Genomic DNA, 71,570 nt, shown 5'->3' with positions numbered 1-71,570 from the left:
TCCTGCTCCTTTGAGGGAAAGAGTTTTTGGGTTGATTGGGAAGAGGAATTTGCCCAAATGGATTAAAGCTGCCAGTTTGCACAACTTGATTTTTCCTTATGATAATATGGATAAGTTGCAGAGGAAGGAGCGAGAACCGCCAGTTAAGTAAGTTTGCTTCTGTTTTTTTTTTTTTTAGATTTTTGAATAAACTCTTCATTTCATTGAATTTCAAAGTTTAATTTGAAGCTGTGGCATTAATATGAGTAAGATGAGTTAATAGCATGAATTTTTAGGATTTATGTTGTGGATTTGTTATGCAATATGCTTCTAAAATTATTTTTGATAGTTCTAGATCATGTGAAAACTTTTGGATTGGCTGTTAATGTGAAGTATACGATGTGGTAGGTTCAAATGAATGGATTCCATATCTGAAACATGGCGCCAATGTTTTGGTTTTTAGTTGTTGACATGCCTTAGTATACATTATATGAAATCCTTGAAGAGATTGTGGCTATTGCCCAACTGCATCTAAGGGCTATGGATCATTTATAAAAGTGGGTGCATGAATACTCATACAAGTGTGTACCATTTTTCCATATATGGAGGGTGGCATTGTCTGGCTTTAGGAAAGAGAGGTAGATTATGTTTTCAGAAAAATCTGATGGGAGACGGATTTGTGTTGGTGATTCCTTGATCTAGTGTGAAATGGGTACCAGCTTTATGATTTATAGTATGCGACTAATATAATGCAATTGCTGATGTTTATTTGTTAGAGAACTAGGATGCTGTGTGATAGTGAATCAAAAGGGAATCAATTCTCCCTTTTGTTGAGGGCCAGAGAGCAGACTTGCTCAAGCAGGCAAGTTGAATTTATCTGCTAGGTTGCATCTGTTCTCAAACTTTTCTCCAAACTCTAGAGGATGGGAACCAAGACAGGTCAATTGACATTGGAGTTTCATGGAGATCAAATATCAAAGCATGCAAATCTTTTCCAAGTTATGTGCTAGCTGAACAAGGTTTAAAAATCAACCATTAGTCATACAACAAAAACCTGTTATGGAACGGGCTTTGGAGATTCATGAGTAATGCCCTGAACAACCTTTATTTAAAACCATAATCAATAGACCATTATGCTTTAGAAGGCTTAGTACAGGAGCCACCTCTCTTGCACCTTCTACCAGCTGTTTTTGTTTTCAAATTTTTGGAAACAGAAAGAACAAACTTTATATATGTGTGTGTGTGTGTGTGTTGAAAAAAAGCAAAACCAACAATCACTTTGAAGAATTTTTAAAAATCAAGCACAAAAAAATTGAAATTTTTTTGAAAACGACTTTGCTTGGTTTTGAAATTTTTTGACAACTAACGTGTCTTTCTATTATTTAAAATAAAAATGAAAAAGATACCAAACAACCCCCCTAATTTTGCTATAAAAATCAAGCACTTATTCTTGATTTGAAGATTTTAGTACAAACCTCAACTATTTTAGTTTTTTTATTTATTTATTTTGCAAAAAATTGTTAGAATTACCTTCTTTATGCTGCATACATGGAATTTATTTTTTTCCTACTCTTAGAGTGGTGTAACTTATGAGCTTTATTTATCGCCAGACTTGTTTCTACTATTCTTTCTAAAATTATTGAAAACTTTTTGAATTAGAAACAATTTTCTAGAAACTGTCGACCATAACCATGACTTTGTGACCATGATAATAACCAAAATTTAAAACCACGTTGCTGAAGGCTTTGGATGAAGCCTTTGATTGTTGCTTCAATATGCTAATCATTTCATTTTGATGCTTCCCAGAAAGAAGATGATAAAGATGGTATTTTGAAGTTGACAATTTTATTTTGAAAATACTCTTGGTAAGTTGGTATTCACATGTTAACAGATTGAAAGTTTATTCTCCCAGCAAATAAATGAAACTTTTGGTAAGATAAGTGCCAGCGGTACGGTTGGCTGGATGTTTATCTCATCTTTTCCAAATCTCTAGATAGTTTACTGTTCAAAAAAAAGAAAAAAGAAAAACATTAGCTTGTGTTCAGTGACTTTATATTTCTGTACCAGCTTCTCCACAGCTTAAATCTACCTGTTCCTTTATATAACAATGATTATCTTTAGCAGCATCTCCATGCTTGATTTGTTGGTAAACCTCACCTTCCTGTCAATTTTAAACTGTTAGCTTTGACGTTCTTGACATGTGAATTTATATAAAATAGGTATATGCAAATATATGGTTTCTAACATTCTGCTGCTATGGGCACTGGGCAGGTCTGTGTTCTGGGCTGTGTTTGGGGCAATATACTTGTGTTTTGGCATGCCAGAAGTATATCGTGTTCTTTTTGAAGTATTTGAGATGGACCCAGAAGCAGAGGACTGCCAGCCAAAATTAAGGAGGCAATTTGAAGATGTAGATTATGTTTCTGTTGAATTTGAAGGCAAGCAGCTCAGTTGGCAAGATGTTGCTGCTTATAAGGCAAGCTCTCGTTTTGTTTAAGCCTTTTTTTAGTTATGATAATTTGCAAAAAGGAAAATTGAGAACAAGTATAATAATCAGGGTTCTGATTGAAAAATGGCCATATGGAATAATAACCGTCAGTTGTCATCTTCATGTTCTTGATATCATGTCAATGCAGCATTCTTGCATGTGCTTTACTGAACCATGGAGTATAACAATTACATCAGACAACATTCTAGATTTACATACAAGCTGTTTTGGGATCAGAAAGAGGTCAGAAAAAGGATCATGCATGAGTGACTTTACCCACTGTTTATAAAGTGAAAATAAGCACGTGGTTGCAAGTTCAAATCTTCTATTTTAATTTTATTCTTCATCTGTTTTTCTCTTAACAAAACAAGAGCTGATTGCATTTTATCGATGTTGGATGGAATCCCTTGATTGATGTTCATTACCTTTGCAGCCTCCTGAAGATGCTCTCTTTGCACACCCTAGGCTTTTCAGGGCTTGTGTCCCACCAGGCATGCACCGATTCCGAGGAAATATATGGGATTATGAAAGCAGACCCCATGTTATGCGAACATTGGGCTATCCCCTAACAATGAGAGACAGAATTCCAGACATAACTAAAGCTAGGAATATCGAACTTGGACTTGGGTTACAGGTATTCTTTACTCTATGCTAATTTATATGTGCAGACGCTCACAAAAGCATGTTAATGTATAAAAATTTATGTTTATGTGATACATGCATCTGTGTATTCATGTATATTTCCACTTATCAAAGCAATTCAACATGTCCACTGTATATGGCTAGCCCTCTCTTCTATTTCACTTGTGAGGGTTCTGCCTTAAATATGGTGTTGTAATAAATTATTCCCAGCATACAAATAGCAAGCATATAGATGAACTGAAGTTACCTTCTGGCATCATTTTATAAGTGTGGCACCGAATACACATAAATACATAATTCTCAAACATCCCTTATTCAGAAGATATGCTTTCTGTTCTCTTTTTTTGTTATATAAGAAAATTTACTGGGTTCTTGTTTCCTGACCATCTGACACTTCATTGTAGCTCTGTTTCCTGCACCCATCAAACTACAAATTTGAGCACCCTCGATTTTGTTATGAGCGATTAGAATATGTTGGCCAAAAGATCCAGGTAATGCCTTGTATGTTTTTCCTCAAACAAATTCAACTTGTTTTTTGCCTGTCTTTGTAAAATGAAATGTTATGTTTCTATGAACACGACTGTGTTTTTGCTATGAGCTTTAAAATCTACAACATGGAATAAAAAGTTCAAGAAAAGGAGAAATCTCTGTTTGAGATACAAGCAAAATATGCTGTAGTAAAATCATTTTGAGAAATCTCTGTTCTCATTTCTTTCCTGTAGGATATTGTCATGGCCGAGAGATTACTGATGAAGCATCTGGATGCTCCTGGAAAGTGGCTACAGGAGAAGCACCGCCGTGTTCTCATGAACAAGTTCTGTGGAAGGTACTTGAGAGAGAAGCATCTCCATAAATATATCACCTATGCTGACAAGGTTCAAGATGCATACGAGCACAATAGAAGACTAAGAAACCCTTCGACAACTGCTGTTAACCATTCCCTTCACGGGCTTTCATACACTATATATGGGAAACCAGACGTGAGGCGCCTCATGTTTGACGTTTTTGATTTTGAGCAAACTCAACCAAAACTTGTATGAAGATTCAATGAAAATAATTTCGTTTTCGTTTCCTTTAGCCTCTGAAATACAAGTGGATTAAAGGTTCGTTTCTGGCCCAGTTTCTCATTTTCTTCTTCCTGTGTACTGTCAAAGGATGATTAATTATTTGGTAGTGTTTGACACCTGTTCCGGGATACAAGTGATGATGCTCTCTATCTTTCTTTCTTTCTTTACCCATTTTTTCAGGTTGGCTGGTAGTGGTGAACGTCGCTCAGATATTTGACAGAATTTTTGACACGAATTATACACTCACCATGCATTATGCAAAGTTTTAAATTTGGGCGAACTACATTTTTGCTCCTATAAACTATAAAGTATGAAGTCATCAATATTCCACTTCCCTTCCAATAATTTAAAATCTCTTGATATTATCTGAAAGGTTTTTCTAATGTTACCTCTACTTGTTTTAGCTACGATATGCCCTCTGTTCTCATCATTTTCTCTCATCTTCCCCCCCGCTCTCATGCCCCCCTTCTAAATCCGGATGCATGTGCTGCTAGCATCTCACAAAATTAGTTAATAACCTATACCACCTGCGAGAACTTTCAAAGTGTGGGCTCGCAATAAGATTTCACTGCTTATTTAATGAATAGAGATGAAATTGAAACTTTTTTAAAACTACAAGTCCATAACAGTACTATTGGAAATTTTTAAACTAGAGTTAAGGAAAATATTATGAAGCTATGTTTATGTTTGTCTCGTGTAACATATTTTCTCATAAAAATATTTTTTTATGTTTAGCTTGAAAAATATTTTTACATATAAATATTTTTAAGTGATAATAGGGGTGGTAGTGACTATAATGACGTGTTGATAAATAAAATAGTTACGATGATTAAAAAAAATATAATAATTGAAATAGTTGGATAATGTTATAATTTGATTACTATTTATAAAATATTCTATGAAACTTCAAAAGCTGAAAATATTTCTAAGCAAATTAATTAAGTTTAAAGATTAATTATATATTTTACATTCATCAATTTTCTTTTAAAATATTATACGAAAAACAAACACATAAAAAATATTTTTATAAAAATATTTAAAAAAATACAAAAATATTTAAAAATATATTTTTTTATAAAATATATTACGAAAAAAAACCTGTGAATGAGTTTAAATATACCCTAAAATTTTAACAGTTTTAATTTTAACAGATCCATTTCTCGCACATGCTAAAGCTTTTCCACCGAGTTTTTTTTTTTTTTTTTTTTTTTTTGGGGGGGGGGGGGGGGGGGGGGGGGGCGGATTTCAAACTCTAATGTTGAATTTGGCTTGAAGGTTGGAGTATATTTGACGGAAAGATATCTCAACATAAAAAAGTCAACATAATACGAGAAATAAAAAAAATAAAATTGAAAGCCTAAACGACGAACTTAAAATAAAGCTTTTTCAGGAGTAAAAAAAAAGAGTTGGCTTTAAAGTTTTTTAGCATCAATATAAAAAAATAACGGTGAAAGGAAAATTATTGTGCTCCAATAGATATATTACTATTCATTATAATAATATAATTATTATTTTGTTTTTGTCGTTAAAACTTTTAACTTCACTTATTTGTTTGCTAATTATATAAAGTTAGTTTAGTAATTTTGTTTTTTAATATATAATAAAATTATTCATTTAACCTTGGAATTAAATAATCTAATACCTGCTAGTTAAAAATATTTTTGTATTTTTAATTTTTTTAAAATGATATAATTGCTTTCATGCCCTTAAACACAAAATCAATTGAACTCTAACCCAAGAAATTTTATTATTATTATTATTGTAATTTTCAAGGGTAATCAAGGACATTGATGTAAATTATATTTATTAAATATAATTAAAAAAGTTATTGGCACGTGAGCTTGTGGATGGCTCCTGTGCTGTTCAGATGACACATGAGAGGCTATCTAGCCACCAAACACCATCTTTTATGACGTCTTTTGGAAGATATAAACACTCTTTACATGGTGGTGCGACATGTTTTCCAAGATTTATGACGGTCTGTTGTTGGTGGTTATTTGTTTTTTTTCTTTTTATTCTCTTTTTTTCCTCGAGTTTTGCGCCAACCCTTGTAAAATTTCAAAACAACCCCTTCAATTGTTCTCCCTTGACATTTGGTCATTATACTTTTAATTACTATTTTTTTATTTTTTGAATAAGCTATAAAATTATAGATGCTTTTCAATTTTACCCCCTAATTGTTTTTTTATTTATAAATTATCTATCAAATTACAAATATTTTTAAATTTCACTTCTATGATTTTTTTAATCTATCAATTTTTTTTATTTTTTTATCTTTAAAATTTGGTTCTTGTTCTTTTAATTGCTATTTATTTTATTGGGGATCATTTTTTATTTTTTTTTAAATTGCATCATCCTTGAGTATTTTCTATCAAATTTTATCCTCATTATGTTGATTGCTTTTGCAGGTTTTTTTAAAATATATTTTTTTACTGATCTCATCTTTTAAAATTAAATTGGTTGAGAATTAAGTTTTTTGAGGAGGGGAATTCATTGTTCCTCACCTCGTAGTTTTTTTTTTGTCTTTTTTATGTTTTCTTTTTAACTTCATCTTTTAACATTGAGTTTACTTATCTTGGTCTTATGATTCGAGTTGTGGGTTTGGTGGGTTAACTCAGTTTTTTATATCCTTTTTTAGTTGATTTGTTTTTCTAATTTCATCATTCGGTGGGTCATCTAATTGATTTTTTTTTCAATTTTATCCTTCAACATTAGATTGATTGAGAATTGAACTTCATAATTTTTTTTATTTGCTTTTTATCTGGTCATCCCAGTCAAATGACTTGGGTTGCGGGCTTGACATGTTTACCTATATTAACTTGGGTTATTTGTTTTTTGGTTGTTTTTTAATTGATTTTTTTTAATTGCATCCTTCAATATTAGGTTGATTAGGAATGAGTTTGATAAATTATTTCAATCTGTTTTCTAAGGAGTTATCATGATTTTATGATTCGAGTCTCAGATTTGACTTGTTAACCCAAGTTAACTTGATTCGATCAAATATTTTGTATTGAAATTTTTTTTTAGTTAAACGATATTTTTAACAATCATCTAGGTTGTCTCTGAACTTGTCAAGTTAACTGAGTTATACCGGTCAATCCCAATACTGTTTAATTTTTTTCTATTAGAAAACACGTTAATAATATTTAGATATTTTTTTTTTTGCATTATTAAAAATTATTTAACCTACAAGGTAGCATGACCAAATAATCTACAATCTAGTAAATACCACTAGTTTTTTTAATTGAACAAACGGGATTTGAATAGGCTTTTTGACCCTTCCTATCCTTAAAAGCATATAATCACATAGTCATACCTTAATTACTCAAAAACATTTCTTCAATTAATTGGATTTTTAAAGTTCAAAACCTTTTTTTCCTCGTTTATTAAATTACACTATAAACTAATGTCTTGCTTATTTGGTGAAAAGTGATTTTCTGGAAATCACTTTGCAAAATTTCATGTATTTGTTTGTCATGAGAAAAATTGGTCAACAAAAATTACTTTCCATTTAAAGAAAAATTTGGCTTGGTTTCCATGAAAGTGTTTTTCTTTTATTTTAGATGGAAAACACTTTTCAGAAGTTGTGAAAGATTTAGAAATATCATATTATTTGTTGATTATAAAAAATTTGGTCCTCAATCTTTTGATTGCTATATATTTTGTTTTGAATTTTTTTGTTCAATTTCACCCCTTAAAATTTGATTTAATTTTATTTTTATATTAACTTTGGTCCTCATTTTTATAATTGTTATTTGCTTTTCTCTTATTATTTTTTTAATTGAAATTTTTTATCTATCAAATTTGATCCTTATTCTTTTGATTGTTACTTATTTTATTTGAAATAATTTATGAAATTGTAATTATTATTATTTTAATTTCATCATCTTTCAATTTTTTTTATCTGTTACATTTGATCTCCATTATTTTGATTGTTATTTATTTTATTTGAGATAATTTATGAAATTATATTTTTTTCAATTTCATTCTCATTCAACTTTTCAATTTATAAGATTTGTTTCTCATTATTTTAATAAACTTGAAAAATAATATTAATAAGTTATCTTCCAGCTCATTTTTCATGACATAACCAAACACTGTAAAATATTTTCTAACTTATTTTTTATATCACTACTAAACATTGAAAAATAATTCACTTTCCAAAAATTTACTTTTTTAAAAAAACTATTTTTCAAAAGAAAATTACTTTCTAGCAAACAAACGGGAACTTAAAAGCAAGATGGGTTTTCATTGTTTCTTTTACTATTTAACATGACTTACGTGCATTGTAGACTGTGATAATGTGCCTAATTCGTCCTTATAAACTAAAGCAAGATGAATTTCCACTTTTTTACTGTTTAACATGACTTACACGCACTCTAGACCACCACAATGTGCCTAATTTATCCCTATTTATTCAGCTCTTTCAATATTGTTAGTTTTATCTTTGAATTTTTTATTTATTTATTTTATCACTCCATGTTATGTTTGTATTATTTAAAACCTTATAATTCATTTTGATTCATGTGATACATTATGTTTGTTATGTCGAAATCAATCTTGTCTTTTGGATTAATACTTGATTTTGCTAGATGGGATTTGAATTTGTCATTATAAAAAAATTAAAACAATAAAGATTAAGTTTAACACATTAACAAAAAAACATTCCTTTTATTTTTTCTTCTTTTTTTAATGTTCATAGGTGCTAAAGAGTACACTTTAGCCCCTGAATTTTTTTATTTTTTTTCACTTTGGGTCCTTATGTTTTGAATATTTCGCGTTTTAATCCCAAACTGTATTTGTTTTACATATTAGTCCCTGAATTTAAGAGAAGCAAGAAAGTCCCTGAAAAATTTGAAAGGAGATAGAAATTGATTATCGACCATTTTCTAACCATAAAAAAATTTGATCTTAATATCATTAAGATTCTCTTAATGAAAGAAGTGCCATGGAAGTATTTTTGAGCTTCTATCTCACCAGAAAATAGTATACCAGATTAAGAAAGAATGTTTTTGGTTTAATAATGGGTTTTTGGTTGATCTAGAAGTGTTTTAGGGGTTACAAATTGTTTTATTAAGCTTATTAAGGTATTTGTTAGGTGTTTTATGTGAAAACAGATTAACTAATTATTTTTTAGGTTCAAAGAGCCCTTTTAGCTATTTTTTGGTGGCTAGAAATTTAAGTAGCAAACAATATATTATTTATTTTATATTATTTTAAATAAGAAAGAGAATAATGTGTCATCCACCCTTAAATATAAAAATAATGAAAGATCTGTCCTTTAGGCTTATGCATGCTAGATGTTGCAGACTCACACGTGCTAGGTTTTTTTTTTTCCTGTTAGGCAAGGTAATTTCTCTTGAATTATGGAAAAAGAACAGATTTCTAGCATCTGGTTCTTTAAGGGAAAAAGGTCTTGTTTAAAGAGTCGCCACCTAGTATTATGGTCACTAGGAACCCTAACTGGTCAACAGAGATTCTATGGTACGGGATTGGTTACGTAAAAGGGAAGATATTATCACCACTTAAACGTTCTGCCTAAGGCAAACTGCATTGTTGGTTTTGTCTTCAATTGCTAAACATTTATTCGCTTATACTATGATGATTTGTTTATAATATTCCTGACTCTGGCGCCAGTGAATATTCAACTACAAATAATTCCAACTCTGGCGTTGGTAAATATTACGTAGCTATAAAATAAATTTAGATCAATATTTTTATTCCTGACTCTGGCGTCAGTGAATAAACAAATAAAATAAATTTATTTTTACACATCCACATATTTTTATTTTTCTAGCTAAATAAAATAAAATATAATGAATAAAAATAATATAAATTTAAACTGGTATTTTTATTCCTGACTCTGGCGTCAGTGAATAAACCAATAAATTTATATTATTTTTATTTATGCATACACATTTTTTCTTTTTTTATTTTTTATTTTTCTATTTTTTTATTTTTTATTATTTATGTTTTTGAGGGCTGGGCCTAGCTCAGCCCATGTGGGGGCTGGGCTGGACCCAGCCAGCCCGGCCCGGCCCGGTCACTAGCCCAAGCCAGTGACCCGGCTGGGCAACATAAAGCACGCGTGAATTAAATCACGCGTGCATGTGCAGGTAAAGGGAGTGAATTAAAATGAAAAGTGGGGGAAGTGAAGCTTACTTACCTGGTTCTGAAAAAAATCGAAAGCAGTAGCAACGATGGTGCTGGTCACGGTGGCCTTCCTCTGCTTAGGTTCTTCCCTTCTGCTTTCCTTTGCTGCCTTGCCCACCGCCTTTTCTGCTTTTTTTCTGCGTTCCTCTGTTTTCTCAGTTCTTGAGATGAAGGAATTAAAAAGATGACGATGTCGGTTCTCTCGGGTGGTTCTTCCTTTTCTGCTTGTTTTTTTCTTTGTTTTCTTGCTCTGTTTTATTCTGTGTTATGCTTGAATTCTGGGACTAAACCAAAGCTGGGTTTAGTCCTCTGTTTCCTTCCTTTGGTGTTCGTTTTCTCCCCCCTGAGTCTGCTTCATTTCCTCTGCTATGTCTCTGTGCGTTTGGTGTATTGAGCCTGTGCTCTGGGGAGAGGGGAAATTGGAATCCCCTAAGCTGGAGTTCCGAAGGAGGGCCAGCAATCTCTCCGGCCTGTTTCAGCGTTTCTTCCTTTTTTATTTCTGCTTGTTTATTTCTGGTCCCCCTCTATTCGTGGCTCTCTTTTTTTCCTTTCGTTTCTGTGATTCCCCTCTTTGTGCGCTCTCTCATCTTCTCTGGCTTTATAGCCAGAGAATGCCAAGCATCTCTACAATTGAAAACGGTTTCAAAGCCATTACTGCAGAAACCGTTCCTGTGGAAGGAGACGAAGAAGGCGACGACTGATTTCTAGAAACGGCGCCGTTTGTGTGATGGGAATGGCCATTTGCAATCTAGTCACTGAAGTTCTGAAATCGTGTAATCAAGCCCCTGGATAAATTGTAATTGGACCCCTGTTTTTCAGCGCTTTTTACAAACTAATCCTTGGACTTTAATCTGTTTTGCAATCGTGCCCCCAATTAACCCCAAACTTTGCTATTTCTTCAATTAAGTCCCTGATTTCATTAATTTAATTAAATCCAAAGTCCAATTAAGTCTAAAACTTATCGATTCTCCAATTAAGCCCCTGATTGGATTAATTAAATTAATTTCAAGCTTAATTAAGTCTCAAAACTTATCAATTCTCCAATTAAACCCTTGATTGGATTAATTAGATTAATTCCAAAGTTTAATTAAACCCCAAAACTTCTAATCATGTTGCCCTTAACCCAAATTTTAATTCATTCTTCATTTATCTCATTTTACTTGTTTTTTTATCATTATTATTTTTTTATCATCATCATCATTTTTTTTTATCCTTTTCAGTAAATAAAATAATAATAATAATTAAAATAAAATGATCAAAAATTGGGTTATGACAGTACGCGTGTCCAATCTCTTTGCCAAGATACTTGACCTCTTTTTATGATTGTTTTTTTTGGATTGAAATGCACTGTAAATTAAATACTTAACATTATATTTAAACTATTATATAGTTTCACCATAGTTCTTAAGTAATATTATATGTGTTTTATGAGGATGTTAAAGATTTATTATTATTGTTATATATCTAAAATGCAAAAATCAATTTAAAACATTACTCATGAATATTCACCGAAAATTTTTTTTCGTTAGTTTTGAATAGTTTTTTTACATGGTTTTATCACATTAATTATTTTCTTAATCACATATAAAATATTGAGGCACTATTTTAATATTTTTTTAATAAAAAGTTGCTTTTAAAAAATAATGATAGATTTTTTCTTAAAAATAATGCTTATGATTAAAAATGATGCTTCCATTAAAATAATAAAAAAGATGCATTACTAAAGAAATTAGGTTTATAATGAAGATATATATTTTTTCAACTTATTTGAAATGTTTGAAATAGTTGTTTTTTCAACTTATTTGAAATGATTGAAATAGTTGACAAACATTTGTTTTAATTGTGCTTTCTTATATTAAAAACATGTGCCACTAATAAAAAAATCATATCATTATTTTAAAGAAAATTAAAGTTTTTATAATAATATTATCAATTGCTTTATAAATAATTATTTATCATCATGATATATATGAATTAACAAGTCTGAAAAACATTCGAACCTTAAAGAAACCCCACGACCAGTTATCAAGTCTGAAAACATTCGAACCTTAAAGAATCTAATTGAAAAACAATTCATTTTGAAAACTATAAAATTAGGGGATTAAATTGAAAGTTGGAGTATGATTTTTTTTTTTGTAATTTTTATATTTTAATGAGATGGTGGTGCATAGAGAGTAAAGAGGATAACACCACCAGCACATGAAAAAAGATGGGCGAAACCCAGCAGTAGCGCCTCTGTTTCCTCGCTTTCTGCTACTGTGCGCCCTTATTGCTTTGCGTGCGACTGTGGCGCACGACTCTATCCAGCGCACCACCATCCTCTCCAACAACGAAGAAACCGATACCGTTAATATCATCGAGATCTCGAATCGACGGGGATCGATGTCGAAAGCGCGAGTTTATACCGATGTTAATGTTCTGCGTCCTAAGGAATATTGGGATTACGAGTCTCTCACCGTTCAATGGGGGTAATTAAATTTTAATCAAACCCTAATCTGTTACTGAATCTCTCTTTTTAGGGTTTTTCATTTTTATTTTATTTTTTTACTAATCTGTGATTGGGGAATCTCTGGCTTGAGAAATTAAGTGTTTGGGACGTGGAAGAGTTTATCGAAGTTGTACTGAGCTAGATTTTTGTGTGTGTGGATCTACTAGTGGTGAGGGAGAGAGGAATCTAAGATGTTTATGATGTATTAGGAGTGTTGCTAACAGACTAGAATGGTATCCGAAGTTGCTTGGTTCGGCTTATGGATGGGACCCATTTCTTTGGCCTGGGTATTTCTTTCAAATGCTATAGTAACCAAAGTACTGAAAGTAATTATTTCGTTTGTGTTATTGTTTTGTGGTCGTAAAGTTGTTGTCTAGAGCTGGATATACTGTGTGAATGAGGGAGATTTATGCTTATATTTTTTAAAGGTAAAACCTCATTCAGCTTATGGAAGTTGATTTTTTTTTATAGAATCAGTAAGAAATGGATACTTTTGTTTGGTTTGAAGGATCTCTAAGTGCATAATCACATAGGACTGGCTTATATTAAATGAAAGTTGTTGATACCAAGTTTCATTTATTGATGCAAAACTTAAATCTTTAAATGAATGGGAACGGTAAAGCACGGAAAACCACAGCAATTTTAAAAGCTAAAATACTTGAGAGAGTTGGATTGTGATGAATCCTTTCATACCATTTAGTTTCAGGTATGAGTCTTCTATATTAAATTGTGGGCTTCATATCAGTTACTCTTGATGTTTCAGTGTCTTAAAGTAAAATACCAGATTATTATATTGAGCATTGTGTTATATATAGCTGGAAGATCTGTTCATCCTTCCTTTTCTTATTCCAACTTTCTAGTGATAGTCATGGTGTGTTTTCTTTCCCTTTCTTTTATGCTTTAACTTCTCAAGATGTTTCCAGAGATCAAGATGATTACGAGGTTGTTCGGAAGGTTGGAAGGGGAAAGTATAGTGAAGTTTTTGAAGGCATAAATGTCAATAGCAATGAGCGGTGCGTTATCAAGATACTCAAACCTGTTAAGAAAAAGAAGGTGATTATTAATATCCCTATATTTGACATATAAGTGGTTTTATGTTCTGTCTCTTATAATAAAGGTTTTTCTGTAAATCTAGCTACAAATCTCTTTGGGGCATAGTGATGATCATTCTGTGATCCTTTTGCAGATTAAGAGGGAAATAAAAATACTTCAGAACCTCTGTGGTGGCCCAAATGTAGTGAAGCTTCTAGACATTGTTAGAGATCAGCACTCAAAAACTCCTAGCCTCATATTTGAATATGTGAACAGTACAGACTTCAAAGTTTTGTACCCCACTTTGACTGATTATGACATACGCTACTATATATACGAGCTTCTCAAGGTAATTTACGCATGGGAACTCTCTCTTTTCTTCCCTCTTTAAACTTATGTTGATGGGTCAGAAACTTAGGAATTTGTTATGCATAAAATTATGTTAGAAGTCACTGGAGAGTATACGATGTGTTTGTTTTTATTCAAGTGATTACATTGATATGGTCTCATCTATTGACCTTTCCTAAGGCATATTAGTGTCTCTGCTAGTAGGTCATCATCTTAAATTTGAGTCTGTGCTAGTTTATGTGGACCTGCTCACCGATGAAAAAAGAAAGAAGCGTTTTCATTATGAAGCAAATGTAGTATGGTGATTACATTAGGGTTTCTGAACAAATAGAGATATCTTCACAATGCAGGCTCTAGATTACTGTCACTCGCAAGGAATAATGCATAGAGATGTCAAGCCTCACAATGTTATGATAGACCATGAGTTGCGAAAACTCCGCTTGATAGACTGGGGTCTTGCTGAATTTTACCATCCTGGCAAGGAGTATAATGTTCGGGTGGCCTCGAGGTAATGGCTGAATGCATGACATGATAGATCATTGTAATGAAATTCTGCCTCTTTATCTTTTTGTTTTTGGTATTTACTTTTAGCCCTAGAATTTAGGATAAATTTTAGTGGACCCTTCCTGGTCCTTATTGATGTGCTAAAGGACTAAAAGCATTCTAATTAGGCAACTTAACATTTTGTATCCGTTTTTCAAGCGTAAACTATAAATAAAGGCTTATTCCACTCAACTGGCCTCTATGTAATGTTATTTCTAAGCTATACCTTGAATCAGTTGAATAACTGAAAACTGAGTGGTTCATAATGATGCATTTTTGGTAACTAATCTATCGAAGTTTCTTTCCATATCAATCTGGGAGAAATTATGATAATGCATGATTCCATGCTCCATGCTCCGTGCTCCATGCTGCAGATCTTGTGAGTCAACCATCAAAATGTTCATTTTTTCTATGATTGGGTTTGGTTTCAAGTCCTTGGATTTCCTAGGAGGTGCTTTATTGGAATTCTGAAATTTTTTAACCTGAACTTCGAGAATTGAACAGTTTTCTGAAAGTTCCAAGCAAATCTAGTATCAGTTTAACTATTACCTTTTATAATATTCTTATGGTGATATATTTATGGCTTCAACTTTTAATGAAAGATTAAAGTATTTTCCTTGTTTCTCAGATATTTCAAGGGGCCTGAACTTCTTGTTGATTTACAAGACTATGATTATTCTTTAGATATGTGGAGCCTTGGTTGCATGTTTGCTGGAATGGTGAGAATCACTCATGCAAAGCCTTTACATGACACTTCTTTATGAGATCTACCATATGATTGGCTGATCCTGTCATCATGTGATTTGCTGATAGTCTCTATTCTTGATGCAGATATTTAGGAAGGAGCCATTCTTTTATGGCCATGACAACCATGATCAGCTTGTCAAAATTGCGAAGGTAATGCTGATTCAGTTGTTTGATAAAAACATTCTGTAATGCTTTATGCATGCTATACAAGCCATATTTTATGAAGATCATGACATTGATTTTTTTTAAACTAAACTGTTGCCACATGCCCGCCGCGTCTGATCTTGACCTAATTTCAGGTACTTGGAACTGATGAGCTAAATGCATATCTGAATAAATATCATTTAGAGCTTGATCCTCAACTTGATGCGCTTGTTGGGAGGTTTGTTAATCATGATTTTCTTCTCCATCTTACAAATTAGTTTGCCAATAGTAAGAAAAATGTTTGATTAGGCTATAATGTGGCCTTCGCTCCCTGCATCAAGATCATTTATATTTAGTTAGTCCACAATAAACCAAGAGAGCAACACTACTATATCCAACATGAATTAATGTGTCATGTTATACTGCTGCAGGCACAGTAGGAAGCCATGGTCAAAGTTTATTAATTCAGATAATCAGCACCTTGTGTCTCCTGAGGTTCGTCATCTTACACAATTTGTTAAGTTTACTCCACCTATCATCGATAGCCTTAAACTATCATTGATTCTCTTGAGGTGCTGATGTGCAGGCCCTTGATTTTCTTGATAAGCTTCTTCGGTATGATCATCAAGACAGGCTAACTGCTAGAGAAGCAATGGTAATTCCCATTTTTGGCTTGTCAGCTAGATTATATTTGTCTGTGTGGTTTAATCGATGGGCACAGACTTATCCCATCCAGTCTTTCCTCAAGCATGTTGAATCACGTGCAATGGGAAGGGAGGGTGTGCACAAAATGCATGTGTTAGAAATGCCATCCCTGTCCAGCATCCAAACACAAAATAGTAGTACATGGATATTGTAATCTGTACAGAAATTTTCCTGTCTCCGTATTGGATGCACATTGATATTTCAATAATTGGCGGAAGAGAAGCTCAAACTTGCTATTGGTTTGCATGTTGCACTCCAAGTGGGGTTGCTTTGTGTGTGTGTCCAATCTTTTTGCTCCTTGAACCTCGTTTGTTAGTCTTACTGCTTGTTTAAAATGTGAGCAATGTCCCAACTGGTTTCTATTCTGTGGTTTGACATTTTAGTTTCTGCAATGCGAGCATGTGAGCTTTTGGACTGGCTAGCACAAACTTGCGTGTAGCTATTCTTGGTTAATGTTTTGGTTGATAACAAAAGCTTGCCATTCTGGATACGCGAACATGTTATCTAATTGTTCCTTGGTGTTTTTGATGAAGGCCCACCCATATTTTTCCCAAGTGAGGGCTGCAGAAAGTAGCAGGATGCGGACACAGTAGGAGGTTGCTATGGTATTCTCAGGGAGTCTGTCAGTGGACCGGAGGTACGCCCATAAATGCCATTCAAGTCAGGGCTGCAGAAAGTAGCAGGATGCTGCCAAAGTAGCTGGTCCTTGCTTAGAGTGCGTCAGTGGGCTGGAGGCCACTGCATATGGGATAATGTATCGTGCTTATGACCATCTGCCCTATACCTTTTGTTGTTTGCAGGCAGTTAAGAATTGTGTTTGGTCTTTAGTCACTGTGGTCATACTTTTGTTTGGGAGAATATAGTCGAGTCATTCACTTTTGACCTTACCCCCCCCCCAGTATTTACCTGCTCTGTGATTTTCGCATGCCATCCGTTGACATGAATCCCTCGCCATGGCCAATGTTTTTTGCAGAGGAATGAAATGATGGTGGACGGTGGTTCGATTAGTCTCATCATCAATTTATAAATAATAAATATTTCGTAGAAGTTACGAGGACTAATATCCAGGGAACGTACAACTCTTGTAATCATCAGCATCGTTCCCTTCCCACCTTCCCGGTCTAAAAACTCAAAACTGTAATTAGTAATGAAATGAACTTTGGATTGTGAATGTACGTTTCTCGACTTTAATTGATGATACGACATACCTAGATTGACATCAATCTTATTTGTGCACGCGTCTCTCTAGTAAACACCCGTCTTGTAAACCTCTAATCTAAAAATCAATAATCAATGAAACAATATTAAATAGGATAATCCTCAATTGAAAAAATGGTAAATTAAGAGGAAAAATTGTTATGATTTGAAATTGTTTAAATCTAAGATAAAATAATGTGGTAAATTGATCCGTGAAATGTCAGCCAATAACAAATTATGTAATACCTTTAATCGGGTAAAATAATTATTTAAATAGAAATTTTTGTGAAGAGGGGTGAAAGTCCATAGAAAAATATAATAAAACTCCAAATAAATGAATTGATAAATTTACATGCGCAACTCTCGGGATAAACCTCATATTTAATTGCATAAATTTTAAATAAAAACTGGTGAAATATGAGGGAATTATTGTGATTAAAAATAAAAAGTCTTGGTAAGTTGGTGTGAAAATTCTAAATAAATTAAAGAATAAATTTGTGCATGAAAATATCGACATGTGGGTAAATCCATGATTAATGATGAGATTTTAAATCAAGAAAAAATAATAAAATTTAGAGAAATTATGTTATGAATGGTGATGGAAATTATAGTAGGAAACAAAGAAAAAATAATAAAAAATTTCGTTCAAAAGAAATTTTGTTATCGTTAGAGAGAGAAACAAGGATTTTGTTAAGGAACAAGAAGGATTGCATGAAAATCTTGCAAGGAATCAAGAAATTGAATACAATTTTGATTGGTAAAGTATTCTTCCCTACATATTTCGTTGTGTATAAAGTTTTGGGGCATGTGCGAAAAAAATCCCTAATTTCTTTCAATTAGGATTTTTTTTAATAAAAACTAAGGGAATAGGTGTTTAGTTGTGAAAATCTTAATTTGACATGAAATACATGTTAGATAAAATAGAATTAAGAAAATAAATTGATAAAAATTTATTGTTTGCCGATTTCTTTCTTTAAAATTAAGTTAATTTCAGATTAAACCTTTTATTTTATTATTTTTTTTCAAAATTATCCACACAATTTTCACAAATCAGCCCAAATTAATACAAATAAATCATATATTTTTCCATCTTAATATTAAATTAAAATATCATTTAATTCATAATTAAAACCTATTATTTTTCTAGAAAAACACATTATCAATAACTAAATGTTTTTTTTTTTTTCTCAAGTTGTTTTTACTACGACCACTTGGCTGGTCAAAAGCTCAAATAGGAAGAAAATTACATCTCTCTAAGCCACGTGGCGAACGGGAACTGAAAAACTTTGCCAAGGTTTGTTATAGAAGCCACCAGGGCAAGGAATCTCTCAAAAGCAAGCAAAGCTTGAAATTGGCACTCTCTCTATCTGGATCTGGCTCTGGATAAAATAAGAAAAGAAGAAGGGAGTAAGATCGAGAGGAAGAAAAATGGGAGTAGAAGTAGAGAATTCAAAATGGGAACCAAATCCATCACTCTACGGATTCATAATAATGTGTTGCTTCTTTTCAATCGCTCTCTTTCCTCGTTTTTTCAACAAATCTGTCTCTCCCTCTGCCTTCTCTGATCAGTCCCTCTCTCCCTCTTCCCACCGATACTTCCTCTTCCTTTACTGTCTCGCTTCAGGTATCAGAGTTCATTTCTTTCATTTTCTCCATTCTTTTTTACATTCAATTAGATTCTGATTTTTTTTATTCTGCAGCGATGGAAGGAGTTTGGTCGGTTTTCGGAGATTTTGAGTTTGTTTATAATGGCATGAGTAAGGAGCAGATACTCTTCTCCCTTTGTCTTGGATTTGGATCTTCTCTTCTTTTCGCTTCTCTTCTACCTTTCCTCTCTGATTCAATGTAAGTCTTATTTATTTATTTTCTCACATGGAATTTATTTATTTTTGTAATTAATATTATTAGTGTTTGTGTATGGTTACTTTTAGAGGCGGACACCACAAGGCATGCTTGATGTTTTGCATACTACACCTCTTTGTCGGTACATGGAAGAGGATGGTGCCACAATCACACCCTTGTATTTGGTTACCCACTCTCTCTTCATCGCTTGCCACTTCCATTTTTTCTTTTGCTTTCGAGGCGTGGCTCGTTCTTGAAAATGAAAACCAAGGGTATAGGCAACGTGCTCTCACTCACACTTTTTGGTTAATGACTTTCTTTGAGTCTGCATCATTGATTGGAAGCCAGGTGCTTGCAAATTGGCTACTTGCTAGTAATGTGGATACAGGAATTGCATCTTCTTCCACTGCAACTATCTTCATTGCAATCATTGGCATTTTCTGTGTCACCAAAGGATGGAAGCAAGCCCCATATTCTGCACCAGTAAAGGATCGCCGTCAGATGTCTTACACGCATATCTTTAGTGGTGAGTGTTGTATTTTTCTTTTCTGAGTAAAAACTTATGTTGTATTGACTGATTTGTGTGTGAACATCTTCTATGTGAAAATTTGAAGATTGTTACAAGGTTGCATTTCGGTGTATCATTTGGACTTCAATCTAAAGTTAGAATATTGAAATGTCCACAGTTATTCTTTGAAATCATCCACAACTTAAATGGGATGTACATTGTTTTACCTCAGTGTGAGTAAGCTGTGAGAGTTATACTGTCTATTTCTGGTACTTGATCTGCCTTTTATAGTCACCTGTATCCATTTGCTGTTCTTTCCTTCGATGATATACCTAAGGTCCAAAAGTTATTGTCTTTATTCCATTGTAAGCATTTTTTGTTCGATGATGCTCTATATGTACAGCTAAATTAAAGTACCTTTTTTCCTTGCTGCCTTAGATTGGTGATAGAATGTAGAAACTTGTAGAGGCTGAGCTTTTCTTGGGAACTCATGACTTTAAGTGCTGATATTGATCCATCCATTTTTTTGACAATTAATTCTATATATATAAATATATATATATATATATTCAAATGTCCAATGTCCTTTTAGTTGACATCATCTTTCTAAAAGTGAAAATAGGCCTGTTAAACATGGACAAATGGACATTTTGAATGTCAAATGTCCAACTAAATTCTTAAGATGCATGGATATTTTTGAGGATTGAGGCAAAGAGTGGAAAGCTTTTGATGTTCTTTTGGTCAAAATCTCACTAGATGTCACCATAACATATTTTGAGTATCTTCCAATATCTTTGAATCATCAATGAACTTTTTGTACTCCAGATAAACGGATATTGTTACTGGGTTTTGCACATGCTTGCCTTCAGTTCTCGATTGCAATCTTCTGGATCCTGTGGGCCCCAACATTGGTGGTATGATCATCATCAATTCCCTTAACTATCCAATACTGTTATCTCAATTCCTCATAATTCTGGAAGTAATTGTATCAATGCTGATCATTTATCTTGATTTTGTTTAAAATTTGATGTTCTTATATTGACAAAAAAAAAAAAAAAATTAATTAAAGTGTCAGACATCAATACTGACCTGTTTTATCATATGATAATAGTTCAGATATGCTCCGCTCCTGGTAAATCATGCATCACATGTTAATAGCTTGTTTAAGATCAATCATTTACATAAGATGTGGAAGGAGACAAAGCCTTCCTGATAAGTGACTGTGGCTTGATATGAAAGCATGATGCAGGAAAAAGACAAATGCTGAGCAACATGTTAATCTATGTATCATACAACAGGTTTCTTTTGTGGTACAATTAATCTGTGTCACTAAAGAAGATTTTAATCATTTACTGATTTATGTTAGGAGACGGTTAGTATCTATACCCTTCAGTGCCTTCTCTCATTTTGTAATTATATTACCAAAAATAAGCGTGTGGTAAATTGAAGATGGCTCCTTTTCAGAAAAATGATATTGAACTCTTCCAGTGTTTTCTTTTACAACCATGGAAGAGCTTAAACTGGTTATGCATGACCATTGCCTAGTAAGAAATAAATTCCTGATCAGAAAATATTACAATTTTTATATTACATGTGAGTTTAGGCTGATGGACGAGAAGTGCATCTAGGATTGATATATCCATGCCTAATGGGTGCAAGAATGCTGGGAAGCACTGTGTTTCCATGGTTATTGAGTGGTCCATCATCACTTCGGATTGAGGATTGCCTAGTATATGCATTCACTGTACTGGGGCTTGCCTTGTCTATTGTAGCTTATGATTATCAGGTATGCATGTCTTTGTCTCTTAATCTGGTTCTAAGTTAGCTGGCCATAAATTCTTGCTGTTAACTGGAAATGCAGGAAATTGGAGTTTTAGTGTCATTGTTTTGCCTATTCCATGCGGGTGTGGGCCTGATTATACCTTCACTTGCAAGATTGAGGACCATGTAAGCTAAAGATGTGTCTTTATTATTTTATTTAACCATTACTGATAGTGTCTCTTATCAAGCATATTAAATTTGGTTTGTGTTTTTCTTAATTTGTTCATAGTCATGTACCAAATGAATTGCGTGGAGGGATGATAAGCCTTTCTCTAGCACCTGCAAATGCAGCTATTCTGTTTTTGCTGATACTAGTGCGTTTCTCTAACCCAAAATCACTTGAGCACTTAGGTTGATCATCCATTCATTTCCATACGCGAGGGTCACTGTGGGGCCAACCTTTGGAAGCCCCATGATGACTTCTTGAAGAAATGTTCACTGCATCACACCTCTTTGTACTGTCTGCCCTGGTCTTCATCGTTTACAATATTGGACTTGCCACCTTTGACACATTTCAGAGAGGCTATTACCAGAAAATAGAGAATTCAACAATTGTGGCACTTGCTGCTCTTGGGCTTTTCATGGCATCTGGTTCCATGCATTTGTTGAAGCGTTGGGGAAAGCAGCCGTTTCAAAACTGGCACAAGTCATAATTTCCAGAAGCTCCGTTGGATACCAAGCACCAAAGTTGATTTGGTTATGGTGTCCATCATCTGTTTTTGATTGATTAACTGAAAGTTGAAAGAGTGATCTTTTCTGCTCTCAAGACACAATTGAAGTCAGCAAAAAAGTATACAATTTCTCCTTTTTTCTGTTTTTTACTTCTTTTTTCTTCAAAATTAAATAGAAACTGAATAAAATAAAATAAAAAATTGTGACTGAAAAATTTTGATGGCCTTGAAAATGTCTTCTGGAGGGCTAGGAGGAAAGGGGAATTGATTAGATATTTTTGGTTTATTGAATTTTATTGCTAAATTGAGAAATGTGTTTCACAGGCAACACTGGTATCTCAGCAGCTGTGTCAGCAAGGAGGCTTATCTATGTGAAGTTACAATTTACAGAGAGCAACAAGGTAATGAGCTGAGAGTGGTCAAGAAGTAACCTGCCAGACAATTGTGATTAATTTAGGTTTGAACTAGAACCTGAGGAGCCATCTTTTGATGGCATTATTTATTTATTTTTTTCCTGTGAGAATTCTTGACAGCAAAACTGGAAAAAATACATGAGAAAAAAGGAAGATGCTCAAAAAAGAGGTTTGCGTGAGTTGAAACTGACAGGAATTTCAAGACTTGCTAAGCTTCATTATTCAAGCAAGGCACTATACACAATTGATGCAACAGCTGCTTGATTGCATTTCCAGAGTTTCGTAGTAGTTTACTGTTTAAACCAAAACAGTTTTTTGTGATCTTCCATAATCTTTGGCACAGTCATCAAACAAGAATTGCCCCGCTCTGATATTTGTTCATAACTGGAAACAGTAGTGAATTTAGGAATATTTTTTTTTTGTTATCATTTTACCTTTTACTATTTGTTAACTTCATTATTGATAGGAGTTCACTGTGATGAATTTACTTAAGTTGCTACATCGATGGGTGTCTACACAGGACATTCAAGAAGCCAGTGCTATCAGAACTCAACCTGATTGGTCAGTTTAATAGACGAACCAGACACTAAGCTGGTTCAGTTCCCATGAAAAATTGTTTACTTTGTCCACCCGGTGTGAATTCGATGAATTTAACAGAACCAATAACCTGTTTGACACAATTTAATTGTTTTTTTTTTTTTAAATCTGGTCAATCTGGTTGTGTAAAAGTAGAAGGATTTGGTGGGAAATAAAGGTTTTCAAATTTGTGACGATGACCGCACCTTCCTCTCCCTCTTCTATCAAATGAAAATGAAAGAATTGTTCTATTTTGAAAAAGGGATGAGAAAATTCTTCGATTATCAGACAGGACGTAGAGAAATAGAGATCTGTGCTTGAGAATTCATTTCGAAGTTGAGAGGTTGTAGATTTTGTTGTTGGAAGAAAACATGATGTTTGTTGACTTATTCCCTGATTTAAGAGATGGCACTGATAGTGGCTGTTGCTCCTCTGTTTATACTGAATTTGATCCCTGAAGGTATTTATCACAAACAGAGAAGATGTAAAAAGGAAGATGGGATTGGACGAGGTGGTGATGGCCTCACCAATGGCAGGGGTGCTAACGCTGCATTTGTTAGCATAAGCGTGTCCCACCACCGCTAGGTCATTAGCCATCAGTCAGACCAGTCGACCTGAGACGTGGGACCTCCTCTGATTTAAAGTCCGGTCGGCTCGATTATGATAGCATGGCATGAAACTAAAGAGCTCTATCGGCGGAAGAGCATTTCGTGAAGTTGACTAACAAACACAGCTACCATTTTTGCCAGTTCGAACCATGTCCTACTTGAAAGAAGCCTTTCACCAATAACAGGAGAGAATAAGCATCCACTGTATTCGAACAATTTTCTTAATCCTCTAAAATTGCGATGTAACATGAGAGATTACTCTTGTCCTAAAAGCATTTTACAATCCCAAAATATAGCATCAGCAAAGATCCTTTCCTAGAAGAAACTTGGGTAAAACAGCGATGAACAATTTAAACTTGTACTTGATCTCTAATCCACTTAGTAGCCACCCATTTCTCCCCTTTGATTACATGACAGCTTGCATGAAGAGATGCCTGCCAAAAAAAAACAATATAATTCATCACTGCCGCATGAACCAATATGGAAAACTACAATTCTAAGCAATTATCCTGAAGTGATTTCTAATCTTAGCAATGTTCATCAACTAAGGTCTTCCCTTTTAACATGTTCCTTTCGGGTATGTCTGGCTAGAAAAGTTAACGTGCACAGAACTTAGAAAACTCCGATGCTCTGCTCAGAATATTGTGGAGGGAGATTTTAAGCCTAAATGAAAAGTTGATAGAGATGAGAATGAGTGAGAGGGAACAGTTACCGGGTCAATTGTATTGTTAGGGAATATTGAGTAGAACAGAATTGCATCCCCTTGATGTGGTTTTACCCTTAAACCGTTGCATTTCTGGGCATCATATCCTTCAAAGTTTTCATCATTCTGCACACAAAAAGAGAGTCAGGAGGATGACTGCTTATATTTCTATGAAAAAGAAGTATATGTCATGTCTAAATATGTCTTGAAGCCATGAAGATAAACCGAATCATTTGTCCAGAAAGGAAAACATAAAAAGGGAAGGGAGGTGTCCAAGTAAGTCTTGTTACCTCAATCGGAAATGTGGTCTCCCCGCCTTCTTCAAAATTAGATAGATACAGCAAGAATGTGGCCACCTGAATAAAAAAAAGTCAAGAAAAGGGATGTGTTGGAATAATATAATAAAGTATTTATTCTAATCATAAAGTACGAGATTTACTGTACCCTTTGGCTCGTTTGAGGCCCGTATTCTGCAGGATTGAACGCATCGTAATGAGCATCATACTTTTGGCCAATCTCATAGCGCAGGACATTGAAAGCCTGAAACAGGGTGCGGTGCCATCCTTAGAAAATCTTACAATTTCTATGGAGAGCATCATATTTTGGCCAGCTTCAAAAGTTTTCGCTCTCATGATTGCCTAATATTTTCTACTGAATTAAAAGAAGAGCAGAATAATGATATTGTTGGAAATTGGTTTAAATACGGTTAATGGACACATTTTGATGCCAAATTTAAAAGTAAAGATTTAGGGGTAAGATATTGTTAAAAATTATTCTTCATAGTAAGTACTTTAACCTGTCTAAAATCAATTATATATAAATGATAAATTAATTTTAAAAATACTTTATGGAAAATTTTCAAACTCAAAAATCTTGTATTTCACATTAAAATATTACAAGGCTTTTAAATGATTTATATAATGATGCACTAAGAAGATAAAATTAGAATTGTATGATACCAAAGCTTCTAGAGGAAAAGGATCTTATAATATATAGGCTTCAGACTTAAACCACACATGTGCGCTAGGCTCATGCTTGAGTTTGTGTTAATTGTTAGATAATATTATTAGTGTATATATCTTATAGCTAATCGGTTGGTTACATATGACATTACCTTTGTTCATGTAAATATATTTAATTTATTAATAAAGACTTATTTATCTTTAAAATTCATCAAATATTTTATTAATAAATCTAATATTTTATTAATGAATCTAGAGTAAAGGCAAAGTCATTGAGATAAAAATGCTTTGCAAAGAAAATTATAAAGTTGTTATAATTATAGAATTCCTTTCGCATCGAAACACTGTTTCTAAATGTTCGTGGTCAATGCTCTATTAAGATTAGATATTAATTAGAGCTGTTGAGACTAATATATATTATATTCTTTTGTTTATGAAAGGAAGCGATTATTCTCATAAACTGATGTATGAGCGATACTTAGAACTAATATGTAGGTTTTTGTAAAACGATATGTTCACTGAATTGAACCACATGAAAATTCCACATGGAGATATTATTTATGTCTATGAAAAGACTTACATGACAGTTGTATAAGAGATCCTTATATTTTAGATCATTAAGTTATCTTATATAGGGAATGTTATATTTTAATCGTGCTATACGTTGTTCTAATCAAGGGTAACAAATTGATAAATATTTGATATGACATAAATTATATGAATCTATTTAAGAAATCAAGAGAGGATTCATCACCTTATGTGAATTAGAGAAAATGTCTCATATGTTCTTAAATAATATTGATTGTAAATCCTTGCGTAAGGTGAAATGAGATTTGAAAAGAATTTCAAATCTTATTCAAACAATCAATAACTATGGTGTTAAGAACAAACATGATTTGATAGAGTTTACACACTCTATGCTATGATATTTAAATCGAAACATTGTTGATAAAGAGATAATAATTACACTAAGAAACTAGTCACTGAAAAGTTGAGTCAAATCACTTATGACTTTCCTAATATTTAAAAGATCATGACAGGTTGTTAGACATTGTACTTGGTCTTCAAATATAAATCAATCAATTATTGAATTGATAATAAATTAATTTATTTAATCCTATTTTATTTAAAATTGTGATTTATATTTAGACAAACTTATTAGAGAACCTAATGAGTCACACACACAAAAACTATTGGTCAGAAATTAAAATAGGATGATTAATCAAGTGTGACTTGATTGTAAATAAGTTTTAGAAATTGAGGATTAAAGTATAATTTATACAGGGAATTACAATTCTAAACCTAGAAAAATCAAGTAGGGACTTATTTGAATAAATTTCTAAAATTATCCTTAAATAATATATGTGATATTATTCGGGAGACAAATTGATATTTTACTATTTATAGGCTTTTTAGTTTTTATTATAAATAGAAAGCTATGTCTCTTATTTTATAGGAGTAGAGTACAATACAAAAATACCTAAAACATAAAAGAAAATAGCTAGCACTCAAAAGTGTAGCAATCTCACTCTCCTAAAAGGGTTCAGGAGATTTCTCAATGGTGGTTTGTATGGATTACCGTTAAAGGCAAAACACTTGGATGACTTGTGGTTTGCAACAATTGAGTCTTGAAATAATTATTCAACGTTGAAAGGAACATTTGATTTTTAAGTAATCTTTGTATAAACCCTGAATAACCTTAAATCTATCTAACATGATTCTTGAAACTCTTGAAAAATTCTTAAATTTACAGTTTTCGCTACGTATATATCTTTCAAGAAACCCAACAATATTTTGGTCTAATTTCTTTTTTCTGGCTAGTCCATTAACAATACCTATCCAGATTTATTGAATGTCTATTTAATACCTGAACATTTTTTTTAAAACATCATGTATTTAATTGATTTAAAACCATAATAATTAATATAAAATGTTAGTATTTATTTTTTAAAAAACATTATGCAAAAACATTTTATACTCGGGTCTCGTATAAATAAGAGTAAAGGAAATTTGTTTGAGGCAAGGAAAAAATAGTGAGAATATCCTTTACTACCTACTATTTTCTTCTATTTCTTGCCCTTTCCCCCCATCTATTATCTATTTCTTCTAGCCTTTAGGTTCTTATGTCGTAGAAAGAAAATTGAGTTTGTTTTCAAAGTTCTTTACTTAATCGGTAGAGCAACCTTTCAAGATAGTATTGTTAAAATTCTAGAAGGTTGCTTACATAGAGATTGTTTGAGCCAAGTGATAAGCGATTTAGTCTTAAGGACAAAGGGTATAATCTTTGATAACAATGCTTTCTATTCCTTCTATTCGTTTATAAATTCATCAACAAGTACACTAAATACATTATTCTAATTTTTAGTACTTACTTTATTCCTATAAATAATTGTACGAAGTTCATTTGTTTTATACTTATTATAATTCTATGATAGTTTAATTGATATATCTATTTTCAATCTATTATGCTTAAATTATTTAAACACCAAACAATTAATTTTTCCTATACTACCTTAAAGCTAAATTCCTTATATTAATTGTATAGTTTCTTCAAAATGTTGCTATGATAGGCATTGTTTCAGCACAAAAGATGATGGTCCACCATCATCTTTTGTGATGCGAGAAATCTAAAATTTTTAATGGTTTAATTTTTAATAGGTTGTTTGAAACCCTGAAAATTAAATTCAATTTAGAGAGTTAAATCAATTTCTATATTTGAAACCCTTTCGAAGGTATTGATTTAAATTTCAAATGAAATTCAATTCATAAAAATAACCATATTTAAATTAGAAAGGAAACCCTCTGATTTGCTCAAGGAATTCAATTCCAATTGACATTGAAAATTATGTCTCTTCTTTCACCACTCTCTTCCCCATCTCTTTTTCTTTAACAAAAAAACCCTTTGGCACAAGAATACATGAAGTGGGAAAGTGCTAGCAAGACTGTCTTTCAATAGGTTAATGGTCCCCTCTAACTTCACCAATAAAAGCTTGTGGCCATGACCATATATATATGATCGAGATTTATAGCTTTGTTGAGTTGTTTTATAATTCAATAAATTAAAGTTTTATTTTCTTTTATTCCCAACCAATTAAACATGTTTACTATCATAGATAATTTGCTGGTTCTGAAGATGATTTATGATTTGGAGAGCCTTAATAAAAAGTTATAATTCCTATGAGATGAGGCACAATCACTAAAGACCAAGAAGTCTTGAAATTCAAGTTGTATTTTTATAAGGGTAAACATTTATGGTCATGGCATAGTTATATTTTTTTAGTTTAGGGGATCATAACATATTCTAGTGTTATGGACTTTTTAAGTATATGCTCATGCAATCTTAGTTACCAAAAGAATTTGTAGCATACAATAAAATAGTGATTCAAGTAAATTGATGGTGTATCAATTCAACAAGAGCTCTTGATGAGTTTGGATATGGAATTGCAAAGAAATTGCTTAAGACCAACTTCAACAGTTTCTTTTGTCCATAAATATAAGATTGTTATTTTGAGTGTTTTTACATCGTATTAGAACCATCAAAACAAGAAATTAATTTTAGATATCATTTGAAGTATACTAAGAGCCAAACAGTAATGGGATTAGAAATTGCATTACTAACATTGAAAGAACTGAGAAAAAACAAAGAATTAACTAAAGTTAACAAGTTAAATGTTATGATTTTATCATAGATGTTTGTTTGGTCTACTATTGGATTTAACATTACTTTAATTTTTTGTTAGAACTTTGAACAACCTAGTAAAAATGATTTGGAGAAATGTTTTGTATCTGAAACTTAACATTTGAGACTATTAATTTAAGCACCAATATTTAACTAAAAGAAATGTTTTTTTTTGTAACAAAAAGAAATGATTTCTAAATTAAAGAAAAAATAATCAAGATTGCTAATTTAACTTATTTCCACATGTATTCCAAACAATATGATTAAATTCAATAATGTGGTTTAGTATTTTATTTTAAACATACGAGTTGTAATAAGTTATCAATTGATTCAAATCACATGTAAAATTAAATTCAATTCCATATGTTATTTGGTTTACTATTATAAAAGATGTTTTTTTATCTGATCACCTTGAATTTGAAAAAATTTCTAACTAAAGATGTGTCAAAGTTGTTAGATAATGAACTTGATCTTACTATTATAACAGTTGTGGATGAGTTGATGTACAATGATTGTTTTTATGCAAAAACTATATAATAAAGAATTTAGACAATACACTATATGATATGTATAGTTTCTTGAATTTGGATTAAAAATAAAAGACTAAAGATGTTGGTATGAAAAAAAAAAATCATAATTAGTAAATTTCTTGAATTCAAGATGATTGATTTAGAAATTGTAATGAGTTTCATCTTATCCCACATGATGTTTATTCTAAAAGAATGGTTTTGGGTAAATCATTTCAAGTGATTTCAATTATTGAGAAATAATTATTATTTTGAAAAACTATTTAAAGTATAATCAAAAAAAGATAATAGTTAAAGATCTCATTCTGAGGTTGATGATAGAAGATGACAATAAGTTGTATGAGAGGATAGCCAAGTATTTTTTAGAGACCTTTATGTTAATGTTTGTGCCCCATAGACAATTGGTTGGTTACACATAACATTGACTTTGTTCATGCAAAATATATATTTATTATTAATAAAGATATTTTTTATATTTTATATTTATTTATATTTGATTAATGATTTTAGAGTAAAGATAAAATATTTAAGACAAAAATTCTTTACAAATAAAATTATAAAATTATTATAATTATGAGATTCTTATTGCATGAAAACATTGTTCATAAATGTTTGTGGTCGATACACTATTAAAATTAAACATTAATTAGAGTAATTGAGACCAACATATATTATGTTTTTTTCTTTATAAAAGAAAACAATTGTTTTCTTAAACTAAGGTACAAGATATATGAGATTTCTATTGTATTAAAGTATTGTTCCTAAATATTACTACCCAGTTGACTGAAGATCTTAAGATCTAGGTTCAAATGAAAAACTAATTTATATTTAGTAGCACTCAAAAGTAATAAACTTTTTGCATATTCGTATGATGAATACGGGTGTTAGCTATAACATGATAAGGGTGAGTTATACTCTTAATTATTCTCATATATTGGCTTACCAAGTGGAGTATAACAAAATACTCATAATGAAAGATCACCTATATGAATAAGAAATATGATTGTTTTTTTTTTTTTGAGAATTTTGAAAGGTTGAATTCTCTAAAGCACGCATGAAATCAGGAATTGTTTAGAGTAAACAAAAACTACCCTAGGAAAAGAACTACACGAGTAATATCATCTTATCTTTATATAGTAGTGAACTTATTATTTTGAACTATTCAATTTTTAAATATATATATATATATATTTATATATTTAAAAATTGAATAGTTCAAAATAATAAGTTCACTAATTAGCTGAGTAATAAATACGATAATAATTTACTAAGAAAGATTCAAATTAAAAAGCTACTTATCCTGATATGATCTATCAATTCATTTTCTATTTACGAATCTTTGTATCTTTGTATATTTGTTAGAAAATTTTCATTAATGTGAGAGATTATTAGAAATTTATTTAAACATGGTTAATAGGTATATTTATAGCCAAGTTAAAAGTGAGGTTCACTCACATTTAGGGTTAAGACTTTGTTGCAAAATATTCTTCAATATAAGTATTTTAACAATAAATATAAATATGTCTAAAATCAATTATGAGTAGATGATAAATTGATCTCAAAAAACCATTGACTGATAAATTTTCAAACACAAAAATCAAGTATTCCACATTAAAAGATTATAAAACTTTCAAGTGGTTTATATAGTGATAATTTAAGAAGTTATAATTGGACATGTAGGACACCATAGTTTTTAAAGAGGAGATATTTTAAGCTATGTGGGCCATGGGCTTAATCCACATGAGCGCATGCTCAGCTCGTGCTTAGGTCTAGGTTAATTATAAAATAACTTCTTGGTCTGGAAAAACATTTTTTGCTAGCACATGAATAATACTTGTTTAGATTCATTGAATTTGTCTTATCATATGCTTGATATCTTAATAGTTTTTTTTTTTTGTATTTTTTATAAAAAAAACTTTAGAATTAATAAAAAAATGTCATTTTTTTTAAATTTTCAAATTAATTATGAACAAAACATTTTATTCTCAGGTCTCCTATAAATAGTAGTAAAGGATGTGTTCTTGAAGTAAGGAAAAAACAATGAGAATATCCTGTCTAATGCATGTTGTCTTCTTATGCTCCTTTCCTTTCCCTCTTTCCTAGCTTTTGGTTCTTGTGTTATAGAAAGAAAATCGAGTATGTTTTCAAAGTTTATATGCCTTCATCGGTAGTGTAACCTTTTAAGATGGTGCTGTTATTAGAATCCTTCGAGGTTGCTGGCATAGAGGCCGTTTGTGCCTAATGACCATAATTTAGGCTAAAGGATGTTACATTTTCTATTTCCTTATGTTCATTTTTATTCTATTTTTTTAAACTTATTTTATTTCAGCAAATAATTATATAAAGTTTCTTTGTTTTATACTTATGGTATTTCTGCAATAGTTAACTAATATATATATATATATTACTTTGTTTGTAATTTTTGAGCGTTTATTTGAATGCAATGTTAAATTAATTTGGTTACATGCTTAGCGTTACTATATATGCTCGTATTGTTTCTACAGTAAACAATTAATTTTTCCTTGACAGGTAGACATGACTAATCAAGAAGAATACCTCTCCATGAGTACTTGGAATCATGGTGGCCCGAGCAATTTTTTCCTCGATGACTTGTAAGACTCCAGCTTGGTCTTCGGAAGAAAAAACAAACATGCCAGAGCTGTTCGAAAAGCAAGTCTTAATTAGTTAAAAACATCTATAACGACACCGATCGACATCATCTTTACTATTGTTGATGTAACATTATTTACCTTGTTCTGATTCCTTTTGTGGTTTCTGCAGTTTCTCCCTTCCGTAAAGCCAAAGTTGAAGGCTGAAGGCTTGGCTTTGCCATATTAATTATGTGCTGACACTGCTCTGCGGTTATAAAACCTGGATAATATAGCGCTCGCGGCCGCCAGCTTAAAACCTGTACACAGAACATAACGAGATTTAGAAGCAAAGAAAATGAGATTAATGTGATGATCGGCTGAGCATTTGAAATTTATTGACACAACCTGAAACGGGATAAGGGTAATAAAATCATCTCCACTCTCTCCACTTGGTAATAGATCATACTTGCTAATAATCTCTTCCTCCACTGATTGGAGTTGCCTTGCTCTTGCCCTCAGCCACCTTTCATCACTTGATGTACCCTGCGGTGAAATTATTACTAGTACCAGATAGAAAGCAAAGGAAAAAAAATATAGAAAAGAAGTACCTGAGAGAGAAGAAGATTTGAGGCAAACAGGCCGGCAATAAAGAAAAATGAGCATGAGAGAATCAGAGCAGGGAAGCCTAAGTTTGGTTTCTTATAAAACCTCCAGTTTTCTTTACAAGCTTTGCCTCTCATGCTTTAACAATTTTTTGTGTTCAGTGATCACTTGCTAGCTGTGTATGTGTGTTTTCTTTCCCCTTTTATGCTGGGATACCTTCTCTTCTCTTCTCTTCTCTTCCCTCTCTCTCTCACTCTAGCAGAATGTAGCTAGGTTAGTGAATTTGACTGTGTTTGGCAGCTAATTCTTAGAGCCAGAAAGGCATCCGGTACACGTGGTGGTGCTAAAATGACTCAGGCAGGAATTTGTAGAAATGGAAGGTGAGTTATTGCATTGCAGAATTTGTCGTGGATTTGGTAAATTATTCACAGATTTTACCAGGACAGGAATGTCCGTTTTCTCAAAAGGAAAAATATTCTCTTCTCTTTACCAAACACTGTCCCCTGGTAAAAAGCCCACAGGATTTTGTCATTTGCTTTCTTGGTTTCTTTCAAATTTTAATTCTAGGTCAAAATGCACTTGATGGTCAAAAAGACAAGAGAGGCCTAATGAACTGGATTCTGCCGTCAAGTACCATGATGCTAATAATCACTATCATGTTCATGCACATGGATGTATGTGACCGATGAGTCGAAAGTTATAATAATCAATCATGGATGCATGGATGAATAACACTTGCATCATAATGGGAATTTGATCGTAAGCTCTCAATATTTGGGTTTGAATGTAGTCGTTGGCCAAGAGAAGTGGGATTTTAAAGTTTGAATCTTTTTAGGACTCCAGGCATGTTTCACCATGCACTTGCGAGCAAGCAATAAAGCATGGCTTTAGAGCTTTTAGGCTTATATCTATTCGCGGTGGACACACTTTGCTAATTAGAGCTGGACTAAAAAAAAACACACATAAAAAACAGTTCATGACAAACCTACAGTAATATTAATTAGAATTGAGTTAAATTAAGATATCTCGTTATAAATTTTTTTTTTTAAGTTTTATTGTTTTTTTTCCGAGTTATTAGACCTAAACCATCCAATCTAGAAAAATCATGAAATCCAATTCCCAATCAATTAATATTGAAAAATGAAATTGAAAAAAAAATGAAGATCAAAATTAAAAAATAAAATAAATCTTATATTTAATTAAATGGTGAATTTTTTAAAAAAAATTCAATTTAGTAAAAGTATAATTTTTTATTTAAATAATGAGAACCACAATTGACTTAAAAAACAAAAAAACAATGTTGTAATTAAAGGATGATATTGAAAAGAATGACAACTTTTACAAAAAAAACCAAGAAAAAAAATAAAAATTAAAACAATGACAACCAAATTGGAAAACATAATACTATCAATTTGAATTGAAAGATGAAATTGAAAATCACTAAAACTTTTATAAAAGGAATAAAAAAAAAAGAAATTCAAAGAATGAGGACTACATTGGAGAATATAATATTTGGTAAATTGAAATTGAATAATGAAATTGAAAACAAATAAAACTTTTATAAAAGGGTTAAGTCTAAAAATTTGAAATTAAAAAAATAAGGATTGAAGTTGAAATACTAACAATAAAAAGAACCTAATTATAATTTTTAGAAAAAAAAAAGAAAAAAATAATTTATGTAAAACAATAAAACAAGAATTAAAACATTACATCTAACTTTTTTTAGGACGGTGCTAAAGTCATTACAGAAATTGTTATTTCTACTATTTCTTGTCATCATTAATGAAGACCATACATTAAATAATTATAAACATTCATAAAGAACGTACCTTAGTCATTATAAAAAAAAAGGTCAAGTAGTGGGGATAACAAAATAGTTAGATAGTTTAGCAGTACTCCTTTTTTTTTTAAAAAAAAAAGTAAACATAAAAAATATATAATTTAATGACTATTTTTCTTAACAAGTGAAATCTATTAAATAAAATAAATAACTAAAAAAGAAAGAAAGAAAAAAAGAAAGAAGAATGAATACATTATGTATCATTTCTTCAAGTAAATAAAAACATTGTATAATTTGATTAAGATTCGTGTATGCATTATATATTTATTACTAATATTTTTAAGTATTTTTTTAAAATAAAATAAGCAGTTTTTTTTCTTTAAATTGCATCACTTGTTTTTTTTTTTTTTTTTTTTTTTTTTTAGTGAAAACTAATGTCTTTATATGCAGAATTACATTTCACGTCGAAAATCAAGCAATAATGAATTAAAAGTCTTACCATTTGGTGATTTGATATTTTTAATTATTTTGCTTTAAAGAAAAGATGATAAATTAATGCGAAAAAATAACTTAAAAAATAACTTGGCCAATCAAGCTTTTAGTGTTTGTTGGTTCGACAGCCCATAACAAATAATATGTTCATTAAGTAAATATTTAAAGTAAGTGTAAATTATTATTTAATTCCTGTATTTTTAATAAAATAATTGTAGAATCAAAGTTTGTAAATATATTAGACTAGTGATTTTTTATTTATCATAACAAGATATGTTACACATAAAAATAATTTCAAAAAAAGTCCAGAGTTCATACAAATTTAAATCTATAAGCATGCAAAATAATAACTCATGTCAAATATGTTTTCAACACAAATATAATAATAGAATACTAGTATGCATACTAAGCGTAGATCTAGACTTATAATTATTATTAATTCAAAGTCTAGAGTTCATACAAGTTTAAATCTATAAGCATGTAAAATAATAACTCATGGTAAACATATCTTCAACACAAATATATTAACAGAACACTAGTATGCGTACTAAGCGTATATTCAGACTTATAATTATTATTAATTCAAAGTCCTAAAATGCATACAAATAATAAAAATATCTATACTTAAATTAAAATGAATCATGATACTTACTTGTTGAAGCACTTTAAAGTAATGAGATTTTTGTTCTTGTCAAGGATAAATCATTTACCTTAAGGCTTTATTGCTCCTTACTTATGCAACTAGTATGTTTGTAATATACCTCCCATGATTCCAATAACACCATTTTGGTTTAGATGCACTTCTAAACAATATTTTTGAAACAAAGAATATGAAACTCAAATATTTCTCAATAATATGAACCTAAACTCTAGATTTTGCAGGAAAACTAAAACTTAAAATGAGAAGAAAACACTAAAACATGAGGTTATGAAGAATATGTAAAAATCTAAAAATTCAAATTGAAAGCTCTTCCTTCAACCCCTTTTTATAGTGAATTTTGGAAGTTAAAATGTTGAAGAGTTAATAAGAATTAATTCTCACCATTTTTAACCTTTGATTAGCCATCATAAATCAAGAATTAAATCTAGAAAAACCAAGGGTTCTTTGAGTAGGAAAACAAAAAGTTCTTTGAGATTAATTTCTCATTCACCTATAATTTGTTTAAATTATATTATTTAAAATAAATTTTCAACAATCTCTCATATGAATAGAAATTGTCTCACTAGTTTGAAAACAACTCAAATATTTGTTCAGAGATACTGATTTGATAGATTACACATCATGATAAGTAGCTTTTGGATTTAAACATTCCTTAGTGAAATACTATTAGATTTACTCGGCTAAATAGTGAAGCTAAGCTTACCCTTTTATCACCCTAGAGCTAAAACTTATTTCATCATAGGAATAAGTAATAAATAATAATTTCCTAGTGCCGCGGAGAATGCTATACGAATTAGTTTTCTATTTGAATCTAGATCTTGAGATCTCTAATCAACTAGATAAGGTTACCATCATTATACTCTTTCATATATTAAAGGCTTTAAGATTATTCCCCTTGATGAAATTATACACAAGCTTTCTTGACAAACCTTTGATTAGCGAATCCATAATATTTTCTTTTGACTTAAATAGTCAATGAAAATAATTCAATTTTAGAGTAAGTATTTAATAGTATTATATATACGATGTATATATCTAGACTTCCTATTATACATACCACTTCGTGACCTTTCAATTAATGACCAACTATCGCAATGGACATAAATAACTGGCATTGGTTTAAGAAATTTTAAATCTATTGGCTTCCTCTCCAGCTTTATCAAAAGCAATAAACTCTGATTCCATCATAGATCTAGCAATACACATTTGTATGAAGATATATTCACTTGTGGATTTTGAATCCTTTGTGTTGGATATCCAATTAGTATCATTATACCCTTATAGTAAGGTTGATTAACTAGTGTAGTATAGCCCATAATCAAAGGTGTACCTCAAATACTTGAGTACCCTTTTTATTGTCTTTCAATGATCCATACTTTGATTACTTATAAATCTACTCAATTTACTAAACGAGTAAGCAATATCAGACTTTGTGTAGTTTATAACACATATTAGGCTTCTAATTATTCAAGAATATTCTAATTAGTTTATTCCCTTACCTCTATTCTTGGACATATGTACATTTATATTAATTGGTGTTTTGACAATGCTATTGTCACCTTTAGGAAACTGTATTGAGAATTTTCTCAACATAATGAGATTGAACAATACTAATCCATTAGATGTTGTAGAAATTTTTATTTTTAGTATGACTTCTGCAACACCTAAGTTTTTCGTGTGAAACTTGTTAGTTAACACCTTTTTAGTGGACTTGATCATGTGTTCATTGCTGGCTAAAATTAGCATATCATCCACATAAAGACATATAATAACATAATCTTTATTTAGTTTTTCACATAAACACATTTATCAACTTCATTGATTTTGAACTTACTTGAAAATACATACTTAAAGAATGTAGCATTCCTTGATTTTATAATAGTATTGGGACGAATATCCTCAATACTTGACTTGTGTACAAGAAGTTAATATACACTATTATTGTATGCATATCTGATAAACATACAATCCACAGTCTTAAGTCCTATTTTAACTTTTTTATGATCAAATATTGTTAACTTAGCAAGACACCCCCACACTTTGAGGTATTTATAGGAGGGTCTTCTACCTTTCCACAATTTATATGGTGTCTTTTTCTAACTTTTTATGGGGTACTTTGTTAAGTAAATAATTGGCAGTTGGAATTGCCTTCCCCTGCATGTTTTAAGGTGCTTCCGAACTTATCAACATGGAATTCATCATTTCTCTTAATGTTTAGTTCTTATGTTTTGCAATGTCATTTTGTAATGGTGAATAAGGAGTAGTAGTTTGGTGAATAATACCATTTTAGAAAAAACAAATTCACCAAATGGTGTTTGTTTTTTCCACCTTTATCACTTTTTATTAGCTTTATCTTTTTGTTAAGTTGATTTTTAATTTTATTCTTGTAATGTTTAAACATTTTAAAAGATTTATTCTTGTAATGTTTAAATATTTTATTCTTGATTTATCTTTGGTGATTTATCTTGTAAAGAGGTATAATAATACCTTATGTAATCATCTATAAAAGTAATATAATACTTTTCCACCTCTAGTTTGTACGCATTTTAAATCACCAATATATGAGTGAGTTAAGTCTAGAGGTTCACTATTTCTTTCAATTGTTTGAAAATAAGGTTTTGTGAATTTTGATTCTACATAAATTTCACACTTGTAATTTTTCTCAAAAATCATACTTGGTAATAATTCATGGTTTATTAACCTTTACATAAAATTATAATTCACGTGACCTAACTTGTCATGTCACACATCACAGGACTCAAGCGAATAAGAAGAAGAGGCAATCTTATTATTGTTCGCATCATTGGTTACAATGGTCATTATATTAATTTTAAAGAGGCCATCATAGAAATACTCTTTTTGTACAAGCATACCACTCTTAAAGAGTATAAATTTACCACTCTAAAAAACTATCTTAATACCATTTTTTCTCAACAATGAGCCACACACTAAGTTCTTTCTAATGTTAACAACATGCAATACATTGTTGAGGTTAGAAGCTTTCCAGAGGTCATTTTCAGTATGAACTTTCCAATGCCTAATACCTTGGAGGCTAATGAGTTATCTAGGTATAGGTTTTCTCCATACACTTCTTTATAAGTGAAAAACATAATCTTCTTAGTGCATGCATGTCTTTTAGCACTAGTGTTAACCTCCCATTACTTAGGATTGTTGATTAGATTGTCTTGAAAAACAACACAAAACAAGTTCATTTTTAAAACTTTATTTGTAAGGTGATCAACCTCGATGACATTGGCTTGAGAAATTGTTTTATTAGGATTTTCTTTTGACCTTTATTTCTATAATCTTTGGCTAGATGCCCAATCTTGTTATAGGTAAAACACCTTTCATTAAAGTTTTTGGCAATTCCTTTCCTTTCTTTTGATTTTTTGTTATGAGACTTTATCACTTGTTCCATAAATTTTGCTTTTAGAGCACCAGAAGAGTTGGTTTCCCTTTGGATGACTTATTGTCATCTTTTATACTTAACCTTAAAATGAGGTATTCAATTCTCAAGCATTGGGTGAAGTTTCAGTTACTTATAGTCTTGGTGCCTCAATACAGATTATCGTTGTGTTAAGCTTAATTCCAAACATAATCTTAGCTTTCTTGGAAAAAGTCGATTTGATTGTAGGTTTCTAGATCTTTATATTCATGAGGTTTGCATCATAAAGTATAAATAGTATAAATCCAAGGAAATTTAACTTGTGATCTCTAAGTTAAGCCTCTAGTTTCATCATCTTCTACATTACTCCAAATATAAGGTTAAGTTTGTGATATGCTCTCTCAACCTTCTTCTTATGTGCTAGTAAATAACTCTATATACCAAGTCTTATCTCATTCAAACCTTTTATCTCTGCTAGCATAGATGATTCATAATCTAAGTTATTTATATCAACTCAGTAGCTCTTTGAAGTGATTGTACTGTGAGTTTTATGGGCAATATAACATCATGACTATAAATTAGAGTAAATGGTGAAGTTCTTAATATAGTCTTCTATTAAGTCCTCTAAACTTACAATACTTATGATAATGCATCATGTCAAGCATTATGATTATATATGACCAGTTTTTGTATATTAAGAATCAAAGTTAAATGGTTGATACTACTTCCACATTTGATTAGGCATAACAAGACTATTGTATGAGTAGTGATAGTTTTTAGGAGTCCAAACATGTGAATGATTTGTTTCTTAATAAGTTTAATCATAGTTTCTTTGTTGATCGATCAAAATGGAATAAATTTAACCCACTTGGTAAGGAAATTTTTTTCTACAAAAATATAGTTATGTTTCCTTGATACATGTGGGTGTACTTTGCCAATAATGTTCATTGTTCATCATCTAAAAAGCCATGTTTGACAATCGTATTAACTTTGTTTGATGGTTCTTACTAGATTAGACCAAATTAGTGACATCCTTTTGCATAATTAATACAATCCTTGGTTATACATGGCCAATGAAAAGTCATTGTTCATGATTAACCATATCATATTAATACCTAATTAATAGACTCTATAAAGTTCTTTATGAACCTCAATCATGACTAATGTTTTTTTTTTGTCCTAGTTATCTGAGTAAAACTATAATTTTATGTCTCTTATATAATACATTTGTTAGGAGGATTAATTAGTCGTTATTGATATGAAAGATCTTAAAACTTTCTGTTAAAGGTCTTATAAAAAAAAGTTTTGATTTATTCTGTCCAATCCTTTTATGAATCAAGAACACTAGTGGTTTTTAAGACCATTTATCTATACTCGATAGAAAATTTTAGCAATGGTTTTGTATGGTTGTCTTGTATGTTTTTTACTATGAAATTATAATATTTTGCTCATCATTACAATCCTATTGCATATCAATAATAATTGATCACATAATAATCCTTACATTGATGATGCAATACTGGTCAAGAGCCAATTTATAACTGGATCTATTTTGAGCCGAGTCATTAGCTTCTATATTGTTTCCAATGAAAAACAAAAAATTAAATTAGAAAGCCTTTCAATAAGGCTTTTAGTCACTTGATGCTATGGAGTTAATGTAGGGTATTTATAAGTATATTCAGTAACTAACTAGTTTATATTTAATTATAGAATCTCCTGTTACTTTGATAGATTGTGCCCTAACTCCAGGAGTATTTCCATACCTGTTATTAAAACTTTATATTCAGCTTGATTATTAGTGCAATAAAAATCAAGTCAAATGATAAGATCATCTTATTATATATTAGATAAATTATTACCACCCTTACATCTGCCTTATCCTTAGTTTTCAATCCATCAAACCATAATTATCATGGAATAAGTTCGGCCATAACAATGTCAATGTCTTGTTCTAGTTCATGATCGATATCAGGCAAGGTGATCAAAGCTTGGTTTTTAACTAATTTTTATAGTATGTAATATAAATTCAATTTAAACAATGCTAAAGTTCATATTCCAATTTGACCTCATAAGAAAAGTCTAGAAAACTTGTTAAATTTATTTTATAAATAATATACATGTCTATTAATAATATATACTAGTGAATTTTTACACAAGAAAAAACTATAAAGATGAGCAGAGCTTTTTTATTAACGTAAAATGTTCTTCAACACTTGTAAGAACATGATTAAGATAATAGACAACTTGCTCATGTCCAACTTCATTTTTCTAAGTTAACATGCTACTAATTAACTTGTATGTAGAAGAGATATACCTTAAAGGCTTTCTAGGTTTTTATAGGGCGACTACTAGAGGTTTAATTAGATAAGTTTTATATTTTTAAAACAAAACTTATTGTTTTTTAGTCTATTGGAATTCATATGTGTTATTTTCTATCAATTTAAATGGTATGATATTTTTTATAGTGTTTGTATGAAACTTCCAAATTTTTTCCCCCAATAAAGCACTCTAATTCCTTCTTATGTTGTTGAGTATGTGCTTTTATGATGACATTTTCTTTTTTAATCCATCTTTATTGCTTGTTGATGCACCACGAACCTCAAATAATTACCTACCTATGTGCCAAAGGTGTATTTTAATGGGTTCATTTTTAAATTGTGCATTTTTGTATGTTCGAAGACAACACATAACTCATAAAAAAGGTTAGCTTTGAACTTTAATTTTATCATAATATCATCAATATAAACCTATATATTATGGTTGATCATGTAATGCGAAATTAGATTCATTTCTCTTAAGTAAGTAGCATCAATGTTTTTTAAACCAATTGACACTACCACCTATTAATATATCTTTAGTGCACCAGCATATCTAAAATCATTTTAAACATTTCTTCTGACACAATGAAGATCTTATTAGAGCTTGAATGATCATTTATGAAGCTAATAATTTCATTATCGGCTGTAAAATTGATCAACATATCAGCTATTATCATTAGATATTTATCTTTTAGAGTTGCAAGATTAAGATTTCTAAAATCTATACATTTCCTTAACTTGCCATTCTTTTTTAGTACTCATATTATGTTAAATATTCATTCAACATATTTTACTGAATTAATAAATACAGCTTATAAGAGTCATTTGATTTTCTATTTCACATGATCAATCACTTCTAGATTCATTATTTATGAAGGTTGTTTGTATGTCTTAAACCCAGGCTTTATTGATATTCGACCAAACTTTTATCTAAACTAGGCATTGCATCATAATTCAAGGCAAAACAATCTTTATAAATGTGAAGTTATGATACTATATCTTTTTTATAATTTTTTAGTAAATTTGAACTTATAAAGTTAGCCTAAGTATGTCTTTAGTCCTTAAGCTAATCTCAATTAAAGGATCATGAAGTTTAACTTATCTATCATCTATCTTTGGTGGTGTTGGAGGAAGACTTGTCACATCAGACACGATCAATTGATAATCTTGATCTAATTATATCAAACAATTTTTTTTCTTATACCCAATATGTTGGCAGGATTCATCAAAAGCCTTAAAATATGCCAATAATTCATAGTGACTCATTTATTCCCATGTTTCAGATCTTTGGTCATTTTCTTTACTAGAAAGTCACTTGACCTAGCAAAGCCTGATATTAGTCACCTCATTCATACTTTTTTTCCCTAACTAGAAAGTCAAATAGGTGACCTATGTTATCTACGCCCATGAAATGGGCTAGATCTGCATCATTATTATATAATCATGCATCTAACTTCCCTAACTTGATCCATCTAGTATACAAAACATCAAAGTTTGATATAATGATGATGGCACACACATGTTAGCTTACATCCAAACTCATCCAAGAAAGAATGGTTAAGGTTAAGGTACAAATGTCCACCATTACCAAGCAGACACTCAGATATGAATTAAATGTTTCACACATCTGAACCCTGACCAATAGTTATATAAGAGATAGACCACTAATTCACTACCAAACTTAGAAGCTTGTGTGTGCTCTCAAAGCAAGTGATGCATGAAGGAATTAATTATACAATGCATGAACAATTTGTACAAAAACTAAAACATATAAACAAAAGTTTAAAAATGGCATGTTGAAAATAAATATAGACCAAATAATTTAAAACATAACAATTAGATAAAAAAAAACAAAGCTAAGTCCATAGGCTTCTCTAATGGAGTCGTTATTCTATCGCACGTATGCGGCATCACAGTAATCGTCCTTCTAGGTTGGGATCTTCTAATGATGGAGGAAAGAATAAAGAATTCTTGTTTCTTATTAGTAAAAAAAGGGTAAAGTCTCCACCTAGTATTTTGATCACTACAAACTCTAATTGGTCTCAAAGTCTAGATAAGGGTACTGGTTGTGTATAGAAAAGACGTATCATCCCTAGTAAACCTTACCTCAAGTAAGCTAAGAATTCTTATTTCTTATTAGTAAAAAAGAGGATAAAGTCTCCACCTAGTATTTTGATCACTATAAACCCTAATTGGTTTCAAAGTCTAGATAAGGGTACTAGTTGTGTATAGAAAGGACGTATCATCCCTAGTAAACCTTACATCAGGTAAGCTACATTGTTTGTTTGTCTGATATAAATTAAGGTATTGTTGTGTTTTCTAGTCGTTGGTATGTTTAAAGTTTAAGAAAAGTCATCATCAGTAAAGAAGTCCTTATCTTATCAGGTTAAAACAGTCATTCTAGAGTCAAAAAGTATTTTTGTATTTTTTTTTCTTAATATTGGGAATACATCTTACGTATAAGTTTGTAATTTTTGATATTGGAACAAACAAAATAATTTTTTTGATATTTTTAAAATGGAAGCCAAGTTGGATTTCATAAACGAGTTATTAAATCTAAAAATGCATGCAAAGATACTAACAAAACTAATTTTCTTGAATTTTTATATTTAAAAATGTTAAATCATGCCTTGTATTTTTTTTTAATTATTTATCGAAATATGATTTTATTTTTTATTTTTTTATTTTTGAGAGACTTAACCATATGCAAACAAATAAAAATGTATTTTTTTATTTTTAAATATGGAATATTTTATTTTTTCTCTAAAATTTTGAAGAAAAGCAGGTATATTTAATATCGGGTTAGTATCTTATAGTATAAGTCTACAATATGATATTAAGCAAAATTGTTAGAAAACACGCAATGGACCCACAAATAATTTTAAAATGGTCCCTTGATTTTTTTAGAATTTTTGAAAATCATTTGGGATTTGTTTGGCGAAACAAGAAAAACATTAATAAAAAAAATTGTCAAAAATTTGTTAGGTCATGTTTACAAAACACGCCCAAAGACAATTATTATTATTTTTTTTTGCAGTTTTCCTATATAAAATTCTGCACAATCAAACAATGCTTTTAGCCTCTAATGGGTTTGGCCCGTTCACGTGAACCGGGCTTTATAGTCAAGCCCAAAACAAAAGCCCATCAAGTCAGCCTAAAAAAAAAAAAAAACATGGAATCCATATTGTTATTGTAGCCCAGCTCGTTGTCAAAATAATCAGACCCAATTAAAACCAAACTATCATCCCATGCCTATAAACATTAAAAACGCAAACTATATTCATGACAAAGGATCTACACCCAAGATTTTCAACAACAACCATAGCACCTTCGCAAAATTCAGTTAGTGTTCATGTTTAAAACCCAAGAGCATGCACTTCTAACTAACAGGAATTATAATGCCATTGTCCATCCACAACCATATTAAGCATTATTCTCTTCATTACCTAGGCTGGAGTATTTGTTGTTGTTGTTGTTGTTGTTGTGCAGGGCTTGGAGAAGTTACCGAATTGCAAACCTCTGTTGTTGTTGTGATGGAGAGGCAATGACTAGCTGTTACTCTGCTACTGCTACTTAAAGGAAGCTGTTGTATCGTGACCAATTGATTGCTGATGAAAAAGATCGCCCACTGCTGCTCACAGTGCAGAGGAGATGGAGGCTTAGCTGTTGTTGCACGGTTTGAATCAAAGGCTGCTCACTGTTTGAAGACTCTGCTGCTATTGACATGGCTCTCAGCTGAACTGGTATTGCTATGACTTGTCGTCGTAGCTGCTATGGATGGAGAAGATAAATACATGGGTGCTGGTGTTGTTGTGACTCCTTAGCTGAGACTAGTATTGTCGGGTCGTCGTGGCTGCTAAGAACGGAGGAGATGAAGACATGGTCGCTACTTGGAGAAGAGGACGTGGCTACTGCTTGGTGATGTGAGGCCATCAGCGTGAGTTAATTTCTTGAAGAACCATAGAATGAGTGTGAGGAAGGTACCACCTATTCCTCTTTCAAGTCAAGTCACGTTTTTTGAAGACTCTGCTGCTATTCACGGCTGATAGAGGAGAAGTTGGCGTGACTAAGAAGAAGACTCCTGCTGATCACTGTGTTGAAGGCTGGCAGCCGTGAGGGATTAGCCACTACCAGCAACACAAGAACTTGGCACAGCTGGTCATTGCCACCTAACCATACTATCTATCTAGCTCATAATAAGGGTAAGCATATAGTTATGTTGGAGGCATAGTCATTTGAACGCTAGTTACTTGCATAAGTGATGATGTTAAGAAAGCTGGGAACGTGAATACTAGGATTTTGTCCAAGAGCGCGCAGTTTTCTGTTATTTCAGAGAATTAGATGATAAAACATCACCCTATGACTAATCTAATGGATGTTGTTCCACAGGAACTTGTGATGATAGAGGATTATTAGGCTCTTCAAGGCCACTAGTATGAACTCTATCTATTGCCTATACTGATTAATCGTAAGTGTTGATGCATTGATTCTACCTGCTTTCATTTTTTATGGCGTCATGTACCCTAATAAAACAATATTAAGTTTTGTCACACTGTGTCAATCTGTTGATCAGACAATTTTTTAGACCGAATTTGAGTCTCCAACAGAAACATATATATATAGTAGCTTCAGAATTCAAATGGAATATAGGTGTTTAATATATTCTAATTCCTAAAAAAATATATTATTGTAAGTGTTTGTACGAGGAAAAAAGATAAAAGGTAAAAGAAAAATAAATAAATAAATAAAATGAAAATATAAATTAGGAAAGTTGTAAAAAAGACAACAAAAAAAGAGATAAATGGTAGAAAAGCTATAAAATATTAGAGTTTGTATTAGAATTAATCATGCAATCTTTTTTAATTACACTCTTTTTAATTTAAACTTTACTGCTATTGATCGATTCTAACTTTCTTTTCACTGCTTAGCCATGAATAGCTAGTGTTCTTACATTAATATTTATTTTTTTGTATAAACAATTAAACATTTCAAGGTGTCCTAACACAACCAAATAACCATCGTTGAGGTTTTATTTAGAAAAACTTGGAGATTAAGCTCATATGGCATTGCCTTCCATGGTCATCTTCTAGAAGCTTTAATAGTCCCACACTCCCACCTTTTTATCACCAGGTTGTAATTCGAAAAGTTAGCCATTATTTATTTTATTTAGTATCAAAAGGGTAGGGCTGCAATAACAGCACCAATTATGTCCAATCTGAACAGAAATGAGGAATTGCTCATCTAGAAAAACAAAAATATTACAATAACAATAAAAACAGAATGACAATTCACCATGCTGCATTGTTCACTCCCTTGCTTTACACTATGGATGGTCATTATACAGTTCTTTTTTATTTTCATTTTGGTCTTCTAGATTTTTTTTTTAATCACATCCTTATGTTTACATAGTTTTATGTGTGGAGATTTTTTTCACTTCACATGTTCTTGCTTATGAGAAGGGTTAAGGAATATTGCAACATTAAATTAAGGATAGATTTGGTAAAATAATATTTTAGATTGTAGTTAAAAAAAAACAAATTAAAAGAACAATGATAAAAAAAACGAAGCCCAATGTTTGAAAGACATGAAAATTCATTTTTCATCTTTAAAGTTTTAGTTATCACATTTTATATGGTCCCTGAAGTTTATAAATTTTACATTTCAATCCTAAACTTAATTTGTTTTTCACTTTTCAAACTCTAAATGTTAACAGAGGAGAGCAGAAGTTGAAAAATAAAAGAAGAGAAAAAAATGTCAATCAAACACATTATGAACACGAAAAACATGAATCTTGATATCAATTGGTTCATCTTGAAGAGAGGAATTCTATAAAAGTGGTTTGGATTCTTTATCTAGTCGGAAAAAAGTAAATTAGGGCTTGGGATATTTTTTATTCAATTTAATTTCTAGGGTTTTTTTTATTGATCAAAGGGAGTTTTTGGATTAAATGTATTTAATGAGGTCCCTATCATGATTTTTATGTGTTTTCAGGTAAAAAAAAAGTTGAAAATAGATTTTTTTTTGTCATAAAACTTAGACTCTAACTTTCTAGACGTCAAAGGTGGTAAACATCTTCCACAAAAGACAATGCACCATCTACCTAGTTGAACAAAACATAGCATGATCTATAAAAAAAATCTAGTGTGGATGATTATTTGATCATTAAAAAACACACAAAGTCAAGATCGCAGGCTTAGCCTTCTAAGCCCATGTGCATCTAGAAGTTTTTACTTTAGACAAGACTCGGCTAGTCTTTACAGGACCAAACACGTCAAAACACGTCTAGCCTAGTTTTGAACAAGCCTTAACCTTTTTTAATTTTAAGTAAATTTATGAAAGTAATATTTAAATAATTATTTAACTTTGCAATAATTTTCAAGAGCATTAGTGATTTTTGCGATAATATTTATAATTAATTATATATTAACCTTGATATTCAATAGCAAGAATAGAACATCTACTTTGTTATTTTTATTATTAATTTTTTTTATATAAGGTTCTCATATTCATTATTCTTAGATTTATTCATACAAGTGCATGGAAATGAGATTCATGATTTTTTTTTTGAAACTTCTTTTCATAATTATAATATTTTATAATTTTTTAAAAAATACTTGTAATGAAAAAATATGTTTTCTTAGAAATAAAAAAATAATGTTGGAATAAGAAAATAAAGTTCTTATTAAAGAGAAACATGTTTTCTCTTTAATTCAAGTCATTTAAAATCTTTACAAATATTTATTATTCAATAAAGCATAAAAAAATATGTTATTGTCAAAATAAAAATAAAACATTTACACTAGAAATGACAATTTTGACTAAAATATATTTTCTTTCAAAATTTTAATCAACTTTCTTATGTACATCCATTACCTTATGACATCGCGTAAACACATTCAAATAGTAGTTGATATTGTGGTAGCAGTTACTTTTCAAAGTGTTATTTGTTTAAAATATATGAATATTGTTTTTATTTTTAAAATTTATTTTTGATATCAGCACATCTAAACCATTTAAAATTATTCTAAAAAATTAATTTAAAACAAAAAAATCTCAGAATATTAAAAAAAAAGGTTTGACAGCAAGAATTACCTTACTTGATGAGACAAAAGGAGGTGAAACTAACGTTACGAGGACTACAAATCGAAGCCATCATTATCCCTATAGTCGTGATCTTTTTCTTCTTCTTCTTTATTGACCTCCTCAAATACCATTACAATACGATAATTATTAAAGGTTTAATAAACGGTTTATATTTCATACATTAACATCACCAATTATTTGCAACAAGGAGCGCCAGCCAAGTAACTAGTAAACACCCAATCATATTAACATTGTAAACTGCTTCGGGTGCCTGGCACTAGATGGACCACGCAATACTGACTGCTAGCTTCAAGTCCTAGCTTTTTTATGACGATAGTTTGGGCTCCTTGTACTTTTTACCATTTTAATGGAGGGAGGACAATGATCATTTGTTCTACCGAAGGCTGTTTCTGTGGGATTCTACTTTAGTTGTACAAAGGAAATATGAGTTGGCTGGAGTTAGAAAGCATACTCTATCGATGTCTTTGCCCGTCGAAACACGAGAACTACACAAACAATTGCGTGCAAGGTAGAGGTGGATGCCTCGTCTTGAACCACATGAGCAGCCTATTGGTCTTTTGCCGCCACGCTGCACTTTTCTAAAATTAAAAAAAAAAAAAAACTAAATTAATTTTATTTTAATTTTTAAATCGATTTAATATATTAATATCAAAAATAAATTTTAAAAAATAAAAAATACATATTATTTTAATATATTAACAAAAAAGAACAATTATCAATATAATACCAAACACTTCCAAAGTATGTCACATTTGGATAATCTGATTCCCCCAGCAATAAGTGGTATTAAACAAGGCCACGTAAATAGATGGCATGAACATATAAGCAATCCATCTGTGGGCCACCTAGACAATGCCAAATCTTGATTTGTCACCGTGACCAGTTTTGTCCACCATGGCAACAAATCAATTAAGAGGTTATTGTCTCAAGAATCCTCTCCTTCAAAGAAATAAATAAAACGACCTATCCCTTGTTTTCCTCCACGTAAATAATCCATGGTCCCTGAAGAAAATGCAACCATCCCTTTAACTAGATAGTCCCTCCTTCCACCGAAAAAATTGAACACCTAAAGTTCAGAATTTGGTTGCTGCACCTGTCAACCGCTAGTTTAACGGCCTGAAACTAAATGCTCAAGCTGAATGTCTGCTGCTCTCTAATTCCTAGTCCAAGACAAGCCACACTTGGAGCCAGCCATAGATCATGGATCATTAGATACCATAGAGCTCAGAAACTATTACCGGTGGTTTCTGTGAAAGCTTTGAAAGATGACACTAATGAGGGTACAAGCAGTTTCCGAGGCCGGAGCTGGGAGCCTGGCTTGGAAATTGAGGTCCCTTTTGAACAAAGGCCGGTAAGTCTGCCGTGTGACTGTAAGCACAGCTTTCACAACTGCTTTATGCAAATTCATATCCTAGTGTCTTATAAAGCTTTCGAAGATATGCATATTTTTCTTGCCAAAAAAAATAGAAAAAGTATGTATGCATGCTGCAAATGCACACTCAGATATGCATGCATCAAGTAAACCATCCCTTGCGCATGATACAAGACATATTCACACTTACAGTGGTCCGAGTTCTGTAATAGGTGAACGAGTACTCGTCTTTGAAAGAGGGACCCCTGTATTCTTGGGGTGAACTTGGTCCAGGACCCTTTTTACTTCGCCTTGGTGGACTCTGGTTAGTAACCTTCACTGTTCTTGGAGTTCCGATTGCAGCTGCAACTTTCAATCCTTCCAGGGTAAGTTTAAAATGCATACCATCTTTCCAAAAAAAAATATTGATGAAACATCTGACCAGAGTTGAAGCTAGTTATCACATGAAAAGTCCAAAAAGAATTTCTTAAGTTATTTAAAATGCTGAAGCACAAGGAAACAGCAGTTCTGCCTGCGCTTTTTGCTTTTGAAACCAGGCAAGGTTTTTTAGGGCACTTGCGCTCTCTTCCTATCCTCTCCTCTCCTCTCCTCTACCTATATCTATTATTAGAATTAGCTTTAGATGTAGAACCACCTGATAGAAGGGTATAGACAGAATGATAGATACGAGGAGAATCATGTATCTCAGAAACTCAGAAAGGATAGATATAAAGCTCGACATTTTTGATTTGTGAAAAGATATTCACTTGTGAATATTAAGGCTTTATTTCAGTGTTCCAATCTTGCAGGAACCATTAAGATTTGTGCTAGCTGCTGGAACAGGAACTCTATTCCTTGTGTCATTAATCATCTTAAGAATATATCTGGTATCATCTTCATCTTCTTTTCATCATCATCATTGTTACATCACACCCATCAAAATCACAATCCAAAGAACTCTCAGTATTGTCATGGAGTAATAATTCTTTTCATAAATATAGGAATAAAACAAATCATTTGACTGGTTGTGATGGTGGAAACTACTAGGGGAAATAACTATGAGAAGCCTAACAGAAAACCAGTTTGTTTGTAGTCACTCCCTCGCTGAATGTATTAGCCAAAAAAGGTAGGTTCTGAAAGGTGCTCCTCAACTGGAATGGCCATATTCTTAAAGCCTCCACCACACATTCTATTCAATTCATCAGGAAGAAGGCTAGACGCAAAGTTAACTGCATGAACAGAGGGTTATCTTAACATGGTAGTTTCTTATCAAAAAATCATAAAGTGGTAGCGTTGAAAAGTGTTACAGTTGTGAAGCACAGTTTGATATATCTGTTCTGCAATGGTTTATTCAAACACTAAACTCTGGCAGTAAGAATATTTTACCCACTCAAAACATTAAAAACATACCATGGTAGAATATTCTAAAATATTGTAACATATCTTTTCTCTAATTGTCCTAATATAGAACTACCACGTAGTCTAGATGAATGCACAATCAAACCAGCAGTATGCAGGAGATACAAGAGGTGTGATCCCAACTAATTAACATTCAAATTGCACCCTTTTCAGTCATTTCCATTTTAACATCAATTCATACATTTTTCTAAAGTAATCCTTTGGAAACTACCACATTTTAATGTGCATACCACAGGGATGGAGTTATGTTGGTGATAGACTTCTGTCAGCAGTGATCCCCTATGAAGAGAGTGGATGGTATGATGGACAAATGTGGGTAAAGCCAACTGAGGTTAGCATCTCTCTCTCTATCATCTATATGAAAAGGTTGAGGGCAGCAAAGGCCTTGAAGGGAACATATAAGTGGAGGCATTGTTTAAAAAAATCAATTTTGAATTATTTCTGCCAACAACATACTATTCCATGCATTTTCTTAATTATCAATGTTTCTGGCACTGTGTGTGTGCACATAACTTTGATAGGAGAGAATAAATCAGAGAGATCACCACAGCTAGTGAAATTATGTATTTTGTGACATTACTGATATCAAGCAATTACAAGAACAAAATATTAACAGGAGTCTGCGAAATGCCAGGCCACAAACCAATCAAAAAATAATTGTTGAATAGCATGAAGGAAAAAACCCCTTAATTGATACTAGAATAGATGTAAAATCACGCATTTTCCTTGGGCCAAAAAGGGTCAAAGTATCTTATAAGCTCATAACACGTGAAAGGCTACACATAATGAATATATTAAAATAAATAGCATAAGAGTATATGAAAATCCAATATAATAACAAGCACATTCTTTAATTCACATGAATGAGGAGAAGTAAAAGCATAGCTTATCTTACCACCTTGTGATATCAGCCAACTCAGCTAGCAGTCAACATGCCCTCAACAAAGCACAGTGATGGAGATATAGTGATGGAGATAGCTCAATTGCATTGTCTCAAAGTCCAAACTTCAAAAAAACATCAAAAAGTAAAATATCACAATCCCATAGAAAAATCAAAATAACTAATAGCAATAAGAATGTCTACTAATGTTCAACCAGAGTTTCTCACTAATGTGGTAGTTTGAAGTGAGGATTGGATGAAATGTTTAAGCAAACTAGGGAGGACATATGTATCAACAATTTGTTTTTCATTCTGCTTTGCATGCTTGCTAAAACAGGCATATGCAGATATTGTCTCTTCAAATCAGAATGACACTTGAATTAATAAATTTTTTTGTCCCATGCAGGTCCTGGCTCGTGATAGACTGTTGGGCTCTTACAAGGTAAGAACGCCATTTCATATATTCAATTCAGGATGATGCTTGCGGAGAAAATTATAACAAGGACAATTTTTCTACTAAACAAGATGAAATACCACATGTATAGAAAAATAAAGACAGATGGACATGCTAAATGAAAAGGACTTCAATGGAACTAAAAGATCTTACAAGAACTCGCACATGCATGTGTAGATAGAGTTGCACAGGTGTGAATTAATGGGCATTACTGCATCCAGAGCAAGACAACACAAACAAGTATGAATGCACAAACACAGGAAACCACACAATACTCACTAACAAGGAATCAAACACCGACATAATTATGGAGTGGACTGTTGATGATTTTATTCATTGTCTTTTCACATTACAAACTGGCACATGATAGAGCTCTTAAATTTTCTAAAGAAAAAGAGATTCATACTGAACCTCCAAACCCCTAGGTTAAACCAGTCATCAAGATGTTGAAACAAACACTTGTCGGAACAGGAGCGTTGCTCGTGACAGCAGTAATGCTATTTATCTTTGCTACACCAGTAGAAGATTTCTTTCAAACGACTTTTGCCACAAAAGAAAACCCATCAATTGATCCAGCTTCAGGGAAAAATACAAAGTACAACGTGAGGTATGAGCACAAGTCTAGAGAATCCTACTGCCATTGCATGTCCATTTAATTTACATCCTTATATTTTCTTGTACATATCGTAGAAAAGAGGAGTTGCTTAGATTGCCTGTGGAGGTGATAGCTGATGATGATTTGGCAGCTGCCGCCGCTGAGGCTGCTGGTGGAAGACCAGTCTATTGCAGAGACAGATATTATCGTGCATTAGCAGGTGGACAGTACTGCAAATGGGAAGACCTACTTAACCGATGAGGAAAAAGGGCACTGGGGTTATGAAAATATTTGTAACATTTCAACTGGAATAAGAATTATATATATGGTTTTATGTGGTTACCTTCAAGGAAATGATTGTACTTTCAAAAATTGGAACAACAACTAAGTGGCAACCACCATAGAGATAAACTTCATGCAGGACAATCCAATTTACTGATTGCCAGTAGATTAGAAACTTTAAAGAGGCAAGCAAATGCAGCAAACCTGCAGGCTATAATGATATGATATACACACCATCACGAATCAAATAAGCAAACTCATGCCTGCAACAAAGCAACTGAATTAATCTTGAGATACCATCACTTTTTCTTCATGAGCCACCATCATAATCTATGCTAAAAAAAACTGCCAAAGTATATCTGTGGTCTATCTACACAATGATGAAGTTAGATATTTGCCAAATGTCAATACTTTAACATGCTTGATTAACAATGCCTCAGAATAACTTCAAGAAATATGGTACAGAGAAAGATACTCTTAAGAATAGAAAAGCAGAGAAAATGGGCAAGTATGCCATCCAAAGATATCTATAAATTCTTCTTAAATCCAGTTAGCTCCAGAACTAAAGGAAAACAATTTCTCCATATACCACTAAGGTCATCTTTGATAGCAGGGAACATAAGGATAGGTTCTGAAGAATTCCATTCACCGAATAAAAAGAAGATAAGTTCTGAAGAATTCACGAATAAAAAGAGGATGAGTTCTGAAGAATTCACGCACTCGCATAAAATGTAGCCAAGGGGGTTCAAGATTCACAGAATCACCTCTCTCTGTCTGAGGAAAATTTCATGCAAAAAATCAAGAATATCAGGTGCAGATGATAAGCCCTTAGAATAGGTGTACAGGCAAAACAGAATTTTCATGTCCTTGAGATATCTAGATAATCATCTTGTAAATCCAGCTAGCACAGAAGTGACCACTTTCCCTATAAACCTGTATGCCATAAAACTCGTCTCCAGTAGCAGGATATACAATGATAGAATATTGAGAAATTATTGATACCACAACGTAGCTCTTGCTCAATTGAATATCAGAGCAAACTTAACAGCTCATTCTTCAATCATAGAAATAAATAATCCAATATTCTAGAGCCGAGATATTTAGCATCAGAAATTGAACATCCAAATGCCTCCCCTATTAAACAACTTTGTTGTCCTGAGAATCGTACAGATTTGTTCTTCAAAATATTCAGTCATCTTGCAGAAACTATGGCTCACGCAATGGCCTTGCTTGATTTATACTACAATATAGTAACTGACCATCCTTCAACATCATAAACAATGTGCTTGCCAAGTATAAGAGCTGAAACTGATATGAATCTCGAAGCCCTCAAGGTCACTCCTACACAAGTTTCTTGCACCAATGGAGTATTCTAAACAATTGATTTTCAACTAAATTCCTAACTGTCCATTTCCTTCTTTTTGAATCTTCAATATCCAGAGTTCTATATGCAAGAGCAAGTAAATACATCGCCGGATGTAGTCTTCTGCAATGGAAAACACAAAAATTATGTGATGCGGGATTACAGGAAGATAGGTTTTTTAGGATTCAGTACTTCAGAGAGAAAAATAGAGTTTAGTTTTGATATTTTTGTTTCCTTATGGAAATAAGACTGTTTCGAAGGTTTTCCTACTATTATTAGTTTTCCTATTTTATTTGGTTTAGTGCCTATAGATAAGCACTCTATCTAGACATCCAGTTTAAACTTATAATGATTATTATAATAAATTAAGTTTTCTCCTAGATAACTGGTTATCTTGATTTGTGTTCTTGTTGGCAGTTCTACAACAATATGGTTCTTAAAATCTCCATTGAGATTCAAATCAATGGGACACAAATACATAATTTTTTCTTCTTAGCTTGAAGGTATGGAATATTTATTGATGACAAGTCAATATCAGGGTAAGATTAGATAAGCCGAAAATACATCCTTTATAGCAAACAAAGGTGAATATCTTGAATCCATTCAGATCATGTGCCATCAAAGATAAACTGAACTGGTATTTCATGCTAATAAAGTCATAGTGAAGAAAAAATTGCTATGCATGCAAACAAATCATACCACGATTCCATACAAACAAATGTGGTAAGTGATAAATGATCAGTTCAGTATATAAAGAATAATTGTCAAATCAGTTTGTATGAAAAATTTGCATGATTTGTATGCTACACGGATGGCCCAGCTTTGCTAGAGGCATTAGATTCAAATGTTGTGTTTGCTTTTTCTACCGCTCTCTCTTTTCTTTAGCTTTTTGCTGTTCTTTCATATACCTAATGCAACAAATAGACAATATGTAGCTACAGATTAAAATGCCAACTTGCAATAAGAGGAGGTTTGGAGAAAAAGTACTGAATTTGAAGAAAAATAACAAGTTGAGACTTCGTTCCAAGTTTATTATCAAGCCATTTCAGGTATTAACAAATCTAGTACCTTTTTAAAACCTTTGAAAATATCTACCTATCCCACAAGTTGTACATAATACTTCCAGTAAGATCATACATAATACAAGTGAAATCCTTGACCTTATCAAAAGATGAATCATGCAAAGTTAGGGGAAACTATGACATAACTCAAAATCTCATTAGGCTACATGTCATGTACTTACTTGTCATTTTGTTCATTTCCATCAAATCCATCCCAATACCTTTGAGATGGAACTGTCCGACCTTTCTTATCTCTACCGAATGTTTCAACATACCAACCACCTATGTCGTGCATGTCACAACGAGGCTCAAACAGCCAAAATCTATTGCAACCATTTACATGGAACAAATTAAAATAAAAAATAAAAAACTAAAGAGAAAATTGGCTGTTGGAAACAGTAATTCATCCATCATTGTAATAAAATGAAATGAAGCTGCTCACTTGCTTGGTGGCAATCGGGCTCTGCTGCATCTGCATTCAACAATAGAAACTTTATCTCCTACTCCATACCAGTGCATATGCTTCACCTGAAATTTTTTAACAGAATTCATTAGTGCTATATGATTAACTAACATGGACAGGATCCTATAGGGCATGCATGGATAATTCTCACTGAAAATGACATGCATAGTGAACAGGAAAAAGTTACTTGTATTATCTACTGTCCCATCTGTGGCCATCCCTTACTTTTCCACATATATAAATTCACCTAATGCCAGGATTGAATGGAAAACCACCCAAGGACAAAAAAAGGTTTAATAAATATCAGTTACATTTTCACAACAGTCTGAAAACTATCAATAGTTTTCATGAAAGGTGCTCAGGCAAGCTACCAGAGCATAGCCCAGAAAATATTTTAAGAATTGTGGCAAGAAATCCATGCAGCTCGTAAATGGATCTAGATGGTGAAACTCAAACAAATATCAGTTAATACCACCCAAGGACAAAAAAAGGTTTAATAAATATCAGTTACATTTCCACAACAGTCTGAAAACTATCAATCGTTTTCATGAAAGGTGCTCAGGCAAGCTACCAGCATAGCCCAGAAAATATTTTAAGAATTGTGGCAAGAAATCCATGCAGCTCGTAAATGGATCTAGATGGTGAAACTCAAACAAATATCAGTTAATACCACCCAAGGACAAAAAAAGGTTTAATAAATATCAGTTACACTTCCACAACAGTCTGAAAACTATCAATCGTTTTCATGAAAGGTGCTCAGGCAAGCTACCAGCATAGCCCAGAAAATATTTTAAGAATTGTGGCAAGAAATCCATGCAGCTCGTAAATGGATCTAGATGGTGAAACTCAAACAAATATCAGTTAATACCACCCAAGGACAAAAAAAGGTTTAATAAATATCAGTTACATTTCCACAACAGTCTGAAAACTATCAATCGTTTTCATGAAAGGTGCTCAGGCAAGCTACCAGCATAGCCCAGAAAATATTTTAAGAATTGTGGCAAGAAATCCATGCAGCTCGTAAATGGATCTAGATGGTGAAACTCAAACAAATATCAGTTAATACCACCCAAGGACAAAAAAAGGTTTAATAAATATCAGTTACACTTCCACAACAGTCTGAAAACTATCAATCGTTTTCATGAAAGGTGCTCAGGCAAGCTACCAGCATAGCCCAGAAAATATTTTAAGAATTGTGGCAAGAAATCCATGCAGCTCGTAAATGGATCTAGATGGTGAAACTCAAACAAATATCAGTTAATACCACCCAAGGACAAAAAAAGGTTTAATAAATATCAGTTGCATTTCCACAACAGTCTGAAAACTATCAATCGTTTTCATGAAAGGTGCTCAGGCAAGCTACCAGCATAGCCCAGAAAATATTTTAAGAATTGTGGCAAGAAATCCATGCAGCTCGTAAATGGATCTAGATGGTGAAACTCAAACAATGACATGCAAGGATAGAATACTAAACAGGGCTATTGGAGCTATTAAATTAAAGCAAATCGATGTAATTAGCGTATTGATGATACACAGGGAAATAAAGACATATTTATCTTCATCACAAGCTATAAAGAGGATGAGGGTCGTCTTTCTGTTCATTGACAATTCCAATTCCCAGTTTGGTCATAGAGGGATATTTAATAAGTATGCAAGAGACACCAATAACCAATCCCAACTAATTTGGGATTGAGGCTTTATGTTGCGTGTATTTGATGTCTATGCAAGAGACATTAATCATGCAGGGACCCGGTACTCTCTTTGTTATTCCATGACAGCATATAAAACTAGCATTATCAAGAAGAGGCACAGAAAAAAAGCTTAATTTGCATCTTATGCGTAATGAAATTTTTTTAAAAAAAAAAGAAGAAGAAGAAGAAAAGAAGATACAAACAGGAGAATAACACTACAAACCATCAAAGTTCTATGTTTCATCATCACATGAGTTTTGGTACCACAGCCATCATAGACAAAGCATGATCCCTCTTCAGGACTGCTGCCCATTCCCTTTATAGTTCCTAGTGGAATCCTTGCACCAACAGCACCAGTCAAAAGAGATTCCTTGTAAGAACCTTTGCTAGCATGCACAAGATCATCATCCGAGTTAAGAAAAACATGTATCTGATCTTGTGCATCTTCATTCTGTACTGCTCTGTCATCCTGGTTTTTAGGAGGAACTCTAGTTGCCACAGCGACCACCCTTCCAGAAACATACAATTCTAAATCTTCATATGCATCTGATTTATCACTTACACTATTCCCTGGATGCATCTGAGAAATTCCAGCATCATCCACCGCATTGGAATTTTTCAAGACACATGTATCCTCAACAGATTTACAGACTCCCAAATCAAAAGATGCGAAGGCATTTTTTAATTTTTTAGTAGAGGCAGAAGATAATTTAGGAATCTTGTCGGCCAGGCAGACCATTCCAAAAAGATGACGACCCGAAACCAAATGCAGAACCTCAGGAGTTTCACAGACAGACCTTTCCTCCGCCTCAAACCGATCAGGAAGAAGATCCATGGACTCAATTACAGGTCCATAATAAGCTGCATGTATGGCTGAATAAAAATCAGCTTCAAGTACATCAAAATAACCAGTTCCAGCCACCACCTCTCTCTGAGACAATATATCATTTATAGCCAATCTATACCACTTTAACCACTCAACAACTTCCATCTCTTTATTCATAGTCATTCGCGATTCGTATCTGTACAATGTCGAACCTTGTCTCGGCACTATCACTTTCTTTCTCTGAGATAGCAAATAACTGTCATAGTGCGCCCTCTTCTCAGCGTCCGAAAGAATCTGCAGTTAAAAATAATTTCTACATTCTCAACTACAATTAAAATACTTTCTCGAAAAATCATTCTCATCTATAATTAAAATGTATATAATTTCTACAGAAAATCATTCTCAACCACAATTAAATTAATTTCTAAAACGCATCTGAAAAATCGTTCATAAAAAAATCTACTCAATGGTAATAAATTATCAAATTCAACAAAGAAACGATACTAATAAATAAGAACAAAAACAAAGAGTAACAAATAGAGCCGAGAAGAAGAGTAAGAACCTCATAAGCAGCGAGGATTTGAATGAAACGGTGAGAATTAAAGGCGTTTGAGTGATGAGCGAGGTCAGGGTGAGTTTGTTTCGCTAATTTATGAAACGAAGCTTTGATTTCAGCCAATGAGCTGCTCTCCGAAACTCCTAAGATATCATACGCGTTCTCGCCAGTGAACTCAGGCCGAGTCGACTCGGAGCTGCTGCTGCTCAACCACCGACCTCCATAACTCGGATTCAAGGATAAGACTATATAACTGTACTTCATTTTATTGTTGCTGTAACTTGATTGAATCGAAATTTAGCAAATAAATAATTTGTTTCTTTAACTTTCTGTTTTGAGTTGTGTGTTAGTTTCTTTTCTTTTATTTCTTTTTTTTCCCGGAAAATGGTGATGATACTCGGACACTAGTGGCTCCGCCTCTGTCAGATTGGTGATGAGGTATGATAAGTTGACACTCGAATGGATGGAAATTGAAACGTGTCGATTTTTCATTTCCTTGTGTTTTAACTCGATTTCCGGGAAATTATACAACAAAACAAACCCTATATGTTTTTCTTTATATTTTTTAACAAAATGAAAACAGCAATTACCCATGTTTAAGTACTGATTATTTTGATGAAATTGAGATGAAGCGGTAACTGAAACGGAATTTTTTTTTTATTATTGTTATTAATATAGATGTTCGGGTGAGCTTGCACATATCTTGATTAATTTCACGGGTTTTAAAATTAACGACCATGTAAATCTCCAGTAGTCTTGAAGTTTGTGAGACTCGAACTAGTGACCTCTAAGGAACAAATCTAGAACTTAACCAGTTGAGCTATACCCCTAAAAGTTAAAAACAAAAATCTTAATTGTTTTAGATATAAACTGTTTCTTTAACAAAGGTTTTCTGTTTCACATATAAACAATACTTTTCTCCAATAATAATTTAATATGTGTGCTTAGATTTAGTATTATTTCGTTTAGTATTATACTCGTTGATGTTGTGATAAGGATTCTAGAATAAGTTAATGACAACGTTTCTTGTTGATTAATTTTATAGTCAAAATAAAATTAGGATTTTCAAACCTTAAAATTATATTTTAAACTTTAAAAAAAATTAGAAAAAATTCTTTGATATTTTTATTAAAATTTAAATAATAGTCTTCATCTCCATAAAATAAACTAGAGCATTCCTATTTATATTTATACTAAATCCTTTATAAAAAATTATTCATAATTAAAACTTATCTAGTTAATAGAATCCATCTAGAATTAGAATTTTTAAATAGTAAAATACTAATTAAATTAAAAATCATAAGCTAAGTATAAAACAAATAATTAAAATCCAAAATTAACTAGAAAAATAATTAAAATAGGAAAATAGTAAATTTATAATTCAATCTAGTCCATAAACTCATGGGATAATTGTTTTACGTCAATCTCTTCTATTTTAGAAAAACTCGTCCTCGAGTTAAGTTTAGTATCTGGAAAGTACTCGTAAAGATCAACAACATTAAAGGTCTTTGATACGCACATGCTATCCAAGAGATTAATAACATAAGCATTATCATTGATTTTCTTCAACACCTTGTAAAGACCATACTTCTTCATTTTTAGTTTATTATAGGTGCCTAATAGAAACCTCTTCTTGCACAAGAAAACCATGACCGTGTCTCTTTCTTGAAACAATTTAACTTGACTATGTTTGTTTGTTGTGAGCTTATTTTTTATAACTGCTTCCTCTAGTTTTCTCTAACCTCTTGATGCACAATTTTCACTTCAACTAAATTCTCTACTTGACTTGTTAAATCCATTAGTTTTAAGCAGTGAATATAGATTAAATACATGATTTGGAGGCTTCATGGACATAATCTCAAATGGTGTCTTATCAGTAGCACTATGCTTGGAATTGTTGTAAGCAAATTCTGCCTAAGTCACTACAATATCCCACTGTTTAGGCTTGTCTCCCTAAATGCTATAAATCAGATTGCCCAATTAGAGACTTTGTTTGACCCTCAATTTGTGGATGAGCAATGTTACTAAACTTCAACGAGAAATTAAACATCTTCCATAAAGTTAGCCAAAAATAACTAAAAAACCTAGTATCTCTATTAGATGTGATGGATTTTGGAACACCGTACAACTTAATTATCACCTTGAAAAATAACCTAGTCATACTGAGCACATTCATAGTCTTCTTATAGGTATAAAGTATGTCATCTTTGAATATTTGTCCACAACAACAAAAACAGAATTCATTCCCCATTGAGTTTGTGGAAGGCCTATCATAAAATCCATAGAAATATCTTCCTAGATATTTTCAATTATACGTATAGGCATGTATAAACCAGTGTTTTGTGATTACACATTAGCTATTTGACAAGTAAAACTTTGTTGAACAAATTTGTTTACATCGCAGTTGAGCTGAGGCTAGCATACTTATCCTTCAAAGCTGACACTGTTTTATCTCTTCCCCATCATGCAAGTCTCGAATCAATTTCTCACATAGGGATGTGCGAGGGACACATAATTGATTACCTTTCATTAAGTAACCATTATATATATGGAAATCTCCATCAGTTTGACCATTAGAACAGTACTCCTCTTATACCTTTTGAAAATCAACATCTTTAGCGTATAACTCTTTTAAACACTCAAAACCTAAAATCTCGATACGAAAAATGATTAGTATGGCAACTCACCTACTCAATACATCATCCACTTTGTTCCGAACTTTGCCTTGTGCTTCAGACTGAAACTGAACTTTTGAAGGAATGTAATCCACTTGGTCATCATATTTGTATTAGTTTTCTTCTGACTATTCATAGACTTTAGAGCTTCATTGTCTGAATATAAGACAAAATCTTTATTAATCAAATAATGCTCTTAAATTTTCAAAGCCCTTACCACTACATAAAGGTTTTTTTTATTATAGGTAGTCCACTTCTAATGAGCTTAATTCAACTTATTACTGAAAAAGGCTATATTAAGTTTCTTCTAGGAAAGAACTTTTTCAATACTCACTTCACAAGCATCATATTCATTCTCAAACAACTTGTCAAAGTTGAGTAAAGCAAGCACCAGAGCATTGCATACCTTTTTTTTTATCCTTTTTTTTTTATCAAGGCAAAACTTTGTTCTTCTTTCTCACATTGCTTAAACTTCCTTTTCTTCAAACTTTTGGTGATTGGTTCCATAATACTACTGAAATTCCAAATAAATCTTATATAATAATAAGTTGCCAAGTCATGAAAACTCTACACATCATTAACTGTCTTGGGCGTGGGTCAATCACAAATTACCCTCACTTTCTCCTTATCAACTTCAACTCCATTATCTCATTCTGTAAAACCCAAGAATGATAATTTGTTGGTCATGAAACTACACTTCTTCAGTTTCACATACAACTTATTTTTTAGCCACACCTTTAGAACACTTCGTAAGTGCTCAATATGATTTGTTTTATTATGATTGAACACAAGGATACCATCAAAATAAATCATAACAAATTTATTTATGAAAGGTCACAAAACCTGATTCGTCAGCCTTATGAATATGCCTAGTGCATTTGTTAACCTAAATGGCATGATTAACCACTCGTATAACCCATATTTTATCTTGAAAGTCATTTTTCACCCATCTCCTAGTCGAATCTGAATATAAAAGTACTCATTCCTCAAGTCAATCTTCGGAAAGATTATTCCACCACACAATTGATCTAGCATGTTATCCAATTGTGGAATTTGAAACCTGTATCCTATAATGACTTTATTGATGCCACAACTATAAATACATATACGCCAACTACCATCCTTTTTTGTTTTCAGTAAAGCAGGGACAACATATGGACTTAAGCTTTTTTGAATCATCCATTTCTTCACCAATTCTTTTATTTTCTCCCTTAAGATCTCCTCCTCTTTTAGGCTCATTTTGTAATGAGATATATTCAAAAGACTAGCCCTGATATCAAGTTAATTTATGTTGAATATCATGCATATGAGGTAACTCATCCGATAGTTTATCTGGAATAACTTCCCGAAACTATTGTAATAGAGGCTTAACAACTTTAAGGACCTCAATTGCTTTATCAATTTCTTCAAACAACAAGAAGGACTTCATAATAAAAGCATGTATTTCTTTTATATCTTTTAAATATGTTTTAATTTCTAAAAAAGATTGGGTAATAGTAAGGAATACCTTTCCTCCAGCCTTTCGGGCTTTTGGTTGGGAATTCCTTTTTAGAGGCATTAAAGTAAAATTAATCATATCTTTAACAAACCTATAGATGTTTTCTTATCCCTCATTCCATGCATTTACATCATATTGCTATGGCTTACCAAACAACAAGTTAAAAGTATTTATGTTAAATACATCACAATAAACTTCATCCTTATACTTGTCTATAAAAAAACGAACTTTACATATTTAAATTACTGTTATCTTTGGTACCTTTTTAAATCAACCTATAGTATAAGGTTTAGGTTGTTTCCCTACCAATAATATTCTTGCAGATACCACTATCAATTATAAGTTTAAAAAGTTGTTGGTTTATCGTGCACTCGGTACAGAAAAACTTGTGTTGTTATGTTTCATCATCAACTTTTAGGCATGAACGATAATCATCTCACCACATAAGCATGACTATCATCATCTTCATATTCACCTTCACCATCAAGTTCATAACACTCATCCGGATGCAATTCTGTACCTTTTCTACACTTTTTATCCTCACGTTCAACCACTTTCAAATGCCTCATTTGAGGACATACATTGGATTTATGCCCTTTTTTATTGCATATATAATACTTTATTAGAGGCGGCTTGGCATGAGAATTATCTTTCTTATGGTTATCCCTGTTAAGAATTGCTTATGGCCTATTTTTATATAACTAGAGCTGATAGTAGCTTACTTGGATTGAATGTTTATTTATGACAGTTTAGCCTTCTCAAAAAGTGTAAGTTGAGGCTTAATGATAGCAACCCTAATTTACTAATCAAATATCATATTAGTTCTATTTGCATTAACATTTTTGCCTTCAAAGCTATATTTTGTGCCTCTGTAATATTTAGTAGAATTTAAAGCCTAATTTTATCTAATGACATATTTCATCTCCTCTACACACCTAGTAACCTGTTGCCCATCAGTTTCTTACAGATTATTTCGTTTAAATAGACATAAAAATTTCACTGTATATTTATGCACATTTCGAGAATCTTGGGAACATTTATGATACTTACGGAGCAAAAACTTATCATAATTAGAGGGCAAAAACTACCCCTCAACAACTGTTTCATCCACTCCTAAGTCTCAATAAGTTTTTTACCTTCGCCTCCTAGTATCCAATAGCCTATCCTATCATACTAAGGGCCTATGCTTTAATTTAAACCCTACAATTTTTACCATCATCGAGTTTGAAATTCTTGTATATTCATATAATTAATCACATTCAGCTAACCAATCAAGGAACTCCTATACTCTTAAATCACCATTAAAAAAATCTTAACATTCATACAATAATCTTGATCATACTTATTATTTCCAACAACCTTAGCTTGATGTTCTTCATCAGATGAATATCCGTAATCATAATGACCATGAGGATTTGCACGAACTGGTTCAGGGACAAGTTGGTCGCGAACATCATCCCCAACGTGTGTCTCTTTTCTTCCTCAATTCATGTTTGTGTGCAACCTTAGTACTTCAAGCCTGGTTGTAAGACCATCAACTCTGGTATTGATGTCATCAAACCCAATTTACATTTGCCCCTCTAAAGCTACTATCGCGACTGAATAATGATCTAATTGATCCTAAATAACATGCATCCTCTAATCACCATCATGGAAATGATTGTCATAAACTACTCCACGATTCTCTTCACTATTCGTCATCGATCCAGATGTTGACCCATTTTGATACAACCTGATGTAGCGTATAACAAAGATAAAATTAGGGTTCTCAAACCCTAAGATTACAGACCAAACTGTAGTGAAATCTAGAGAAAATTCTATGGTATTTTTATTAAGATTTGAATAATAGTCTTTATCTCCATAAAATAAATTAAACATCCCTATTTATATTAGTACTAAAATCCTTCTAGCATTAGGATTTCTAAATAGTAAAATACTAATTAAAGTAAAAACTCTAAGTTAAGTAGGAAATAAATAATTAAAAATAAAGATTAAATAGGAAAATAGTAGCTTCATACTTCAATCTGGTTCATAAACACCTGGGATAATTGTTCTATGTAAGTTGTGATATGAATTAGAGAACAAATTATAAGTTGTGATTTTGATGAAAGTGATTCAGCATTATTTCTAGTTGGTGTTATCCTTTTAAACTGAGTGTATTTATGTTATTAGTTTTGTGATTGAGAAAGTATTTGATTTTTTTTTTATTGAATCTTTGTTTGGCAAGGAGGATACCATAACAACTTGAATGATATATTTTGATATAATAGATGTTTTTGTATGTTTGTCTTGTAAAGAAAGAGTAGCAAGGGATTACTTTCTTATCATCATTTCGTTATTAGAGGAAAATAATATAATAGTTTATTACTATTTCAAATCACATTGACTTGCAATCTATTGATATTGGTATTCAATATAATATAATTTAGGTAACGTAAAATGAATTTTTATATTTTTTTGCTACTAAATATGAGAATAATAATATTTTTTTTATATATGTTGATAAATGTTGAGGTATCATTTGGAATGCATGAAGGGGATTTGGCTGTTTATAATCTTGTTTATATTACAATTCCATCAATAATTATTTTGAACCATAAATTTCAACATACTAGGTATTTTCGGATGTCCATCTTGTAAAGAAAAAAAAATAAAGGATCGACTTTGTACCATTTTCCTTATGGAAGGAAAAAAAATACTATAATTTATGATCTTTCCAAATTATACCGGTATTTAGCATAGCCTGAGTAACTTAAATAAATAATTATTTATGTGTTGTTTTGTTGTTATATGATTTTTGTTGTTATATGATATTAATAATATTTTAAATTACTAATACTATTTTTAATTAAAAGTATTGATAGTTTCAAAATCATCCAGGGATAATAAGGAGCTCTACTACCTTGGATATCCTACTTTTATGTTATTAAAAATTTTCATCCTTAAAATTAGCTTTAGTCCACCAAGATCTATTATATTAACCTTTATAGAAAAATTACTAGTAAAAAAAACCGTATAAAATAAATGCAAAAACATTGAAAAAAAAATGTAACTACCATCCAAGAGACTCTTAAAGTGATAAGGAGATGACAACTATGACTTTCACAAGACATATTGAAATAAATATTTTATTTACCGTTGTTTTATTTATTTTAATTATAATTTTAACTTAAATTTGTTATAATTAGATTATATTTATTCATGGTCACAAATGATTGGTTAAATCATAATGATAATGCATTAAAATGATATAAATTAGTTGTCCTTCCACTATATAAATCAATATCTATACCATCATTTAGGTAGTCAAACTATCATGAATGAGACTAAACAAGATGTTAAAACATGATCGTATGAAAATAACACAAAAAAATATAGTGCTAAGAAAGCTAGAGATTTCAGAAACTACAAAAAAAAACCCGCTAAATACATGATAAAATATAGTTTACCATTGAGATATGATCTAAACACATAGTTACCAAAGTGAATCAACTATATGCAGTTGAAGCATGTCAATCAACAGTTTGGCTTAGGTTTCAAACCAAGTCAAAAGGATTATTTAAAGGTGGTGGGAAGAAAATATAAGAAAAGGATGGCCTGGATTGAGGGTCGTGAATCTAAAAATAAAAAAAAATTGATGTTCCACCCATCCATAATACCTTTTCTTATCCAACTTGTATAATACAACCTCATGATAAAGTGAGAAACCTGAATGAAGTGTTTATTGATATCACCATCTATAACCTAAAAGAGAAGGAGATTGAAGACTGTGTCATTTATCCTGAATTGAGGTTGATTTTTTATCAAGTTGTGAACTTGCCTCAGTTGACCATCAACACTCTAGAAGAGACAACATCCATTGAACAACTGGTTAAGAGGTGTATTGAGCATGAAGAACTCAATAATTTAAAGGAAAAAAAGATTCAGATGATGTTCAAATTTAAGTAATTTTACTATTATGTTATCATTATTTTTTTAGTAATTGTAACTCAAGATACTAGAAAAAGGAATCTATATTTGTGTTAAGCTTAGTTTATTTTTATATTAACGAGATCATGTAGTTTTTATCCACAAATCATGCCTTTTTGTGTCATTTATTCATACTTGTTATTTCTTTCTTTTTATTTATAACTTGATTATTCCTTATACTTTTTATTTTTAGGAATCCTAAAGTGCTCATTTCTTAAAATTCTAAAATCATTACATTGAGCATATTTGGCCTAATTTTGGTGAAATTTTAATTGTAATTGATGAAGAAAATGGGAGGATAATGATGTTGAGGAGTTTATTAGGTTAGTAGAACAATCAAAATATGCCATCAAATCAAATTAGGAAAAGTTAGAACAAGTCAATATAGGTACAAATAAGAATAAAAAAGAACTAAAGGTTAGAACTCTGAATTTAGTTAAAGAAAAAAACAATTTGATTAAGTTGTTAAAAAAATATACTGATGTATTTGCCTCATATTTAGCTAACATGTTTGGGGTAGATACAAATATAGTAGTGTATGAACTCTTATTGATACTAGGTGGTAGGCCAGTGAAACAAAAGTTAAGAATAATAAAGCCATAGATACTGATCAAGGTGAAGGAGGAGGTATATAAGTAATGGGAGAGGCTAGGTTTCTAGAAGTAGTGGAATATCTCAAATGGGTGTTAAACATAATGGTTATTCTAAAAATAAGATAACAAGATAAGAATGTGTGTTAACTTTTAAGATTTGAACAAAGTAAGTCCTAAGAATGATTTTTCCTTACCTCATATCAAAATTATTGTGGAAAATTCTGCTAAGAATCCCACATATTTTTTCACAAATGGATTTTTAGGGTAAAATCAAATCACGGTGGAAGAAGAATACAAATAAAAACCACTTTTATTATACCTTAGGGAACTTATTGTTATAAAGTCATGTTATTTGGGTTAAAGAATATAAAGGCAGTTTATCAACGAGTAATGGTTATATTATTCCATGATATGATATATAAAGAAATTAAGGTATATATGGATGATATTATCACCAAATCCATATAAGGGAAGGATCACTTTTAAATCCTAAGAAAATTATTCGAAATGTTGCATAAGTATCAGTTAAAGTTGAATCCTATAAAGTGTACTTTCGACATCATATCCAAAAAGTTATTTGGCTTTATTGTTAGAAATAAGGGTATGATGTTGATCTTGGTAAGATTAAAGCTATAAATGCAATCTCGATACCAATCACTAAGAGGGGAATCTAAAGTTTTTTAGGTTGCCTAAACTGTAAAGCTTAGTTTATTTCTTAATTAACCATTCCATATGAGCCAATCTTTCATCTTCTTTAAAAGAAAAAAAAATCCAGAAAAATAGGATGTATAATGTTAGAAACCTTTAATAAGATCAAATAGTATCTACATAAGCCACCTTTTTTAGTCCTACTTGTATATAGAAGACCTCTCACCTTATATATGATAATCATTGAAGTTGCCACGAGTTGTGTATTGGACCAACATGATATTTTAGAAGAAAGTGACAAGCCATTCACTACCTTAATGCGAGTCTTGCTATAGTACATTAGAAAAGCTAAGATGTGGTCTAGTATAGAGTGCTTGACGACTTCATCAATACATGTTTATTACACCACATGACTAATCTTGAAGGTGGACACTCTCAAGTACATTTTTTAGAAGCCTTACCTATCAAGTTAAATAGCAGGATGACAAGTGTTGTTGGCTGAATATGATATCATTTATATAAAGAGAAATTTTTTTGAAAGGTAGTGTGATTATTGATCATCCAGTAGACAATACAATTAACGACCATGCATCTTTCAATTCTAATTTCCTAGACAAGGATATCATGGTGATAAAAGCAAAAATAAATGATATGGAAGATGAATGGTAGAGCATGTACCTTGATGTTGTTATGAATGCCTTCGGGAATGGTTTAGGGCAGCAATGATTTTCCTATATAGGAGATAATACATCTATAAAGCTATAATTTAAATTTACCAACAATATGATAGGGTATAAGACTTGTATCCATAATTTAGAAGTTGTTTTAGAAATGCGAGTCAAGATTGACATATATGATGATTCAATGTTGATAATTTGTCAAGTGACAAGTGAGTGGCAGACTAAAGATAAAAAAATTAAAACCTTACAAAGAATACCTCACCAAACTTGCAGATTAAGACGAGATAAAAATCGACTTACAAATCTAATAACTTTAACTTTAATGGCTAAAATTGATTTTAAGTACAACCTATTTGCATTGAAATTAGAAAATCACCGGCTTATTGTTGCTCAGTCAAAGGGAAAGTAGATGAAAAACTATAATACTATGATGTTAAGCAATATATCAAATGCCAAGAATACCCACTGGGAGAATCTAAAATGGACAAAGAAAATTTAAGAAAGATGGAAGTAGTAGATTATTTCTTGGATGATAAAATCCTATACAAAAGAGCTTTTAATGAAACCTTGTTATAAATTCTAAACACAATATAAATTAAGAAAACTATACAAGAAGTTCATGAAGAAATTTATACTACACACTCTAATGGGCATATGATGACCAGACAAATATTCTGATCATGGTACTTTGGGTTGACTATAAAAAGGAACTGCATTGAATATGTTAGAAAATGTATAAATGTTAGGTGTATATTGACAAGATCAATTCGCCTTAAACACCTTTGTTCAACATGGTATTTTCTTGGTCATTTTCCATCTAGGGATTGGATGTTATCGGTCTAATTAATTATAAGAAAAGCGATGGGCATCATTTTATTATAACAGCGATCGACTAGTTCACCAAATAGGTGGGAGTATCTTCTTTTGTTCATGTAACCTAAAAAATAGTCCGAAATTCATTAAGAAAGACCTAATATGTTGGTATGGTTCATTGAAGATATTGATAACAGATAATGTTCAAAATTTTAATCAGAAAATGATTATTGTACTTTGTGAGAAGTGGGAGTTTAAACACTTAAACTCCTTCCCATACAGACAAAAAATAAATGGCATTGCAGAGGTAGCTAATAACAACATGAAGAAAATCATGTAGAAGATGATTTTTACCTATAAAGACTAACATAAAATGCTTCGTTATGTCCTCTATGCTTATCGCATGATAGTAAAAAAATCTATAGGTGCCACTTCATGTTAATTGGTCTATGGAATGGAGGCTATAATGTCACTGGAGTTGAAAATCTCTTATTTGAGAATGTCAATGAAGGCAAAGTTATAAGAGTCAAAATAGGTCAAATTATGTTATGAGCATCTAAATATGATAAATGAGGAGAGGTTAGCCACCATTTGCTACAATAAGCTTTACCAAAAAAGGATGGCCATGAAATACGATAAGAAAGATATACTATTTTGTGGATAAAGAGAGAGAAGTAAATGAAAACAAAACCCTCTTGGAAAAAAATAAAGCAAGAAACAATTTGTTTTGTTTTTGCTTTCTTGGAGGAGAGATGGAATAAAAGGAAAGAGGGGTGGAAAACATGTAATATATATTTCATTTATAAAGATATTTCTAAGGATATTTTGGGTACTAAATTAATAATAATGACAAACCTATAATATTTTAAATTTTTTTAATTGATTGAGTTCACATATTTTTAATTTAGTATATAAAGTGGAATCAACTATATACAATAGTAGCATACAAAAATAAAGAATAATAATAAAAAAAAAC

General features: G+C 31.6%; 6 protein-coding genes across 16 annotated transcripts in view; 4 read left to right on the top strand and 2 right to left on the bottom strand.

Moving 5' to 3' along the window:
* The window catches only part of LOC18101132 (ribonuclease III domain-containing protein RNC1, chloroplastic), a 5,312-nt gene extending 771 nt beyond the window's left edge, over positions 1 to 4,541 (top strand). The window contains exons 1-6 of one of the 2 annotated variants that reach the window (XR_008059751.1): positions 1 to 147; positions 2,251 to 2,447; positions 2,893 to 3,101; positions 3,514 to 3,600; positions 3,832 to 4,212; positions 4,357 to 4,541. The exon at positions 1 to 147 is cut by the window's left edge and continues 771 nt beyond it. Coding sequence is in view for 1 of the 2 variants with exons in the window: in XM_052454765.1 (XP_052310725.1) it covers positions 1 to 147; positions 2,251 to 2,447; positions 2,893 to 3,101; positions 3,514 to 3,600; positions 3,832 to 4,149 (958 nt within the window). In the remaining variant the exon portion in view is untranslated. Of the gene's footprint in view, positions 148 to 2,250; positions 2,448 to 2,892; positions 3,102 to 3,513; positions 3,601 to 3,831; positions 4,310 to 4,356 lie in introns of those variants that run through there. The other variant, XM_052454765.1, reaches the window with a different exon arrangement.
* A 7,804-nt stretch (positions 4,542 to 12,345) lies between these two features.
* Positions 12,346 to 17,223, top strand: LOC18101134 (casein kinase II subunit alpha-2). The gene is made up of 10 exons (XM_006380581.3): positions 12,346 to 12,797; positions 13,741 to 13,870; positions 14,004 to 14,198; positions 14,548 to 14,705; positions 15,369 to 15,459; positions 15,572 to 15,637; positions 15,787 to 15,869; positions 16,063 to 16,126; positions 16,218 to 16,286; positions 16,870 to 17,223. Exons 1-10 carry the CDS (start codon positions 12,529 to 12,531, stop codon positions 16,927 to 16,929), a joined length of 1,185 nt encoding a protein of 394 aa, XP_006380643.1. The 5' UTR covers positions 12,346 to 12,528; the 3' UTR covers positions 16,930 to 17,223.
* A 1,611-nt stretch (positions 17,224 to 18,834) lies between these two features.
* On the top strand, positions 18,835 to 23,287 carry LOC18101135 (uncharacterized). Of its 2 annotated transcripts, XM_006380583.3 has the most exons (9): positions 18,839 to 19,157; positions 19,234 to 19,378; positions 19,465 to 19,901; positions 20,709 to 20,797; positions 21,487 to 21,669; positions 21,745 to 21,830; positions 21,934 to 22,018; positions 22,223 to 22,494; positions 22,700 to 23,287. In XM_006380583.3, the coding sequence occupies exons 1-8, from the start codon at positions 18,962 to 18,964 to the stop codon at positions 22,355 to 22,357; spliced, it is 1,356 nt and encodes a 451-aa protein (XP_006380645.1). In that variant the 5' UTR covers positions 18,839 to 18,961; the 3' UTR covers positions 22,358 to 22,494; positions 22,700 to 23,287. The 2 variants fall into 2 exon arrangements, with proteins under 2 accessions (XP_052310610.1, XP_006380645.1); XM_052454650.1 differs by lacking the exons at positions 21,934 to 22,018; positions 22,700 to 23,287 and having other exon boundaries at positions 18,835 to 19,157.
* Positions 23,288 to 24,127: 840 nt separating this feature from the next.
* Positions 24,128 to 33,522, bottom strand: LOC18101136 (probable prolyl 4-hydroxylase 9). The gene is made up of 8 exons (XM_024605773.2): positions 33,043 to 33,522; positions 32,840 to 32,977; positions 32,594 to 32,751; positions 32,400 to 32,502; positions 25,120 to 25,215; positions 24,966 to 25,031; positions 24,685 to 24,801; positions 24,128 to 24,406 (listed from the first exon to the last, which is right to left on the bottom strand). The coding sequence occupies exons 1-8, from the start codon at positions 33,172 to 33,174 to the stop codon at positions 24,323 to 24,325; spliced, it is 894 nt and encodes a 297-aa protein (XP_024461541.1). The 5' UTR covers positions 33,175 to 33,522; the 3' UTR covers positions 24,128 to 24,322.
* A 16,168-nt stretch (positions 33,523 to 49,690) lies between these two features.
* LOC18101138 (protein CONSERVED IN THE GREEN LINEAGE AND DIATOMS 27, chloroplastic) lies at positions 49,691 to 53,830 on the top strand. 2 transcript variants are annotated; one of them, XM_006380586.3, is made up of 7 exons: positions 49,694 to 50,128; positions 50,362 to 50,514; positions 50,938 to 51,015; positions 51,783 to 51,878; positions 52,834 to 52,869; positions 53,307 to 53,488; positions 53,572 to 53,830. In XM_006380586.3, exons 1-7 carry the CDS (start codon positions 49,904 to 49,906, stop codon positions 53,735 to 53,737), a joined length of 936 nt encoding a protein of 311 aa, XP_006380648.1. In that variant the 5' UTR covers positions 49,694 to 49,903; the 3' UTR covers positions 53,738 to 53,830. The 2 variants fall into 2 exon arrangements, with proteins under 2 accessions (XP_024461187.1, XP_006380648.1); XM_024605419.2 differs by lacking the exon at positions 50,938 to 51,015 and having other exon boundaries at positions 49,691 to 50,128.
* LOC18101139 (uncharacterized) lies at positions 50,996 to 60,190 on the bottom strand. Of its 8 annotated transcripts, none has more exons than XM_052454446.1 (6): positions 59,725 to 60,189; positions 58,560 to 59,456; positions 56,625 to 56,710; positions 56,365 to 56,505; positions 52,443 to 52,552; positions 50,996 to 51,357 (listed from the first exon to the last, which is right to left on the bottom strand). In XM_052454446.1, exons 1-5 carry the CDS (start codon positions 59,980 to 59,982, stop codon positions 52,486 to 52,488), a joined length of 1,449 nt encoding a protein of 482 aa, XP_052310406.1. In that variant the 5' UTR covers positions 59,983 to 60,189; the 3' UTR covers positions 50,996 to 51,357; positions 52,443 to 52,485. The 8 variants fall into 8 exon arrangements, with proteins under 8 accessions (XP_052310406.1, XP_052310407.1, XP_052310410.1 ...); XM_052454447.1 differs by having other exon boundaries at positions 52,446 to 52,552; XM_052454450.1 differs by lacking the exon at positions 56,365 to 56,505 and having other exon boundaries at positions 59,725 to 60,190.
* Positions 60,191 to 71,570: the final 11,380 nt, after the last annotated feature.

Source organism: Populus trichocarpa, chromosome 7 (assembly GCF_000002775.5).
Source record: "Populus trichocarpa isolate Nisqually-1 chromosome 7, P.trichocarpa_v4.1, whole genome shotgun sequence".
Taxonomy (NCBI): Eukaryota; Viridiplantae; Streptophyta; class Magnoliopsida; order Malpighiales; family Salicaceae; genus Populus; species Populus trichocarpa.
Note: the sequence above shows the minus strand (reverse complement) of the source record. Positions and strands in the feature narration are given on the sequence as shown.

Bases quoted from the DNA above. Each gene is read 5' to 3' on its own strand.
- LOC18101135 (XM_006380583.3), top strand. From the start codon at position 18,962: ATGGGAGTAGAAGTAGAGAATTCAAAATGGGAACCAAATCCATCACTC. The intron at 19,158-19,233 runs GTATCAGAGTTC...TTTATTCTGCAG, and splicing joins CCTTTACTGTCTCGCTTCAG to CGATGGAAGGAGTTTGGTCG. The intron at 22,019-22,222 runs GTGCGTTTCTCT...GACACATTTCAG, and splicing joins TTCTGTTTTTGCTGATACTA to AGAGGCTATTACCAGAAAAT.
- LOC18101136 (XM_024605773.2), bottom strand. From the start codon at position 33,174: ATGAGAGGCAAAGCTTGTAAAGAAAACTGGAGGTTTTATAAGAAACCA. The intron at 32,978-33,042 runs GTACTTCTTTTC...ATTTCACCGCAG, and splicing joins CAAATCTTCTTCTCTCTCAG to GGTACATCAAGTGATGAAAG. The intron at 24,407-24,684 runs GTAACTGTTCCC...TTTTTTTGGCAG, and splicing joins CTAACAATACAATTGACCCG to GCATCTCTTCATGCAAGCTG.
- LOC18101138 (XM_006380586.3), top strand. From the start codon at position 49,904: ATGCTCAAGCTGAATGTCTGCTGCTCTCTAATTCCTAGTCCAAGACAA. The intron at 50,515-50,937 runs GTAAGTTTAAAA...CCAATCTTGCAG, and splicing joins CAACTTTCAATCCTTCCAGG to GAACCATTAAGATTTGTGCT. The intron at 51,016-51,782 runs GTATCATCTTCA...TGCATACCACAG, and splicing joins TCATCTTAAGAATATATCTG to GGATGGAGTTATGTTGGTGA.
- LOC18101139 (XM_006380587.3), bottom strand. From the start codon at position 59,982: ATGAAGTACAGTTATATAGTCTTATCCTTGAATCCGAGTTATGGAGGT. The intron at 59,457-59,724 runs GTTCTTACTCTT...TTTTAACTGCAG, and splicing joins AAATCCTCGCTGCTTATGAG to ATTCTTTCGGACGCTGAGAA. The intron at 55,245-56,364 runs GTAAGTACATGA...TTTCCATTGCAG, and splicing joins GGAAATGAACAAAATGACAA to AAGACTACATCCGGCGATGT.
- LOC18101134 (XM_006380581.3), top strand. From the start codon at position 12,529: ATGAAAAAAGATGGGCGAAACCCAGCAGTAGCGCCTCTGTTTCCTCGC. The intron at 12,798-13,740 runs GTAATTAAATTT...AGATGTTTCCAG, and splicing joins TCTCTCACCGTTCAATGGGG to AGATCAAGATGATTACGAGG. The intron at 15,638-15,786 runs GTAATGCTGATT...ACCTAATTTCAG, and splicing joins AGCTTGTCAAAATTGCGAAG to GTACTTGGAACTGATGAGCT.